Raw genomic sequence first — 70,663 nt, 5'->3', positions numbered from 1 at the left:
GGAGGTGGGTACCCAGCCTTCTCTAAGGACCTCCTACCTCCATGTTTCTACGCTCACAGACAGAATGACACAGTATCTTTGAGACGCTTTTCTCTGGCATTCTTAACTCTCCCTGTGCCTCAGTTTCTGCATCTGTAAAATGGGGATAAAAAAATAATACACATCTCCTAAGGTTATTGTGAAGACTCACAAGGTAATACATGTAAAGCATTTAGTACAGTGCCGGGCACACAGAAAGCTCTTAATCAATGTCACTTATCATTGTCATGATCAGGAATTAGGAGGGTCTGTAGTCAGTTTCATTTTGGATGAACGAGCTGGGACAAGAGCCTCCAGGGGGCATTTTAAGGTTCTAGGGAGGCACACATCCTCTGCCAGGTGTCACCCACATCCAGGCCTGGGTTTCAGCCTGGGGGCCCAGAGGGAGAATCAGCAATGCCCCTCCCCCGAGCCGGAGGCACCCAGCCATGAGGGTGGCTGGAGATACGGGAACAGCGAGAGGCATCCTGTGGAGGGCTTTCAAGAGGCCGCCCTGCTCAGAGTCAATAATTGTTCGGCTCTTGGGCTGGCTCTGTCCATCACTGCCTCTGGCCCCTCACATTCCGGCCATTGCACCGCTATCTCAGGAACGCGCTTCCATTGACTTGGGGGCCACGCCCGCCATCCGCAGTGGTTTGCCCCGGTCTGCGGCCACTGCCCACCACTCTGTCCAGGCCCAGGAGGGAAGAGACGCCTGCCAAGTGCAGGCCAGGTGAGGGCACTTGGTCCTGCTCCACCTGCTTCCCCGTGATGAAGCCCCCTCCCTGGCAGCTGCAGTCATCGAGGGAGGGGGCAAGACCCCACCAGGTCATCATCAAATAGGTTTTGTTCAGTCACAAATGGTGTCTAGGATCTCGTTTCGAGGGGAAAAGATCCTCGGGGACCCCCAGTATTAAATATAATCAGGTTTGTCTAGATACATGTAGACATACAACTAGGTATGAAACGCCTCTTGTTTTCAGCGTATACACAACACCAACATCAATTTGCAGCTGAAATACAAAGAAAACAGTTCAAGCAATCCATTTCAAATAGAGGGCATACGCTTTAGGGCGACGGCTCCTGCTGAAACCAAATCATCACCTGCAATATGAACGGTGCAGGGACCACCAGAATACAGGGTTGTTATTTTTTACAATAACAAATCACCGAAGGAGATTTTTTCCATTGATTTTTCAAATGGTGGAAGGGAGGGAGGAGGGGGTGAAGAGAGAGAGAGGGAGAGAGAGAGAGAGAGCACATGACTTGAGAGATACACAAGTCCCAGCGTGGGGATTGAACCCGAAACCGAGGTACATGCCCTTGACTGGGAATCAAACCTGCGACCCTTTGGTCAGCAGGCCGATGCCCTAACCACTCAGTCTTAGAATGTAATTGTCCAGGGCCAGAATACAGGGTTTTGTTCCTACGAAGGGAGACTGGGCGTGGTTGGCTCTTACCCGGACCAATGCCTCTACTTCCTCCTCCTTGGCCCAGAGTGACCCTCACCAGGTCAGGGGCAATGGGGTCCCACTCTTTTCCTGAGGTTGTGGGAGAGTGGAAGGAATGGAGGGATTTAACTTGTACGAGCAATGGCCCTGGGGCGTGAGAGTGGTGACTTGGGACAGGATTAATGACAGCCATGCCTTCTCCTGGTCTGGGACTGTCCGGAGCTCTTGACTTTCACCTGTTACCTCATTTGCTCCTCATTTCATCTTGAGCTTTTCCAACAATGCTGCGGTGAGTAATCTCACACAGGCATGTTCTAGGTATATCTGTAGCATCATTCCAAGACCTGGAATTGTTGGCCACAGGGTATATGCATATGTAACCTTGATACATATTGTCGAATTGTTCACTGCCGATGGTAACAATTAACTTTCCACCCCCAAAGGATGAGTGTGACTATTTCCCCACAGCCTGGCCGATAAAGTGTGCTATCAATTTATTATTATAACTTTTTGGATGTTTGCCAATCTGATAGGTGAAAAATGTTATCTTACTGTAGTCCTAATTTGGACATGCTTTTATTTACAAGCTGGGTTGCAACAGATGCAGTGTTCTGCTGTGAAGGATTTTCCAGGGCCAAGCTGTTGGGGCAGGGCCCAGGCTCCTGTCTTACTTGCTTTAACCTGTGGACAGCTGGTTCCGTGCTGAGAGACTCTAACTGTAGCCGGACCCACCCAAGTCATCTCCAAATCTGATGGTGCCTGGGAAGGCCGCATGGGCTATCCTTGCCTCTAGCTGAGTGTAGAGCCTTGGGTGTCCGAGTGTAGAGTGCTCTCCCGGGACATGGCCAGGTCAGTGGGGGATGTTTCCTGAGGTTTAATGACCTTCACCCAAGTCCATGCCTTTCTTCCGGGCTGGTCCTCTGTGGATGGAAGAATCACACGATCGGGGCGAAGCCCCTTTTCTCTCACTGGAATCACAGTACCCGTGTCCCCGAGGACCAGAGACCCTGTAGAACAGTGGTTCTCAACCTTCTGGCCCTTTAAATACAGTTCCTCATGTTGTGACCCAACCATAAAATTATTTTCGTTGCTACTTCATAAGTGTCATGTTGCTACTGTTATGAATCGTAATGTAAATATCTGATCTGCAGGATGGTCTTAGGCGACCCCTGTGAAAGGGTCGTTCGACCGCCAAAGGGGTCGCGACCCACAGGTTGAGAACCGCTGCTGTCGAAGGAGAAAACAAGGTTAACTTCACGATTTGTTCCATGCGAATCCTTTCTTGCTCCAGGTGATCACTCTTTCCTGAGACTCATTCCTCAAGCAGAGGCCAGAGGCAACCTGGCCCTGAACATGTGGGCCTGGCCTTGCTGAGGCCTGGGAAGCTGAGAGAGGGGCCAGGGTAGGCTCCTCCCCTCCATGGAAGCTGCCTGAGTGTTCAAACGCCCGGCTCCTTCCTTCCTTCGGAATTGTCAGTCTTTACCACAGCATCCGGACCCTCGCTGGGACCCCCGGGCAGCCTAGTTTGAGATTTGTGGCTGAGCACCCCAGAATCTCTAGGCTGGAGAATCTCAGGCAGAAAGCAGCTCAGACTTAGAATATAAAACACCAGAGCTGAAGGGACAGTAGTCAGTTCCTTCATTGCACAGCTGGGGAAACTGAGTCACAGGCAGGGTAGGGACTCACCCAAGGTCCCCCAACTAGCAGGTGGCAGAGCCAGGCTGGGCACGAGGCATCTGGACTCCTAGGCCAGCCCTCTCTGGGCTCAGTCCTCAGGGTACGGGCTTAGCTTGCTGCCTCAGAACAAACCCACATGCCCCTTCTGGCTGAGTGTGGGTGCCCAGGATGGATGTCGCTGCCGCCGCTGCCGCCGCTGCCACCAGCTGGAGGCTGCCAGCCCAAGCAGGACCCGGAGGCCAGGGTGGATGAGAGGACTTGCAGGGCCCACTCCGCATGCCCAGATGTGCTTCCTGCCTGCTTTTAATGGCGCCTGATGATCAGCAGAGGGACTGAGAATCCCTGGCTCCCCCCTGCCTCCCTCCCTCTCCAGACAGGGGGAGAGGGGGCAGGTGGAGGCACCGGCCTTCCCAGAAGTCAGCCCAATCCCTTTGCCTGTCTTGGGAAAGCTCTTAATGAGGATCGCTCTAAGGCAGCGGTTCTCAACCTGTGGGTCGCAACCCCTTTGGGGGTCGAACGACCCTTTCACAGGGGTCGCCTAAGACCATCGGAAAACACATATATAATTACATACTGTTTTTGTGATTAATCACTATGCCTTAATTATGTTTAATTTGTAACAATGAAAATACATCCTGCATATCAGATATTTACATTACGATTCATAACAGCAGCAAAATTACAGTTATGAAGTAGCAACGAAAATAATTTTATGGTTGGGGGTCACCACTACATGAGGAACTGTATTAAAGAGTCATGGCATTAGGAAGGTTGAGAACCACTGCTCTAAGGGATGGTGACAGGGGGCGGGCTTCTCTGCCAGTGCGAGGACTTCCAGAGAAGTCCCGCCCCCAAGATGCCAAGCCCCAGGTCCAGCTGCCAAGGCTCTGGGCTCCGGGAAAGAGGAACCCGGGAACCAGTCCTGGAAAGGGAAAGCCCCTGGGAGAGGGAACAGATGTGTCACTCAGCGCTTCCTCATTGCCCTCCAGATAGGCCGCCACCTCTCCAGCCTCCCCACCTTTGTTCCCGTCCTTCCTCCTCCTGGGAATGATCTCCACTGCTGTCCGCCTGTCAATGGCCGGCTCAATGCCCCTCAGAAACCTTCAGCTTCTGCTCCAGCCCCTCAGAAACCTTCAGCTTCTGCTTCTTTGAACCCTCCATGGCCGGGACATAGAAGTTGCTCAATAGACCTTTACTCATTCGAATTTGTCAGGCACCTAGTAGGTGTCACTGTCTTTGACTGGTTCCCCCTTCACGCAAGGATTTTAGCACTAGCAGCAGATCTGGGAAGCGATCCCATGAAGCACTGGGCAGGGAGGGGGAGTTGAGGCAGGGAAAGGAAGGAAGCTCATAAAATGTGTGTGATATCCAGCAGGTGACTGCCGTGGGCCCCTGGGGCTGGGTCATGCTGGGAGACTCCGTAGACCACTCGCCCAAGTTACCACCCACAGGGCAAGGGTGCTGGGGCATTACGCCCCTCGCCCAGTAGTCACTGGCTGAGGGGTCCTGGGGAAGGGGTGGGGTGGTGCCAACTCCCCAGCACTCCTGCCCTGCCTTGCACTCAGAGGCCTCACAATGTCCAAATGGAGGTGCTGAGAGGATATGGGTGAGTATGTGGGTGTCTGCGTATGCTGGTATCTGGGGATACAAGAGGAGTAGTGACCCTCTGCCCCGGGGCACTCTCGAGGGAGCAAGGGCGAAACACATCATTTCAGTGCAATGAGGGAAATGCCAGGATGGAGGCATCTCTACGGGGTGGTGGGAGCTTAGCGGTGGGACGCTGGGCCAGCCTGAGATTCAGGAATGCGTTCCTGGAGAAGAGCAGAGATCCTGGAAGGATGAGTGGGTGTCAGGGCGGAGAAAAAAAGGCAGGGCATTGCACGTAGAGGGGAGAACATGGGCAAAGTCATGACGTGTGGTAGTGGGTGGGGGAGCCTCCGAGCCTGTGTCAGCTGACAGGGCCGGCTCTGCCACCATCTCTACCTCAGCAGAAGGGTCAGCTCAAGTTCAAACTAATTTTGAGATAGCAACTAATCTTAACATTAACCTGGGAGGACTGGCTGGTGTTGAATTTGCAAACACAAGAAGATTTGCTCATTGAATGAGCTTAGTTGGAAACGTGTCACCCACAGTCTTTAAGTGGTCTCCAAAAGGGGGTGGGCAAGACTGTCCACCAATACTTGGGAAGGCATTGAGACCTTATTTGTATTTATTTCCCCCCCATCTTATTAAAATGTCTATTTTTGTGTATATTTTAAAATAATGGACATACTTTATTAGTATGGCAGTACATATAAATTATAAATAAATACATATACATACGTTGGGCATACATCTTAGACTTTTTATTAATAGAGGTGTGTGATCAAAAGAATCTGGAGCCTACTGAAGTGCATGATGGCTGGGGCCTGCTTGGGATGTGTCTCGGGAAAATGGCTCAGAAAACCTACTCCTCCCACCAGCCTTTCCACCCAAGAGCAAGACATTCAGTTCGGGCTCTCTGATGGCATCACCGGTCCCTTGTCAATATCACTGTGACCATGAACCCTTTTGAGGGCTGAACTTGGGAAGGGGAGAGGTTGTCATCTGTGGCTACAGAATAGGCACTTCCCCTCTAGGGCCCCCTCACTCACCCAGGGCTTGTGCCCTCTTTGGTGGAAGGCCCCTTGGTTTGGAGCTGTCTCCATGGTAACAAGGTCCAGGCCCTCACTTGCTGTCTCTGTTCCTGGGCCCCCTCCCCTTGGGCCAGAGGTTTCCAGGCCGGGCCCAGGCCCCATGGGCTCCGGCTTTCTGGTTGACTTACAGCCTCTCCAGTCACACTCCAGCCCCTGCCACCCTGTGTCCCCGCTACATTCAGTCACTAATTACCTTAGTCATCTTTCCATCCATGCTCGTTGAGCTAATGGGGAAGGCAAACAGAAATCTCAGCAAATGTGGAAATTTCCTGCTGGCGAGGCTGCAGACCATGCCTAGGGTTGGGGGGCTTAGAACTTCCCCGTGAGGCTGCAGGGATGGACCCCAATGCTGAACAGTTTCCGTTGTTTAATCAGGAGGTGGTGGGCGGCTTTCCTGGTCGGCCCCCTGTCCCCACACTGGAGGTTCATCTTATCAAACGTGAACCAAGGCTTGGCTCTGAGTGGGGGGATGAGACGGGGGCATTCCTCAGGCCTGGGCTGTCTCCTGGTGGGACTCCCAGCTCTGGGCCCTGAGGATGCCCAGCTGGCCCAGAGGCTGAAGGGGAGGATGAGGCCTGCGTTGCACGCTCTCTCATACCTGTTAATAATTACCCCTGGGGAGGGCCAGGCCCCAGAAGACATTACTAATGAGCCTGCTAAATCGCAGCTGGACCCTTTCTTCCTCACCTGCTGGGAAAACAAGATCTGCCCAAGGAATTATTTAACCCTCTTTGGGCTGGGAGCTCCTTGAAGACTGTGTCTCCCTGAGCCCTTGGAGCCATCTCCATTGTCATCTCCACTAGACTTCCGTACCTGTGGTCGAATTCGGAGTTTCTGCCTTGAATGGGTCCATCCTCACCCTGGAAGCCTGCTCTGCCTAGTACCAGCTACGCAGAGCTGTCCAATAGAATAGATGCTGGAAATGGCTAGACCTGCACTGCTGAAGACAGTAGCCACTAGCCACAGGTGGCTAACGAGCACTCAAACTGGGCATCTGAGTTACTGTATCCGTCAACCCTAATTTAAACTTAATTTAAAATTAAATAGCCACACGTGGCTCGTGGCTACCAGACTCCTCAGCGCAGGTCTGTGAAGTTTCACGAGGGGCAACAGGAATGGGTGGCAAGCACATTGATGCCAAACAACCCTCGGAAGTGTCGTGTCCTTGGCCAGAGTCCGTGTCCTCACTCTGAAGGGGCCTGAGCTCACTCTCCTTGGAGATGGCTCCGGGGAGGCTGGGTGGGTTTTCTCCCCCATTCCCCAACCCCCCAGGCGGCCAAGGGGCCCGGAGGGCCGGGAACCAGCCAGAAAACACCTGTTCTTAATGAGAGTCTCCAGGAGCCGGGCAGCCCTCCCTCCACTGGGCACGGGGGCTGTCTCGGCCTGAATGAGGGAGATTTATGGAAAATCCCCTCACACAACAGGCGGATTTTCCAAGCCTCATTGGCTGCTCCGGTTTGAGCCTTCATTAAAGGGGCAGGGGGGACGCAATGGAGGAGGTGGGGGCAAGGCTGTGGCTGCATCAGCACCAGGAACTCCATCAACGCCTGGTCCCCACCCCTTCCCGGAAAGAGGTTCCACTCTCTCTCCTTTTAACAAGGAAAGCGCCCTAACATCCAGCAAAGTCTGACTCAGCCTTGGAGGAGCATCTTGCTTGCATTTTGAAGTTTCCCCAGAAACGACCTTCTGTGGTTTTGCTTTCGCTCCCCGAGCCTTGTCACGCACAGGCTGAAGGTTTCCCTTGCGGATGACGGGCTTTCATCCTCTTCAGCCCGACACCGTAGGATTTCTCTCCCCTTTACAGCTATGATGACATTTCAAAGTGGCAAGGTCAGGTGCGTGATTTCCCAATAGAAAACCTTGAGGAAAGGGAGAAATCAGTGCGCTGGAGGTGAGAGACCCTAGGAATTCTCAGGCCCGTCCGCCTCACCGTGCATTCAGAGAGGCCGTGACCTTTCCCCTCATGTCCCCTGCCCCCCCGCCCCCCAAGTGGGTAGTGACAGTTTGAGCTGGCGTGCATACTCCGGCCCAGTGCCTGTCTGTGTACCCACTGCATCTGATGGGCACATACACCCACAGAAATACCCAGGGGCCCTTCCTGAGGGGAGAGCGATGCTTATGCCAAAGCAATGGGTTTCTAGTGCAGGGGAGGGCGCTCGAACCACCTGAGCCGCACCAGCCAGGGCAGGAAGGGGTCTCTAATAGTGAAATATGACATCTTATTTCACACACGCTTTTTTTTTTTTTTTTTTGTCCCGAAGCCCCTTCAGGAGAGTTCTCACTCCGTGTGACAGAGAACAGGGGAAGTCTTACGTCATGTGCCTTTCAGGGAGGAGAGAGACGTGAGGCACCCCAGGCATGAACAGCTGGGCAAAGGCCCCGGAAGCCACAAGCAGGCCCCTGGAGGGGCCTTCCCTGTGTGGGGACAGGAGCTGTCCGTCCTTCACGAGTAAAGGAGCTGAGCACAGCCAGTCCCCCAGGATGGTGACTGGCCTGGCGGGGGAACTGGCTGGAGCAGGAGGTGTTTATGGATTCCCCTCTCCCGGGGGCAGCCAGCGCAGCCAAGTTGACGGTTGCTCGGAACTCTATAAACACACTCGGCCAATGTGTGCGTATCTGCTTGTGTGGGTCGGCGAGCGTCCCTGCCAGCTGACCTTCACCCCCCGGATGTGCTGGCCCCGACCTCCCTCACCTGGGGAGGATCTTCAGCTGGTGGCTGTGGGCTCTCTTTGGGGACCTGGTGACACTTCCTGGAGGGGACAGCAAGCCTGGGCAACATGGGACCCCGTGGGCCCTTTAGACTTTCCGGGGAGGCAGGGCCTCAGGGAGATCCCGGAGAAGGGATGTGGGGAGGGGGAAGGCATCCCAACCCGGACAGCAGGGAGGAGGTGTGTGTGTGACCGTGTGTTTGATCGGACCCGGGGAAGGGTGAGCCTTGGTCGGAGAGGAGAGAAGGCGGAAGCTGGAGGATCGGCTGGAGGTTTCTAGCCCTGGGGCAGCTTGACACCTCGCCTGCCAGCTAACAGAGGAGCAGTGAAAACCTTCTGGAACACACAGAAATTTTTACTGGTGTTGTGACTGGGTTGCCGGAGGTCTCCACATGAGGACTAGCACCAAACACGCCAAACACGTGTGGGAGAGTAGCCAGTGTTAGGGACAGTCTGTGGTCTCATTTAGGGGTCAGTGGTGGTCAGGGTTAGAGGTCAAGCTGTGGGCAGGGTGGAACGAGCTTATGGTCGAAATAAAGGTCAGTCCTGGTTATGACTGGCTGTGGGTCAGTGGCCAGGGCGAGGGGTCAGATCCTGACTGGGGACTGTTTTCTTTGGGTTAAGCTAACAGCTCTGGAAGATGCTGACCTTCTCTCAGAGGCCAGAGCATGTGTTTGAGAATGCCAGAGACTTGGGTTTTGGTCCTGGTTCTGCCAACGGAGGAGCCTGGTGACTGGGCAAGCTGCCTCACTTCTCTGAGCTTCAGTCTTGCCTCTGTAGGAAAGCACAGGCACCTCTTTGATTGCGCTTTGCTTTATGGTGCTTCACAGATACTGTATTTTGTACAAATTGAATGCAAGACTCAACCACCAGCAAAGATTATGAATTGCTTTATTGCGTGACTTGATTTATTGTGGTGGTCTGGAACCAAACCTGCAATATCTCTGAGGTATGCCTGTAACAATACAAGCCTGCTTAGCGTTAGAGCTCTTTGTTACTGCATATCCTATTATGAAATACTAGAAGCCCCGTGCACAGATCCGTGCACTGGTGGGGTCCTTTGGCCTGGCCTGTGCCCTCTGGCAATCTGGGACTCCTCGGGGGATGTCAGACTGCCGGTTTCGACCCAATCCCCGCAGAACAGGCTGAGGGACCCCACCGGTGCACAAATCTGCCCTTCGCTCTGAGATTCATCAGTCTGTTCCATGTTTCCATGCCTGTGCATTGAGCATATGCCCCCCTGGTGGTCAGTGCATGTCATAGCTACCGGTTGAATGGTCAAATGGTCGTTTGGTCACTTAGGCTTTTATATATATACTAGAGGCCCGGTGCACAAAAATTTGTGCACTTGGGGGTCTCCCAGCCCGGCCTGTGCCCTCTCGCAGTCTGGGACCCCTCAGGAGATAACGACCTGCTGGATTAAGCCTGCTCCCGGGGGGCAGAGGGCAGGCCCAATCCCTAAGTGCAGCCCCTGGTCAGGCTCAGAGCAGGGCCAATTGGGGAGTTGGGGCGCCGCCCCGTCATGCACAGAGCAGGGCGGATAGGGAGGTTGTGATGCCACCCTCAGTCACGCTCAGGGTAGGGCTGATTGGGGGGTTGGGGCACCGCCCCCTGTCACACTCAAGGCAGGGTCGATGGGGAGGTTGCGGCGCCACTCCCTGTCACTCACAGAGCAGGGCTGATCAGGGGGTTGGGGCGCTGCCCCCTGTCACTAACAGAGCAGGGTCCATCAGGGGGGTTGGGGCGATGCCCCCTGTCACTCACAGAGCAGGGCCGATCAGGGGGTTGGGGCGCTGCCCCCTGTCACTAACAGAGCAGGGTCCATCAGGGGGGTTGGGGCGATGCCCCCTGTCACTCACAGAGCAGGGCCCATCAGGGGGTTGAGGAGCTCCCCCCTGTCACTCACAGAGTAGGGCCGATAGGGGAGTTGGGGCACCACCATCTGTCACACACAGAGCAGGGCCGATCAGGGGGTTGGGGCGCCACCACTGTCACACTCGGGGCAGGGCCGATGGAGAGGTTATGGCTCTACCCTGTCACACACAGAGCAGGGCCCGTGGGGGGGGGGGGGGTGGGGAGTTGGGACGCTACACCTTGTCAAACACAGAGCAGGGCCGATCAGGGGGTTGGTGCGCTGCACCCTGTCAAACACAGAGCCGCCAGGCAATCAGGGGATTGGGGAGCTCCCCCCTATCAGGCACAGAGCAGGGCTGATCAGGGGGTTGGGGCGCCTTCCCCTGTCATGAACAGAGCAGGGTGGATCGGGAGGTTGTGGCCCCGCCCCCTGTCACACACAGAGCCACAGGGCTATCAGGGGGTTTGGGCGCTGCCCCCTGTCACGCTGATCCCGGTGCCGGGAGCCTCGCTGCTCCGCTGATCCCGGTGCTGGGAGGCATATTACCCTTTTACTATACAGGATAGAGGCCTGGTGCACGGGTGGGGGCCGGCTGGTTTGCCCTGAAGGGTGTCCTGGATCAGGGTGGGGGTCCCCACTGGGTGCCTGGCCATTCTGGGTGAGGGGCTGAGGGCTGTTTTCCCGAAGCGAGTGACTGAAGCTTCCAACTGCTCCTTGTTTTCTTTTTTTTTTTTTTATTCTGGGCCAGCTTTAGCTCTGAGGCCTGGCTGCTGAAAACATCGATACAATGTTGCTAAAGCCTGGCTGAATGAAAGCCAGTTTCTGGTGTTTTGTTTATCTTCTTATTTGCAACATAGTATATAGTTTCTTAGAGTTGTAGCTCAGAGGCCGGCTAGTGAGGCGGGGAACGTTGGAGTCTGCAGCAAGCAAGCCTCATGTTCGCTTCCAGCTGCCTGGCTGCCGGCCGCCATCTTGGCTGACAGTTAATTTGCATATACTCACTGATTAGCCAATGAAAAGGGTAGCGGTCGTACGCCAATTACCATGTTTCTCTTTTATTAGTGTAGATATATATATATATATATATATATATATATATATACACATACACACACTACGGGCCCAGTGCATGAAAATTCATGCACTGCAGGGGGGGTCCCTCAGCCTGGCCTGCCCCCTCTCACAGTCTGGGAGCCCTCAGGGGCAGGAGGCAACCTGGCGATCAGCGGAAGGCGACGCCCCTATCACACCCCTGCTGCTGCCACTGCCGGCAGAGCAAGCCTCGGCCGGCCCTGGTTACCTGAGCCTTGGGTGGCCCTGGGTGGCTGGGAGGCTGAGGGGACTGGGGGACTCCAGAGGCAGGCGCGCAGCAAGGCTAAGGGGACTGGGTGCTGCCATCTTGTGGCTGTGGGTGCCGCCATCTTTGTGATGCCGTGAGGGTCAATTAGCATATTCCCTCTTTATTAGATAGGACTAGTAGATGAGCTAAATAATCATTCACAGCACCACGGCCTATACTCCTTGGCCCGACAGACCTGTAGGAAACTCCTCAGTGGTCAGGGAGTTGGCTGGGCAGAGTGGTTAAAGCAGCGATCCCCAAATGTAGCTGCTGGTTGGAACCATTTGGACACAGAAGCCTAGCTCTCCCTCCAGCCCCTCCCCCACATTCTGAATTAATTGGTATGCAGATGGCCTGGGTACCAGGAGTTTTAAAAGCTCCTCAGGTGATTCTGACGTGCAACCACGTTTAGAAACGTCTGCCAAAAAACCTGTACTAATTACGAACTATAGAGCATGAGTCTTTATGCAGCCAGCTGAGCTGTGGCTAAAACCGCCAAGCTCCATCTCCAAGCAAGCTCCATCTCTGTGTGGTCTAAGGGAGACGAGGTGAGAGCAGCAAGAGACTCAGGAAGAACCTTCTTACTTAACTTCTCCACACCTCTGTTTCTTCATCTGTAAAATGGGGTTAAAATCAGACTTACCTCATGAGGTTGTTGTGGGATTCAAGCAGAATAAAACACATTGGGAGTCATAGTAATTGGCACCAGCCAACCAAGAGAGGTTGACTCAATGTTGGGGATGTGGGTGGAAAAAAGCAGAGTCCCTGGGATCGCGCCTCAGATCTGTCTTCACCAGAAATTCCTGATGACAGTGTGAAGCCAGGGGGACGGGCAGCATGGCCCCTGGTGCACCCGGAATCTCTTGGCCCTGAGTAGGGCCTTTGGGGTATTGTCCCTTGTTTTAAGTATTGTCCCCCTAAATACACCCACATTAGTTTGACCATGTGTTTCACTTGGGGTTTCAGAAAATACCATCCCCATTATAACCTGTAGGGTGGGTGGGGGATGGGGAAGGTGGGGCTTCTGCTCCTTCTCGCTCTTTGCAAGGTGGGGTGTTATGGACGTTCTGGAAACTTCAGCTCAGGCTTGGAAGCCACTCCTGGCCAGGCTTCCCGTGTCTTGGCCTCAAGGGAAAGTGGAGTTTCTCCGGTGGCCTGTGTGTCTTTAAGACTTGGAGAAGGAATAGTTGGGGGTGGGGGACCTGCAGGGAAAATTCCAACTAGTAGGTTCCTTTGAAATGGAAGTGACATCTAGTGGTTTGAAAATGAACTGCCAAGCCGGCCCCCCAGGCCCAGGCTATCCCTTGGGGTCCCTTCACTAGCCCTCAGGCCCACCTCCTCCAGGGCCACACCCCAGCTAGAGGGGCCTACAGCCCCAACAATAGGCTCTCGGTGGGTAAGGTGGCTTTCCTGGTCCCAAACCAGGTGGGAATCCCTACCCAGGCCTGGGCCCGGGCCCCTACCCCGTGCTCGGAGAGGCCAGGCCTGGGCAGGCAGGAGAGGCCCAGAAGTGTGTCCCTTTCCTGGCCTGTCAGGGCCATGGTGTGGGGTCCCCAGGTGAGCTGGGCTCCTTGACCTCCTGTCCCTTGATTCTGAGGAACACTGTCCTGGTTCCAGCCCCAGAGAAGTCCTGTGCAGGCCACAGTGCTGAATCATCAAAAACCTGCAGCCGCCGCTGTTATGCAATGGCCCGCCGGCTGCCTGGTGTCAGCTACAGGCCTCAGCCTTGGGGAGCATGGCACCCAGACTTGGGGTGTGTGAAATGGGGGCCTGCAGAGAGCCTTGGCTGTGGAACCAAAAGAGATGGTGGGAGGAGGGAGACAGAAAATCTACTGCTCTTCAAGGTCCTGGACTTGAGGATCCCAAATCTGAGGGAGACACAGCTTTGTCCTCACAAAGATCCCAGGTGCAGTTGTGGGCAGGAAAGACTGATGTCCACATGAAACAGACCGATGACCCTTTCAAGCACTAGAAAAATCAGGGCAGGTTGCATAGGACAGCAGAGCCTCAGGGCTTGGGCTGGGAAGGGACAAGTGATAGACTGAGATTAAGTAACAAGTGCTCAGGGGAGGCAATGCCCTTAAGGTGGCAGGGCACCCGTCCCCGCCCTCTCTGTGAGTTACCCACCCCATCCTTCCCTCCTCCCCGCCCCCCCCCCCCCCCGCCCCCGTCTCTGGCTCACGGGGGTAAGGGACCTCAGTCCACCTCAGGTACCGAGACCAGTGGCACCAGGGCCTGAGCGGGTCATACAAGGGACTCGGAAGGACTGGGAGGGCTTGCTGCCGTTGCCTGGACCCCTGGCACACCTCCGTTTCATCCTCATCCTGTGGAGAAGACCTTCTGGGAGGCTCAGCCCTGTGGCCTGTGTTAACCCTGCCCCTGTCCTGCCCCATCCCCTGAGTGAGACTCGGCTGCTCTGGCCTTAGATCTATGGTTCTGGAAGCGTCTCTCCCAGGGGATGAGCGTTCAAGATCGGCTTCCTGGGAAAGCCGTGCAGTCGACTCCCTCCTGAGAGATCCGGACACCTAGCACCGTATGCTCTCCGAGCACTAGGAAATACTTGTCTAACTTAGCCTTGCTGCTTTTCATTTCAGCGAGGTACCATACGGCCATGGTGGAAAACGTTTCAGGCACAGGAACAATGAGTGAATCTGGGTAAGGGGTGTAGGCACTTCGATCTTATTCTCGCAACTTTTCTGTAAGTTTAAAATTACTTCAAAGCAACATAAAGATTTAAAAACAAATTCCAGCAGAAATGTCTCACTTTTTCCTCCAGCGACTTCTTAGTTCCCTTTCTTGGCGGCTCCCGAGCTACCGGCTCCCCTGTGCATCCTTCCAAAGACGGCCTGAAGCATGTACAGCACACAGCTCCGCACGGCACCGCTTTCACTCAGTGCATCTGGAAACCATTTGTCCTGGGCACACACAGAGCTGTCCTGCCTTTTTTTTTAGGGCTCCGGAGTCTCCCAGTGAACAGGTGATTCGCATTTTCATTTGGAAGCTAACGTCCATTGGAATGATCAGCAGCAGAGATGTTGCTGGAGCTTCGATCCCTGCTCCACTACAAGCCAGTGGTTTCGTGTGGAGCCAGTCACTTCATCTCTCAGCGACTCAGTCTCCTCGTGTATGGGCCAGGATGAATAGTGGCACCTCCCCCAGAGCGTTCCGGGTGGATTAAATGAGATAATGCTTGTAAAGGGCTTAGGACACTGCCTGGTATGCAGTAAGCACTCAATAAATGTTAGCCACTCCTCCCAAGATAATTTTGCCAGGTCCCCCCCCGCCCCCTTTGAGAGAGTGGGGCAGTTTCCAGGCTTTTATTATTATAAACAATGATGCAAACGAATATCCTTGTCCACGCGTCACTTGGTACTTGGGGGAGTGTATCCGCAGGAAAAATGCCAGGGAGTAGAGTTGCTGGGTCAAAGGCCATGTGCAGTTTTAATTTCGAAAGACACTGCCAGGTTGTCCTCCGTGGAGGTAGGCCCGGTTGTGCCGCCACCAGCTGTGTTTGAGCCTGTTTCTCCACAGCCTTGCCAACACAGTTGTGTTTTCACTTGGACACGGCGTTTCTTAACTGTAGCTGGGCACAGAGCCTGTAGGAGCTTCTAAGGGGATCATTTGGCCTTTAAGCCCCTTCCCACCTCCCTACCTGGGTCTCTCAGGCTATTCGCTGGGAGAAGCCAGCCCACAAAAAAGGCTAAATGGTCTATGGCCAGCAAGAGTCTTCTCAAATTTACTGACAAGGCCCATACATATTTCATTTTACACATTTTTTTTATTAAACATTATGGTGCTCACAAGTTTATACATTGTTCATGGCTGCTTTTTCTGGGTCTGTTTGCACAACAAGGCTGTTGGCTAAATCTGGTAATACTTTAGAACAGGGGTGGGGAATGTCCGGCCTGAGGGCCGTATAAGGCCCTTGAAATCACTTGGTCTGGCCCGGCCAAGGCAACCACAGGCAGGACTCGAAATTCAATAAATCTAGGAGGAGCTTTTTGCATAGCAACATAAATGTATATTAAGTGAATTATAGTAAAGCGAATGATGTTATAAATATCCAAATGGCCCTTGGCAGAAACAAGTTTCCCCACCCCTGCTTTAGAATGTGCTTATTGTCACCATTTCATCCGAGCCAGGATCCTCCCTTTTTTCAGTCCTTACCCAAGGAGGATATTTTTTCCATTGACTTTTAGAGAGAGTGGAAGGGAGGGGAGAGGGGGAGAGAGCGGAGAGAGAGAAACATCAATGTGAGAGAAACACATCGATTGCTTGCCTCTGGCACATGCCCCGACTGGGGCCGGGGATCGAACCTGCAACCGAGGTATGTGCCTTTGACCAGGAATCGAACCCCTGACTCTCCAGTGGGCAGGATGACGCTCTAACTATTGGGCAACACCAGCCAGGGCTCAGATCCCATTTTGAACATTTATCACACATATGAAGGCACACAGGCAATGCCAGCACACAGTTAGCTTTGAGAATGGGGAAGCCTGGCTGGGGTACTTAGAATCAGACCTCTGGTTATGGATAATGTGATCAGCCAACCCCTCTCCCTTCTCTTCATGGGAAATTGGAGCTGATTATAAAGAAAAAGAAAGACGGGCCCTGCATTCAGAGACCTGTCACCTGAACACCGAACCCTCACCAACACAAGCTACAGCTCAAGCACGAGTGTCCCTCTGCAAAAGGAGTTCCTGCTGAGTTGATGTCAGTAGATTTTTACTAAAGCCCTTTAGACAGTTACTGGAGGCACAGGCTCCTTTGAAGGTGGCGGCTCGGGCAGGCGGGCAGGCCTGGGAGGTCTTGCAGATTCTTCTTGTTCCCCCACAGCTGCACGTACCTTGAGCTCACACAGGCGCAGGCTGGAACGCTCCCTCATGATTCACTCCGATGTAGGGTGGCATGCCAGACTTTCTAGGACTTTCGTGGGCTCTCTGGCTTAGCCTGGCATCAAAGCCTCTGACGCCTCTTTCTCTCCAATGACCTTGCCAATCTGACAAATGCCAAGGACCTTGCCTGTGCTCGAACTGGTGTGGAGACCATCCCAGGCTGCTCAGAGAGGGGGAAGCACTCTGCCTTCGTCTCCAGGGGCCCCTCAGGGGTCAGGTTTAAGGTGAGGGCGTCCTTGAGTGAAGGTCAAATAGTTTTCTTTCATTTCCGATTGTTTAATAAACTTTATTTTATCTAATCTAAACACACATGCAGAAACATGCACAAATCACAAGTATATCGCTTGATAATGTTTTACATGAGATTTATGAGTTTTACATGAACTAATCATCCAGATAAAGAAATAGAGCGTGCCCGCTTCCCACCACCCCCTGCTCCATTCCGCCCCCCCGCCCTGTTGCCACCGTTAGGAAAGGCATGTACTCCTCTGTCTTCTAGTCTTGACAGTTAGTATTGCCTGACTTTGGGACATCCTATGAGTGGAATCACATCACGTGAACTCCACTGTGTCTGATTTCTTTTGCTCAACACTGTGAGATTCACATGCTGTGAATTCACCATGTGGTGTGAGCGGTTCATTCATTCTCATTGCTGTGTAATTCATTCCACTGACAATCATTCGGCTATTTCCAGGTGAGGGCTCTGGTGAATAATGCTGCTGTAAATATTGCTATCGGTGCCTGTGGTATAACATTTCTGTAGATACCTGGCAGAGGAATGTGTCGCGGGTAGACACTGGCAAATTTCCGAAGGGGCTGTATCAATTTCTGCTCCCAGCAGCAATACAGGACAGTTTTAGTTTCTCCACATCCTCAGCTACACCACGGCCAGTGGTTGTGATTTTACCATTCCGGTGGTCAAAATGACCTTTCTAAACTATATATCCTTTGATCACTTTCTTACTTGCAGATTAAAAAAATTCCCCCAACATTCTATTGGGAAAACTTTCAAACATACAGAAAAGCTGAAAATATTATACAGGGAGCACCCATATGTGACACAATCACATGATCTAATCATGCAATCAACATTTTATCATTTTTTTCACATGTCTAATCATTCGTCCATCCATCCATCCATCAACTATCTTTTCTTAATGTTCATGCTTCTGTATGAAGGTAAAATCTACATACCATCACATGCACCCATTTCAATTAGACATTTAATGAGTTAAGTAAATGTAGAGAGTGGTGCAACCATCATCGGCACAATCCAGTTGGGTACACTTCTGTCACTGACAAAGTTCCCCTGTGTCATTTGGAGCTGGTCCCTACTCTGGCTCCCAATCTCAAGCAATTGCTGATCTATTTGCTTTCTCTCTATGTAGGCTTACCTTTTCCAGAAATTTCATATAGATGGAATCATATAGTGTGTAGTGTTTGCTGTCTGTCTCCTCTCATTGAGCTTAATGCTCTTGAGATTCATCCATGTTATAGCATGTATTAGTCCTTTGTTTTGCTGAGTAGTATTCCAATGTGTGGATATACCACAATTTGTTTATCCATTCTGTTCATTGACCCAATCAGTTTTTTTTTTCAGGTATATACTAGTATATTTTTATTGATTTCAGAGAGGAAGGGAGGGAGGGAGAGAGAGAGAGAGAGAGAAACATTAATGATGAGCCCTAACCGGTTTGGCTCAGTGGCTAAGGCATCAGCCCGGGGACTGAAGGGTCTCAGGTTTGATTCCGGTCAAGAGCACATGCCTGGGTTGCAGGCTCAATCCCCAGTAAGGGGTGTGCAGGAGGCAGCTGATCAAATATTCTCTCTCATCATTGATGTTTCTATCTCTCTCTCCCTCTCCCTTCTTCTCTGAAATCAATAAAAATAAATATTAAAAAAACAAAACACATCAATGATGAGAGAGAATCGTTGATCGGCTGCCTCCTACATGCCCCACACTGGAGATTGAGCCCGCAACCTGGGCACGTGCCCTGTCGGGGAATTGAACCATAACCTCCTGGTTCATAGGTTGATGCTCAACCACTGAGCCACGCCGGCTGGGCCCAATCAGGTTTTAATGACAGGATCAGCCTGTCATATGATCTTACTCATTTATAGAGTGGCCTATTGATGGGAAGAAGAGAAGATAGAGCGGTAGAGACAGAGACAAAGAGAGTTAGAGACAGAGAAGATAATATTCTTGGGCCTCCTCTCCTTTGGGAGACTTCAGGCTCCCTGTTGTCAGCCATCTCCCTCTCTGAACTCTGCATACCTGGCCATCCTCCCTCGCCTGGTGCTCACAGCTCCCTGTCCTGGCTTGGTGTCTGTTTCACGGGTGACCGTCTCCTTAAGTCCTATAATGTTCACAGAGAGCTCAGTACAATGTGGGACATGGTTTAGGAGTTGGGCAAGAGTGGCTTTTGTTATTCATTTCCCCTACAGCTTGATGAGAATCATGGCTTTTGTGTCCCGTCACTGTCACTCCAAGGCCTGGTACAGCCCCGGGCATACAGGAAGGGAGGAGGAAGGATGGTGGCAGGGCAGTGGGTTGGGGGCTTTAGGCAGTCGAGGTCTGAGCACCCCCATTTCAGCTCTCTGGTGAGGTCCCTATTAGAGCAAGGGCCCCGGGCTAGCTCTAGGAAGTCGCTGGACCTTGGTGCCAAACCACAGCGGGGAATGCCAGCAGCACTAACGAGTTCAGTGTGAGCCCGGGGAATGAGAAGCCTCCTGCCACAGAGGCCTAGGCAACTGCGGGAGGCTGCTGAGACCCCAGCCAGCGAGAAGCCTGAACCGCTGCCAGACACGCTGCTCCCTCCCCACCTTCCTCTCAGCCCGCAATTCCCAGTATTCCTGCTGTCCTTCCAGGCCATCCTTCCCACAGGCTTCCAGGAGTGCTGAGGGTGTGGGCTTCCCACACTGAAGTGATGTCCTGGAGCCTGGATGTGCCTTAGCGGCTCCCCTGTCCATGCGTGCTGTACTTGAGGGTTTCTGCTCTCCAATGCAGTGGTTCTCAAACTCGAGTGATGCGCACTCAAGTGCAGAAATCAGAATGACTGACTCCGCACCCCTGGGCTGGGGCCCGGGCATTTTGCATGGCTGACCAGTTCCCAGGTGGTCCTCACGCTGCTGGGCCGTGGACCACTCTTTGAGAACCACTGCTCTAAAGCTGTGGTCTGTCCTCCGAGGGCTCAGCTGGCCCCTCCTGTGTGGTGGGAGGGGCGGGGGAGGCAGGGAGAGGCATCTGCACACGTCTGTTCGTGGAAACATTGGGACCTTAATGACCATGACAGTGACAGTAGGAAGTTCACACTCCAGTTGCCTCTGGCCAAAGGGCTCGACAAGTCTCACAGTCATACAACGTCTTGTCTCCAACTTACCATAAAAATAAAAAGAGATCAAAGCTGGAGAGTGTCTGAGCATAAAAATAAGTGGTTTCATAAAAGAATCATCAGAACCTATTATTCTGCTTTAACGGCAGTGTCAGTAATAAACTTAATTTTGATTTTGGAAGTGACCCATGTAAAAAGAACTCTTAAAATTACACGGGTCAGACAAGATAGCGAGGGCAGGTTTTTTTTTTTCCTTTTCCTTCTGGCATTGTTCTAGAATGATTACTCAGATCCAGCTCCATCTTATGGTCAAGCTAGGCCTGAAAAAGGTCCTTAACTGTTATGAACACATTCAACCCTCCAACCAAACCTATGAGGCAGATAGTCTCATTCCCATTTTACATATGAGGAAACTGAGGCACGGCCGTTAAATGGCAGATTCAGAATCCCAGCACAAGTCCTTTTTGTATTCCAACTCGGACTTCGGGCCCCAAAGTGAGATTTTTGTTTCGTTTTCACCCCATCACAGCTGAATATTAATTCAATATCCCCCGGATAATTTCTAGCCAAACTGCACACACATTGGGCTGGATGAAGGCTAAGGTGAGCTCTTCTGTTCCCTGGGGTGGGAACTGCACCCACCCCAGCTGGCTCTGCCAGGAGAAATGAAAGAAAAACCGATTCCTCTCCCGGCTTATCTGAGCTTAAGACAGGTGAGATTGATCAGGGCGGCTGATCCACTGTCATCACAGTTAATTGGTCCTCAGCACCTGGGATGTGTGTTTACACAAGCCAGGCACGTTGCTTGGTGCCAGCTCAGAGGGATGGGAGAGGGCACTGTGTCCAGCTGGGCCGCCTCGGCCCACCCGGGGGCAGGTGGTTACTAAGTAAGGGAAGTGTCCACCCTCCGGGTGTTTGCAGAAGCCATGTGAGTGGGCCCCGTTGGAAGGGACGCTAATTAAGGAGCAGACAGCATGCTGTTGCCTCCTGGGCCTGTTGGTGGGTCCCGGATTTGTGGTGTGGATATGATTCCAGCCAAAATCAATCGCTCGCAAATAATTTAGACGGGGTTGGGGATGGTGGTGGGGTGGTGGTGTTTAGATAGGGAGTGAGCTCGATTGTGGATTAGATTGAGACCTTTCAGCTTCAGGTGGGGAGTGCTGCTGGGGGAGGCTGGGGAGGAAGAGGGAGGAGGACGGTGGGGGATGATGGGTTGTGATGGTTGGAGATGACAGACAGGGATGGTGAGGGTGGTGGTGGGGGATGGCGGTGCGGGAGACGGGATGTGAGAGGAAGGGTGGGTATTAGGAGGAAGGGCTGAGTAGCTCTGGAAGGTCCCGGCCGGGGATGGAAAGTTTGTCATGGTTTGGGGTGCTGGAGAGGGGGGCGTGTGGCCCGGGGGAAGCATCGCCTTGGATCACGTCGTCCTGTTTCCACAGGCGCCTACCCGGGTGTTTACCAAACCCGCTCCAGCAGCCCTGCTGGGAGGTCCTGCCTGGCTGGGCTTCAGCAAACCTGTTTCCCTAGGAGGCCTCCCTCCGCACCGCAGCAGCTGGGTGCTGATGTCAGCAGCGGGCGAAGCTGTAAGTCAGCACGAGCGCAGGTTGTGCTCGGCGCCAACACAGGAGAGGGCCCTGCCTGGCATGGCCTCCTCTGACCCCACCCCAATGGGGAGGCCAGGCAAGAGGTCGTCGGGGAGCCCTGGCCAGGTTCATGGAGCAGCTGTGCAACCTGGGGTGGCCCGAGGCTCCAGCTCGGTGTTGGAGGAGCCTGGACGTGGAAATCGGGAGGGCCCTTTAAGGACCATCTGGTGAGATCCCACGGAGAGAAAAGAGAGGTGTTATGATCCCCATTTCCCAGAAAAGGACACTGAGGCCTCGGGAGGGGAAGAGTTATGCCCAGGACCCCCTGAAGGCAGCGGCGGCACTAGGCTCAGAGGCTCAGCACCCCCGTCCCTGGACTTCTGACTGAACCCCATCTGCAGCAGCGCCTCCAGCTGTGCACACAGGTCAAGGTATGGGGCAGTGGGCTCAAGGGCCCGTGTCACAGAGCCAGGCTGCCTCCTGGGTCTGCCATTCACTTGGGGGTGGGAGTGACTCTGCACATAGGACTCTGGGTGGGGGAGGGTGAAATGAGATGGGCACAGGGAAAGGTCCCTATATGAGCGTTCGTCTTCTTCTCCCCAAATCCGTAGTCCCAGGTGGGAGGTTTGCATGTGCTTCAGTGTGTGTTTGTGCGTGCCACTGAGTGTGTGAGAGCGAGCACAGGAGAGAGAGAGAGAAAGAGAGAGAGAGATTCAGAAATCCTGGCCAGGCAGCCGCAGTGCGGAGAAGCCACAGTGTTTACTGATCTTGGGAAGCATTAGAGATTGAAGCCTCTAGGATTGGCCTGGCATGGGGGTGGGTGCCTGGCATGGGAGGTGCTCTGAGACCCACCAGGCTGCTGCCCTCGGAGCTGGCAAGGCAGGCCAGGGCTGGTGTCAGGATTGGGCAGCATCTCTTAGGGGCTTAGGCGTGAGGTTGTCCCCCAAGCCCAGGGGGGTAGGTATGTCCCACTCTCAGGAGTCGGTCCTGAGGAAGGCCGTGGGCATTTGTAGGGCAGTCCGGCCAGGGGTGTCTGACTAGAGGCTGGATATGATTCCAGCCAAAGTCCATCGCTCATACATAATTTAGACCGGGGGGGGGGGGGTAATTTAGACAGGGAATGAGATCGATTATGGATTAGATTGAGACCTTTTGGCTTCAGGTGGGGAGTGCTGCTGGGGAGGGTGGGGATGAAGATGGAGGAGGAAGCAGGGGATGATGGGGTTTTGATGGTTGGAGATGACAGATACTGGGTGGAAGTTTGGAAGCAGTCTGAAGGCAGCTGGGAAGGAGTCTGAGGGACCCTTCTCTACCCCAGCAATTGCCCAGGCTCCAGAGTATCTGTTGATGTCTCAATATCTGCCCATTGCAGGGGGTTAGAGAATGGGCTGGAGGGTACCAGGTGGTGGGGGGTGGGGAGAGGAGAGGAGGCAGCACTGGCCTCCAGGCCTCCAGAGAATTCTGCCCTCCCATAGCCCAGGGTGACCCTGCCCCCTCCCCTTGCTCTAGGAAGAAGTCTGAATACAATCTACTTATTTGTGCTAATTAACATTTGCATGACATGTCATCCCAGGAGCTTAGGGACCAAGAATGCAAATCCACGCTGCAGTGGATTTGGTGACATCAGCAGCTCCACTGGAGCCTGGGGAATTGCTGGAGCAGAGAAGGGCCCTTCAGGCTGTGTCCCAGCTGCCTGTAATTCCCCCCCCCCCCCATTACATCCACAGCGGTATTTTGTGCTGAGTCCTGGAAGGTCAAAGCGGAGGTCAGACCTCGATGTTGGCCTTCTGGTTCAACCATTTCACTTCACAGGTCAGGGAACTGAGGTCCAGAGATGAGGTGAGACTTGCTCAAGATTCCAGTTAGTGACAGTGTAGGGTCAGAACCTCACCTTGGACTTAATGTGCACGAAAGCTCCCTTTTGATGACCATCTTTCACACACACCCACCTGTCCTCCCGCAGCACCTCCATCTTTATTTTGTTCCACGGCAGTACCTGACATTCTGTGTTTATGCTGTGTATCTTCTGTCCCCTCCCCCCACTAGAATGAAGCTCCCTGGGGACAAGAATCACCCCGCCCCATTGCATTCACTGCCATACTGTCAGCATCTAGAATACATAGTTGCTCAGGAAGGCGTTGTGAGATTCATTCATGCATGTGTTTGTTCATTCATTCGTTGGCCAGCTCTCTTCTTCATTCCGGACTCTGAAAACACAGAGATGTGTCGGACCTGGCCCCTGTCCCACGGAGTGGGTGGCAAGCATGCAAATCCACTCTTCGATGTGCAGATTTTGTGACATCAACAGAATCACTGGAGGCTGAGAAATTGCTGGGGCAGACCAGGGTCTCATTAGACTTCAGGCCCTTTCTTCCAGGCCCCAGCTGCCTGAAGGAGGGAGGGATGGCCTTACCAGGACCAGGACTCTGGAAGGCCCCTTGGGGAACAAGGAGTTGGGGCTTGGGGGGTAAGAGTTCTCTCAGAGGCCCAGGTCACATTCTGGAGCAGAGGCAGTGGAGCCTCAAAGACACGGAGGAGGCCAGAGATGTGGAGAGGTAGCTTGTGAGCAAAGGAAGGGGCAAAGGAATGGGGGTGGGAGCATGGAGTGGGATCCTGGGAGGAGAGGGCAGATGGGGTGCTGTGGGGGGGTCTGAGCACTGAGTGTCTAGTGCTGGGTTCGGGGGCGGGGGAGGTAGAGGAAGGACACTGACATCTATTGCTCTTTGGGAGGGCTGGAGAGTGGGGGCAGCGGCTGAGACAGAAGACCAGGCTCCAGCCCTGCAAGGCATATGGTCAGATAGGGAGGCATTCCACAAACCGAAGGGAGAGCTTTGATTGGAGGCTCAGCTTTCTTATCTGAAAAATGGGAGTGATGACGTGACCCTGGGGTGGAGGGGAAGTGAGCCTTGTGTGAGAGGATCTGTCTGAATGCCCCCAGCCCACTGCTGGACCCCCCCCACCCCCCCCCCCCACCCCCCACACGCTGGCCTGGCCTCCTAACCGCTTCTCTTTTCCCTGGGCAGCCTCTCTGGGGAGTGGGGCTCTGGGGCTCTGCCCGGAGGAGGGGCCAGTCCCCACCCTCTGTGCTCCCCCAGGAGGCTGGTGCCCAAAAGGTCACCCGGTTTCCTGCGTCCCAGTGGCCAGAACCCTCTGGGCTCTGTGGGTGCTGCGGGTTTCCTGGCCGGGACCCAGGTCTCTGCCATTGGGAACTGCAAGCAAGAGAGCCTGCAATGGTTTCTGGCCAGGCCGAGGCAGGCAGGAAGGGAGCAATGGCCCCCAGGAATGCGGGTGGAATGCCTGGGTGGCGTGCTCCAGTCCCCCACCGCTCAGCTCCCGGGGGAGTGAGCAGGGCCCTGAGCATGTCTGGGGCTGGTGCTCTCCGTGAGGGCTCGTGAGTGGGTGTGTATGTGAGGGGTGGCCAGTCCTTCTCCACAGGGACCGTCTCCAAGGAGGCTGCTTGGACAGACCTCTGTCCCACCCGCTCCCTTCAGTCTGCCCTCTGACGGGGCAGTAGTTGCGGACACCTGTCTTCACTCCTGGGGGCGAAGGGCGTTGGTTTTTACTGGAGCTGGGCCTCTGTGTTGTCCTTCAAGCTGGAGCTCCCGGAGGTCAGGGTTTATGTTTCCCCTTCACATGGGCAATTCCTAAAGGACTGAGGCTGTCACACCAACTCACCCAAACGCTTCCTGGGCCGAGGTGGGTTGGCAGCGGGAAGAGGAACTGCAGACGGTCCCCGCCCCCATTCCTTTAGACCCAGGACCTACCCGCCACCTAACCTGCCTGCAAAGGGGGAACCAGCAGGGGCCAGGTGATTCTCGTGGACCACACACCAGCCCACTCACATCCTTTGCTCCCAACCCTGTACATGGGCAGCTGAGGCCTCAACATATGTTAGGGAGGGAGAGGCCAGGCCCTGGTCACCCACCGGGACAGTCCTTGGCCCTGCGAGGACCATACTTGGGGTTTGTCCAAACTCTGCTTGTAGCCTGGGGTCCACGGGGAAGGGCTGAGAGTGAGCAGGCCATAGCACGCCAGGCCTCTGTCCACTAATGGTACCTGCACATTCCTGGGTCCTGTATCAGGCCTTTCATCTTCCCTTTAATCTTTGGCTTTGTCCCCATGAGCCAGGGCATGGGGTGGAGGCTGGACAGGCACCCAGGGGCAGCCAGGCAGGAGCAGGGGGAGGTGGAGTGCTGGCAGCTGGCCAAGGTCAGAAGTTTCCAGTGCCCTCAGTTTCCATCAATGCCCTCGGGCTCTGATAGGGAAGACACATGTTGTCAAAGCTCTGGCTGGTCAGACTCCATCTCTCTGTTGTAGACATGGCTCGCTGGCTCCCATTGGCAGGACATCCCTTTCCAAGTCGTCCACACACTTCTAGACCAGCCCTGGAGGGTCAGTCTGTGGTTGGAGTTTTGGATAATAGGTACAGGACTGGGCCCCTCTGTGGCTAGGATTGGGGGACTGAGATGAGAGTTTAGGATCAAATTCTGACCAGGGTTATGAGTGAGCCTGCTTTCCGAGTTAGGGGGATGAGACCTTGGCTAGGTAGGATTAAGGGTCAGGCTGTACCCAGGATTAGGGACCAGTTTATACCTACAATTAAGAGTCAATCTAGCCCGGCCTGCATGATTGACCGTCAACCTATGAACCAGGAGGTCACGGGTTGGATTCCCCGTTGGGGCAGATGCCTGGGTTGCGGGCTCAGTCCCCAGTGTGGGGTGTGCAGGAGGCAGCTGATCAATGACTCTCTCATCATTGATGTTTCTACCTCTCTCCTCCTCTCCCTTCCTCTCTGAAATCAATAAAAAAATATATTTTTAAAAATGAGTCAATCTAAACCCAGGACTAGGGGTAAGTATACACCCAGAAGTAGGGAGCCAGTCTATATTCAAGATTAGAAATTAGTCTGCACCCAGGACCAGGACTCAGGCTACACCCAGAATTAGGGATTAGTCTATATTAAGGATTAGGAGTCAGTCTGTACATGGATCAAGGAGGAGGCTGTATCCAGGGGGAACAGAGTAGTCTATACTCAGGGGTGAATGGGCACCAAGGGGTAAGTGTGTATTTTTCATTGGAGCTAAATCTATGACTCGGCCACAGGAGGTGACCCCAACCTGCCCGGCCACAGAAAGCAAAGACTACAGTTTGCAATTTGGACGGGAGAGAGTTTGCTGTTCCCCTCCCTGACTGCCCACTCTGGGCACCACCTGCAGGAGCGACCAGGGAAGGGCGGGGAGACTCATCACTCACAGAGAAAGCTCAGCTTGAGAAGTCACCAGGAACACCACCGGGACAGAGCATGCTGCCCAGGCGAGGTCCAGTGAGTGGCTCGAAGACAACATTGCCCAGCGCCACGGCCAGGAAGAACGCTGGGCAGCTCCACAGATGGCACTGTTGTTGACACTGCGCCTCTTGAAACTCATTCCGGGAGAGCTCATTCTGCAAACATTTCCTGAATGCCTCCCATGCCTCAGGCCAGAGGTTCTCAACTTGAGTGCACGGGAGACTCAACCAAGAAACTTGTGAAAAGGCTGATTCCTGGGCCCCACCCCAGGGACTCTGGAGCAGAAAGGGGGCTGCGCAGGCACCTGTACTTTCAGTAAAGTCCCGGGGGGTTCTGCTGCCGTGGCATTAAGATCATACTCTTGGGGACCTGCCCTCAGAATCTTATCGTGTTGGCGAAGGATCACGGAAAACACTCCGAACGCCGCCTGGTGCGTTCAGCGAGCAGGGTGGGCGCAAGGATCTCGTTTCAGAGAAGAGCCGAGAAGGCCGGTGAAGAGGCAGCAGTGGGGTTCGCTCTTACTTCTGACCAGCAGAAAGCTAGAATTGCACTTGATGCAAGCACCGTGTCAAACGTAGCTGCTCAACCATCCTAGAGCATTTTCATGTGCTTGGCAAGGTAGGGGAATTCAGGCAAACACACAAAAGATTAACTTGGAGTAGAGAAATATAAAACAAGGCATAATTAATGCATTAAATGAGGCAAAGTAAAAGAATGCCTGTAAAAATGCTGTGTTGGTACATTGCTAAGGAAGGGAAGAATGCATAAGTCATTATTATTAGATAATTAGTAACTTACCAATCGTCTATCAATCATCTAGAACAGGGGTCCTCAAACTACGGCCCGCGGGCCACATGCAAATACAAATATTGTATTTGTTCCCATTTTGTTTTTTTACTTCAAAATAAGATATGTGCAGTGTGCATAGGAATTTGTTCATAGTTTTTTTTAAACTATAGTCAGGCCCTCCAACGGTCTGAGGGACAGTGAACTGGCCCCCTGTTTAAAAAGTTTGAGGACCCCTGGTCTAGAAGGACAGTACTCAAATGATGCTGATCGACTTTGTCTACACTGTGGGCTTCTCTCTCCTCTGCACAGCGGCCCAGCCGAGCGCTGGTCTGCAGTTGGTATACAGAAACACCTGCACAGGGTGTGTCTATTCATTTTACACACATGAAGTTACAATATGGACTATGTGTTTGCAGACATTTCTCTCTCCCCCACCTTGGTCAAGGACCCTGCTGCCATTTGCAACAACGAGATGGATGGATTTGAGAGTTTCATGATAACTGAAGCGAGTCAGACAGAAAAGGACCAGAACTGTGTGATTTCACTCCCGTGTGGGCTATAACACAAGAAGCGACACAAGAACAAACTCACAGATACAGAGAACAGAATGGTGGTTACCAGAGGGAAAGAGGGGTGGGGAGAGGGTGAGGAGGGTAAAGGGGTCAGGAGACTAGACGCCGCTGGTGGTGAGCACACAATAGGCTACACCGATGTTGCATTGTAAGGCGATACACCTGAAAGTTATATGATGTTATTAACCAGTGTGACCCCCACACATTTATTTAAAAAATCCTGATGCTGAAGTGCTCAGTCATCTTGAGGACCTTGTTGAAGGCAGACAGGCTGGACCGGATGACTGTCCCTCGGTGGCTCGCTGCCATGCGGTGTGCTTCTGGAAGGTTACATAAATTTTCCCTGGTTATGTTTCCATGTTTCCCTCTGAGGATGAGTGGCCTTCCGGGCCTGCCTGCGGGTCCAGAGCTTGAGGTATCGTGCTGCTCGGACGGGGGGAGCGAGGGCTGGATGGCGTCCCAGGAGCTCCTGGGGGCCACACCCTCCGTGGCCGGTTCCTGACCCTCCGTGGCCGGTTCCTTTCCATTCCCCGGGGCTGGGCTGCAGGCCACCTGGTCACAGCCTTCTGAGATACTGCCAGCGACATTTTTTTTCATTTATCGCAGTTAAATTTCACCTTGTTGGTTTCAGGCCAGTGTTTCCAGAGAGGTGGGGGATTCCCCTAGCTCCTTCAGCTGCCCAGGGACTTCCCCAGCCCCCTGGACACTCCCTGCCTTCCAAGGCTCACATCCCTAGGCCATTGCTCCATGTCACTCATTCACTCAACAAACATCCATGGAACGCCCACTGGGCACTGGGACCCAGAGGGAGAGGCACGGGTCCCAATGCAGACGGCTGGACAGGCACAGAGCAGATCCTCTCTCTCCAGCCTGGTATACGTATGCCAAGGGGTTAGGGGGGCACAGGAGGAGCACCTGATTTGGACACGGGGAGCACATGGGAGGCAAGGAAGTTTTCATGAGGGAAGTAACACTTTGTGTCTCAAATTGTGAGAAGGGAGGAGTGGGCTGGGGTGTGCAGGCAGAGAAAAACAGCCTGAGCTGAAGTCTGGAGGCTTGGAGCAGCATGGCCAGGGTTGGTTATAGGTCGCCTTCTTGGGGCTAGATCATGATGTGCGAAGCAGGGGGAGTATGGGGCTGAGGCTGGAGAGGCTTGCAGGGAGATCACAGGGGAGTGCGGGGAGCTAGGCCCTTATCCCGTGGGTGAGGAGGAGCCATGGGAGGTGTCACCTAGACGAGAATGATCTGGTCAGCTCTGCCAACTGGACACCACTGTCCACTAGCATCAGCACCCGATATATCTTTTTTTGTGGGTCCCGGGCACCTTTCTAAAGAGAGAGCTCTGGGGAGGCAGGCTGGCATAGGAACTGGACAGCATCCTGAGTCACTCAACTGCAGATTTCGGAGGGAGGGTGAAGACTTCCACGCCAGAAAGATTTGGATGCCTCACTGTTGGAGTTCTGGCCAGTAGAATGGGAGTGACTGGCGATCTAACGCTGATGGCTGAGTGGTGGCCAGAGAGTGAGAGAGCCTCCATTGGAAACAGGCAGGCAGTGCAGCCTGGGGAGGGGGTGGCTGGAGCTCATTCCAAGATAGCACTGGGCGGGCCTGGGGCCCTGGCCACCATCCCCACTGCTGCCTGATCAGCTGTCTGAAGTCCCTCTTTGCGTGAGGTCTGATAACAGAGCCTGGGGAGCTATCCCCACCATAAACAGTCAGGTTCCTTCCACTGATCTGGTGCCTGGGCTCCGTGTGCCCCGTGGCCTGCCAGCCCTCTGGCCCCAGAGCAATGGTGGAGAAGAGGGTCTGCCCAGCTTCCTGCAGGCCTCACAGTTGTGCAAGGCTGCCTGATTCCAAACAAACCGTAAACCTACTATCTCCCTGGCAATTCCAAGCATTCTGGCCAGCAGGTGGCCAGGCCGGCACTGCTAGGGACAGCCAGGGCCCAGGTCACAGGCCAGGCCTGCCTGACTAGGGGTGAACCGAGCTCACAGGGTCTGGGCTTGGAATTGCTGGGTCCCTGGAGGGATGGGAAGAGCTCTGGGCATCCCAGGTCCTAGTCCTAATTCTCCCACCAACTCGCTGTGTGACCTAGGGCAAGTTCCTTCCCCTCTCTGGGCCTTAGTCACCTTGGCTGAGCCTGAGGAGTTTGGTAATGACGAACCAGGGTGCCTTCTCTCCTGGCATTCTGGAAGTCTGAGTTGTGACCTAGAGGCCCAGGAGGGATTGTGCAGCCTCGCCCCAGACTCTGGACAAGAGGCACACCCACCCCTATTCATTCATTCATTCATTCATTCATTCATTCATTCATTATCAACTCCAACTCCAAAGAGCAAACCACAGGCTAGAGAAGAAGTCTGGTTAAACACAGCGTGTCAGCCTATGTAAGAGTAGGGAAGAACTTCTCGGATCTGACTTGAAAGCTTCCAGGTGGTGCTTCATTTATTATTCAATACATTCATTCATTCTTCATTCATTTGCTTAATAAATATTAGGAGGCACCTACTATATGCCAGGCACTGTGTTAGGACCTGCAACTTACTGGTAACCAGATGGGCAGGATCCCATCTGGTTACCACTAACTGGAACCCATGGGCTGGCCTGGCCCACTTATCTCCCCGAGAAGCTGGAATGCAGCAGGAATCTGGAGAGTAAGCCCCAGGAGCCCTGGGACCCACTGGGGCCCCGTCCACCCTGACTGTCCTAACCACTGATGGCGGAGTGGAGGAGGGAGCAAACAGTCCCAGCTCCAGGAAGCCCCTCTGCTGTGTGGACACTCTGCCCATATCTCTGGAGCCAGTGGGGAAGCCACCCAACCCCTCAGGGACCTCCGGAAACCTGGGGTCAGCAGGTGCAAAGGCAGGAGGGTTCTGGGTGAGGCCTGCAGCGCCCAAGGAGCAGGGACTGTTTCCTCCTGGGCCCCTTCCCATGCAATATGGGCTAATGCGGTGTCAGCGAGAAGGGGTCAGCGAGTGGAGGCTGGCTGGGGCCTCGTACCGCTCTGGGTCTGGAGAAACTGTCCGTGGACATGGTCCTACCCTGGGAAGGACTCCGGGTCCTTCAGAACCTGGGAAGGTGGAGAGGGGCTGCCCTGGCTGGTGCTGCATGAGTGGTGGCCCCTTGATGCTCCCACAAGCATGATGAGCCTGTCCTCCCGCCTAGCGATGGTGAGGATGGTGTTAGAGCACTGGCCCTCTCCGAGGGGGTTCCAGCTACAGAGGAGTGCCTTTAACAGGGGAAATGGGCCTGGACCATGCCTGTCCTGCCTCTAGGCCCATGGCCAACTCAAGCGTCCCTTCTCCCTGCATGGCCTTCCGGGCTTCCCGGGAAGGGACGCAGAGGCTAGGGCAGGCACTCTACTCTGCTTCCCCCTGGCTCCCTGCACCAGGCTCTGGACAGCGGCCAAGTGGGCAAATGCAGAGGGACCCTCTTCTCCTTTCTGTCCCCACCTTTCGATGATTTCCATTAGATTTAGGCCCCTGTTGAGCATGGTTTTTTGGTAGTTCTTTTAAAAATATATATATTTTATTAATTTTTTACAGAGAGGAAGGGAGAGGGATAGAGAGTTAGAAACATCGATCAGCTGCCTCCTGCACACCTCCCACTGGGGATGTGCCCGCAACCAAGGTACATGCCCTTGACCGGAATCAAACCTGGGACCCTTGAGTCCGCAGGCCGACGCTCTATCCACTGAGCCAAACCGGTTAGGGCTTTGGTAGTTCTTGACAGTATTTTAATAATTGAACTAGTTAAGCTAGTTTAGTATTCTAAGTCAGCGTTGGTTGAACTGATTTTCTCTTAGGGAAACTGAGTTCCAGAGGGAGGACAGGGATTTACCCAAGTTCACACATCCGGCCGGGGCTGAGCTGGGACCAGAACCCAGGTTTCCTCAGTTGCAGGTTGGCTGCCTTCCAGGCTAGCTCAAAAATTCTACCAGCTGCGTCATTCGTGGGGTCCATAGCAAAATGGAAATATTGCCCTACTTGTTCAAAAATTATTAAGAATTTCAATATGGTGACAGACAGCAGATGTGGCCCTTCTAAACATGGGCTCTTGTGCAAGTGCACAGCTCACATGGCCACGGCGCCGCTTGTACCGTAGGAGTGGGAGAAGGGAAAGGGAGACCCCAGCCAGCTGCCTCTGAGAGTCAGGGGACGCGTGCGCCTCAGCAGGATGGGTCTCTGGCAGCTGGGGCCTTGCTATTCTAGTGATGAGTGAGCACCACAGTTTGGGGATCTCCCCTGCACAGAGGGTCCGTAGGATGCAATGCCGGGCCTCCCAAAGGTGGGAGGAGACAGATGCAGAGATGTGTCTTTATTTGCAGCTGTCTGCCTTAAACAGCCCCCACAGGAAAGTTCTTGGGGACCCCAGGAGAGACGGGAGGTGCAGCCATCACCACCAGCAGAGGCTCCGGGCTGAGTGACCAGGGAGCTGTGAGGGGGAGGTGGCAGCGCAGTTCCTACCACCTTATGCAAGAGGGAGAACAAAGGGGCCTTGCTGGGAGGTATTATAAGATTAAGTGGCTGGGTCCAATTCAAGCCCCTTGGGACCTGAATTAGCAACAGCAACTCAAAGCGGGGAATGAAAGCTCCTGGCCTCTCCCAGAGGCCCCACCCCCGTCCCTGCCTGGGCCTCCTCACAGAGCTAATCTGCTGAGTTCCTGCCTGGGGCCTGTGTGAGGGGCTGGTCCCCACCACTTAGAGGGGACCGGAGCCTTCCTGGGGAAGGAGCTGTCTGACCCCTGACCCCTGACCTCCGGGGCACAGTCTCTTTGCAGGCTGGGTGGCCCAATTTGGGCTGAACTTAGACACTTGGCTGAGCTCTGGGTTTGCGGGGAAATCACTGCTCCTCTCTGGGCCTCTCCTTCCTGCTGATAAAGGGGGAATTTGGGGCCGTGGACCCAGTGGCCATCCCTGGGGTCCTTGAGCTGGTTCCAACAGACATCAGCCACATGTTGCCTCACGGGTAGGAGTGTCCCCAACAAAAATAGGACTTGGGAGTCTCAGACTGATAAGTGTCTGATGGATTAAAGGAAAAAAAAAAAAAAAAGACAAGCTGTTTGAAGTTCCATGACCTGGTCCCCACTGGCGTTCCCAGTTTCACTTCTTAGTACTTCCCATGTTATACTTTATGTTATAGCAGCAGCAAGCTACCCACCCTTGCTCTTTGCTCTGGCTGTGCCCACTCTCTGGAACCCCCTGGCCCGGCTTACTCTTCCTTTCTTCTGGCCCAGCTCTGCCAGCACCTGAAGGGCCCTCTCGCCCTCCTCCCATCCCTCAGTGCACCTGCTCAAAGCCTTCTCTGGTCTGTGTCTCTCCCAGGAGACTGCTGGCTTCTTGAGAGCTGGGCCCAGCCCTGCCCAGGCCTCACCAGGTCTGGGCCACCTGAGTGCAGCACCTGGATGCATGGCGACCAGGACACCTGGTGAGCTCACAGCACTCCGGGGAGGCAAGGAAGACACAGCAGCATGATTACTGAGTTTCCTGTATGTTGAGGGCAGTGGGGGGAATGACAGGGAGGCCGGAAAGCATGAAACTGGGGGGATTTGTAAGTAGAGGCTTCCAGAGGCGAGGCCTGAATGGGTAGGAGAAGCTGGGGAAGGACGTGGAGAAGAGCATTCCAGGCAGAGGGAACCGCAGGTGTGGGCCCTCGGAGGGCAGGGGCTGGGCAGTGGGAGAGAGGGCCCAGGCCAGGCCGCAGAGGCTGTGGAGGGCATTGGAGACCTTACCTAGAGAGCAATGCAAAGCTATTAAGGGGTTTTAAGCTGGTGGAGTTGAGGAGGTGATGAGATTTGCATTTCTAAAAGATCACTTTCCCTGCTGTGTGGAGAGTGGATTAGGAGCCACAAGAGGCTATTGCTGTCCTGAGAGGGGACAGAGAGGGGAGTGGGCAAATGAGAGACTGGGGGTGGGGGCGGACAGAACTTTGAGAGAGAGAGAGGGAAGAGGGGCTCCAGGTTGCCAGCTCAGCCCTCAGCATCTGCATATTAGTAGCCATGTTCACCGTGGCACGGGCTGTGGATGCTGCAGCCAAGCCCAGCCCCTCAGAGCAGCCCCGTGGAAGGGGAGGATGGGGCCAGGTTGCAGCTGCCCAGCTGATCTCCACAAAGAGTGTGCCAGGAAACCCATACATGTGGACAGGAGGACATAGACACACGGACGCGAACATTGCATGTATGTACACAGATAGAGTCACAATGCCTGCTTGGGTATAGACATTCACACACCTGAGTCCCAGATTTACATACCTGTGCCCCCCCCCCACAGGTCTACACGTGTAAATCTATTAATGGTAAAAATAACCAACATTAATTGGGTGCTTGATACATCCCAGGCGTTATTTTTGGCACTATATATCCCATAGAGATGCACACATATTGACACAGCACACTCACAGTATGTGTATGTGTGTATCACACATGAACTCACATGTGTGTATGGCATGTGTATGTGGAGGCACCTACATATGATGCGGTGCATACTTTGGTATAAATGTACACACACACGTATTACAAAGGTGCAAATCGCTGCAGAGGTATATTTGAGTGCACACATCTGCCCTCACATATATATGCAGGATACACATTCCGTTTATGCACATACACTTTCTGTTTTGAACAATACAGACATATGCATGTGCAGCACACCAGTGTCACACACTTGTGTACACATGCACACACATGCACTGCACAAACACGAACTCTCTCACCCTTTCTCACACAGGGCAATTTATGACCGTCCCAGCTCATGTCCGGACTTCCATTAACATTAATGAGGTGATGTCGCCTGGGTGTTCGGAAACCCATGTCCTGAGGGGCAGGGGTGAGGGGCGGTGGCAAGGGGGAGAGGACAGGGGGCCATGGTCACAGAGGAGCAGCTAATTATCCGGCTGACCGAGGTTTGATTGTTTTTCCCACGCTCCCTGCACTGTCCCCAATGCAAGGCCAGGTTCTGGCTGCACCAGAGCGGGGCAGGGGGGCAGGGAGCAGAAGTAGGAAAGGGGAGGGGAAGTAAGGAGCAGAAAGAAATGGTGGGGGTGGGGCAGAAACCAACCCCAATTTCAGTGCTGGCCCTCTTTGCCTAGAGCTATCTGAGTCGCTCCCTGCAATAGCTCAAAATTCCTAAAGGTTCCCGTGTCTGTGGTCCTTTCCTCCCCACAGTGAACCTTGTATCAGAGACAAATTCAACATCTTTTCAGGAGCTCTTAGTTGCTGACCCCGGGGACATAAAAGGAGTCCCTCCCATATGTTACCACCTTGATATTTAGCACAGACACAGTCAAACCCATGCATGGTTGTCATTGCTTCCACCGTTCATTCTCTGGACCAGCATTTATCTATTTATTTTTTTATTTTTTAAATATATTTTATTAATTTTTTACAGAGAGGAAGGGAGAGGGATAGAGAGTTAGAAACATCGATCAGCTGCCTCCTGCACACCCCCCTACTGGGGATGTGCTTGCAACCAAGGTACATGCCCTTGACCGGAATCGAACCTGGGACCCTTCAGTCCGCAGGCCAATGCTCTATCCACTGAGCCAAGCCGGTTAGGGCAAGGGCCAGCATTTATTGACCGTGAGACACTGTTTTAAGCAGCTCAGCTTCCTCCGGTCCCCTCAATACTAGTAGAAAAAAACCTTTCCAAGCAGCCGTGAGTGTGGGCTTCCCATGAGCTCTGCAGCCTTTTGGGCATTACAATACTAATGGGAAACACAATAATTTAGATGCAATAAATGCAAATCACCTTGACACACCTCTTTCCTGCTTGCAAAGGTGTCTTTTTTATCGCTGATTCATCTGAAGAACAACAGTTCTCCGAGGCTGGCAGGACAAGTACAGTTATCCCCATATCACTGATGGGGAAACTGAGGCCGAGGGAGGAGAGGCTTGCCCGTGGTCATGTGACTGAAGAGGGGCGGGGCTGAGACTTGAATCTGGCGTGCTCCTTCTCTGGCAGTCCCTGCATGTTCTCTTCCATTGATTTGTGGGGCTTCCTCCCAAAGCACAACATGAATTCGACTTCATATGCTTCCCGGGAATTTTGTTAAAATAAACCTCCTAGACGCCTGGAGCCTTCCTGGGCCATGGCTCCTGGCCACAGAGTAGAGTCGCACCCCGGCACTGGAGGAAGGTAAGTGGTCATCCCGTCTCCCCGCGTCATTTCATAGATGGGGACAGGGAGGCCTTCTTGAGCCCCGATGGCACCAGGATGACTGTCCGGAAGGCCCAGGTCAGAGCGGAGGCCGGGAAGGGGCTCCAAAGGCCTTGGTCTGAACACCACTTATGGGCACGTCCACCTCAGGCATTATTAGCTCATGTTTACGAACAAAGCGGAGCCCTGACAAGTCACTCACCAGCCAGAAAACAGCCCTCAGCCCCTCAGCCAGCCTGGCCAGGCACCCCAGTGGGGAACCCCACCCTGATCCAGGACACCCTTCAGGGCAAACCAGCCGGTCCCCACCCATGCACCAGGCCTCTATTCTATATAGTAAAAGGGTAATATGCCTCCCGGCACCGGGATCAGCGTGACAGGGAGCAGCACCCAAACCCCCTGATCGCCCTGCGGCTCTGTGTGTGACAGGGGGCGGGGCCACAACCTCCCTATCCGCCCTGCTCTGTTCGTGACAGGAGAAGGCGCCCCAACCCCCTGATCAGCCCTGCTCTGTGCCTGATAGGGGGGAGCTCCCCAATCCCCTGATCGCCCTGCAGCTCTGTGTGTGACAAGGGGTGGGGCCACAACCTCCCTATCCTCCCTGCTCTGTTCCTGACAGGGGAAGGCGCCCCAATCCCCTGATTGCCCTGCGGCTCTGTGTTTGACAGGGTGCAGCGCACCAACCCCCTGATCGGCCCTGCTCTGTGTGTGACAGGGTAGAGCCATAACCTCTCCATCGGCCCTGCCCTGAGTGTGACAGGGGGCAGTGCCCCAACTCCCCTATCGGCCCTACTCTGTGAGTGACAGGGGGGAGCTCCTCAACCCCCTGATCGGCCCTGCTCTGTGCGTGACAGGGGGTGGCGCCACAACCTCCCCATCGACCCTGCCTTGAGTGTGACAGGGGGCGGTGCCCCAACCCCCCAATCGGCCCTACCCTGAGCGTGACTGAGGGTGGCATCGCAACCTCCCGATCCGCCCTGCTCTGTGCATGATGGGGCAGCGCCCCAACTCCCCAATTGGCCCTGCTCTGAGCCTGACCAGGGGCTGCACTTAGGGATTGGGCCTGCCCTCTGCCACCTGGGAGCAGGCCTAAGCCAGCAGGTCATTATCTCCCGAGGGGTCCCAGACTGTGAGAGGGCACAGGCCGGGCTGGGGGACCGCCCCGCCACCCCCCCCCAGTGCACAAATTTTTGTGCACCGGGCCTCTAGTCTATATATATAAAAGCCTAATATGCAAAGTGTCCCCTCTGGAGTTCGACCAACTGGGGGTTTGATCACCTGCTATGATGTGCGCTGACCACCAGGGGGGCGGCACGGAACGAAAGGAGGCGCTGGCCAGCAGCTGCTAGGGACCCTACCCATGCACAAATTTTGTGCACTGGGCCTCTAGTTAAGAGATATTATCCTGTACTCTATTGAGGAATTATTGTAATTCCCACAGTGAACCTGTGCTAAATCAATTGCTGGTCAATCTCTGAGCATAACTTTTGCTACTTCCCTAAAACTAAACAGAACACCCATCTAGGATGTCCTATGAGGGGACGTTTGCTCCCCCTCAACTCTCCAGCGCGCCCTGTCAAGTGAGGATAGGGTTGAGCAGCGGTGACAGGAATCTCTAGCTGAACAGAAAGCGGCCCCTGAGAAGGTGGAGGGTGGGGTTCAAGGTTGGTCTGTTAGAGCTCTGCAGAACCTGGTGGCCTCCCCCTCTCTGTCCAGCCTGGATGAGGGTGAGCACCCCAGACGGGGGTAAGGACTTCTGGGTACTGGCCCCTGCTGTGCCACTGGCTCCAGCCTTGGACTCCAACCTTGGCCTGCTCTCTGGGCTTCAGTCTTCATTTTCTGTAAAATGGGTGGAAAGCCCTCCCCCCTCCACCAAGCCTACCCAAACTGGTATGTTATGGGCCTCTGCAAGACCATGAATGACCCACACTTTTAAGTGCTTGCAGTGCCATTCAGATGGAACTGGGTCCCTCGTTGGGACTTGGACAGGGCTGAGGGCTTCAGGCTAGACCACAGCACGTTCTCAGTGGGCAGAAGGGCTGCCAATGCCAAGGCGCCATGCTTCAGTGGCCCTGCCTCTCCTCCAGCAAAACAGACCCAAAGATGCCTCCATTTTTGTGGGGGGGCGGGGGGCGGGAGTGGGGGGGGGGGGAGGCAGTGAGAGTCAGCCAGTCCTGCCAACACCAACACAGAGAGCCTGTCGGCTACCTGGGCACCCTGGTCAAGCCCCCGGGCTCAGCAGACTCCTGCAGCCTGTTCCTTTGGGGAGGTGGCCTGGCAGGAATCTCCTGGTGTTGCAGGCTCAGAGCCTGACTTGTCCAGGGGTGCCTGGTGGCTGGGGGCGGGGGGGGGGGGGGGGGGGGGCGGGGTGGTGAGTAGGGGGTGCCTGGAGACAGGGTTGGGAGGGAACTGGCCAGGAATGTGAGCACAGAGGGCAGAGTGGGAGAGCAAACAGTGGAAGGAGCAGCGGGTGGGCCAGGGGAGCAGCGGGAATGTGGATGGGGATGTGGGGGTGGAGTGGGCGCATTGGCGGGGAGTGACTGGAGGTGAGGGCAGGAGCTGAGTGATGGATTCCGGGCTAGAATTTCACACCGGGCTGTGAACCTGTGCCCCAGGACTCAAGCTGTGATTCAGCAGCAGTTCACCAGCCTACGAGTGGAGTGGAGTGGAGTGGAGTGGGATTGGGAGGGGGTACTGGGGTTCCTGCGCCCCACCCCCGGGCCAGGCCTCAGTGCTTTCTCAAGAGTCTCGCCTGAATAGCCGGTGATCTTACAGGGAGAGCTGGGCTCCGTGCCCTTCCTGCCCAGGCCGAGGAGCGCTTCCCAGAAGAGGGTCTAGAGTGCTTACTTGTGCTTGTAAAACCAGGGGCGCGGGGTCACCAGGTTAAGAAGTCTGTCGATTCCGTTTCTGCCTCCTGGCAGTACATCTGGGGGCAAACCGCCTCTCTGCTCGGAGACCTCAGGCTTCTCCCTGTAACTGGGGGTAAAAGAATGCCTGCCACTGCAGGGGGTGTGGGACCAGAGGGACTGGCCTGGGCTCCGGGAGAAGCTGATAAAGCCCCAGAGGTGGTCTTTGTGGGTGAGGGAGGGGCACTTCGGTGGGACCTGGGGAGGAGGGGAGGGACGTGGAGCTCGTGAGCACCTCCGCAGCCCGGCACACTTAACAAAAAGCACATGATTTAATGTGGCCAGTAAATCCCTTTCCGCCCGGGCTTTTCAACTACTGGACGACAGGCTCGTAATTCAGTTTTAAACGGATCTAGGATTAGGGCTGCAGCTGAGAGGTGCTGCGGGTGCCTGGGTGTGTGTGGGGCTGCGTCTGGCCTGGTGGGGCCGGCCACACTGCCTCCCAGGCCGGGGATGGGGGCGGGCGGCGGGGAGGGGGGGATTAAATCCTAGTCTGTAGGACTAGGAAAGAAGAAGGGCTAGAACCATCTCAAGGGGAGACCTTGTGGCCTTGGGGAGGTTATAGGGACTCCCCAGAACCCCAGAATCTCAGGGTCGGGAGGGGCCCCGGGCCCCACCATGCCACCAGCCCTTGGGCTGCAACGAGCAACTTTGGAAGGAGGAGAAGATGGGAAGTCGGCATCAGTCATCATTGGTTTCAGTTTCACATATTGAATTTATTTGAAGCAGAGCCTGCTTCTAAATTCCCATGAGGGTTTGCTTATGTTTCAGTTTTTCAGAACCCGAGGATTGGGAAACAGGATTGGAGGGGGACCCTGAAACCCCAGCTCAGAGATGAGGATGAGAAGTGGGAGCTGTGAGAACAGACTTCAAACCCAGGAGAGGCAGTCCTGTGGAGCATGGAGTGGTTTCTGCGGGGGCCACCCCTACTGGCAAGATTATACGAATGGGGGAGAGCAAGGGAGGCAAGGCTACTCAGAGCCCCAGTCGTCGCAGCGCTAGGAGCTGCCCTGGGGAGGAAGTGAGCGCCGATATGGAAGGAGAGCGGTAAGATGTGCATGACCACAAGGCTACTGGCTGGAGACACGACTCCGCATCACCGAGTAGGCAGCATGGTCAGCCTTGAAGAGCCAGCAGAGCTAAGCAGCCAGTCTGCCCAGGTTGGAACCCTGCCCTAACCAGTTACCAGCTACGTGGCCAAGTTACTACCTGAGGTAGTGTATACGAGAGTTACATAAGATAATAATTCAAGACGTGTTTGTCCTCTTTCCCCAAAGGGACTCAGAGACTCCGTTGTGCAGAACCCCACGGGGCTATTCTGCTCCAAAGGGCCCTGGACGTGGTGGGATGCCCGCCCCAGGCAGCAGGCGGCATTTGCCCAGGGCAGGGTGGAATGCCCTGCAGAGCGGGCCGGCTCTTTCTACACTAGCTGATGTCCTTCCCTCTGCCCCCAGGACTCCCTTGCCTTTTGGTTTCTATGACCTTTCCCTCTGCCTATGGTCGCCAGGAGCTCCTGCCACCACCTTGGCCTCAAGCACATCCCGCAGCTCCTGTCTCCAGCCCTCCCCTCTCTCTCCCAGACCCTCCCCCCTTGATTGTCCTCCTCTCTGCTGCAGACCTGCTCCTCCTCTGACTTCCCTGATCCCCCAAGATGTCAGCCAAGTCACGACTCTACTCAGTTCCCTTCTTACCACAGCCATCATCTAGGTCCTGTCAGTCTGCCTTCCAAAGTCCCGAGTCCTCCAAGCTCCCGCCTCCCCCTGCACGGCTGCTTCCTCCAGCAGGCCCCTCGCAGGTTCTCTGGCTTCTCATCCAGTCCCCCACCCAATCCACCCCCAACAGGCCAGCAGGGAGTTGCGTAAACTTGACTTGTGTCATGCCTTAAAATGTCTGGCTTCCCGACCAGCTATGGGATCAAGAGCGAACTTCTGAGCACAGTGAGGCCCTTCCCCCCTGTCTGCCCCTCTCCCTACTCCTTGGGCCTTTTCACGTTTAGCTCCCAGGGCCTGCCCTCCTCACATTCCTACCTCTGTGCAGCCGAGGGAGCTTTTGCTCCTCCGCAATGCTTTCCTCCTCCTCTCCAGCCCACAAGTGCAGCCTGGGAGCCTCCATCCTAACGCTCCTTCTCCGTCTAACACCCTCTGGTATTCCTCCAAGGCCTCCGATGTCAAGTCCTGATGGGTCAGGGACCCCAACAGCCTCTGAAGCTCTCTTAATGGGGTAACGAGAGCTGGATGCAGGGCTCTCTGCAGGGGTGTGAGCAGAGCTGAGGGAACCCATGTGGGACAGAGCAGCCCAGGGAAGAGCTGGGGCAGGGGCAGGGCTGCTCGGCCTGAAGGAGCCAGGGAGGCAGCTGTTGCTGCAGGAGAGGGGTCACCTGCCTGGATCTGTGGCTGTGGATAGAGGGTCACACTATGGCCCAGCGAGGCTGCAGGGCCTCTCCCTCCTCCTGAGATTATCAGAGATGCCTCTCAGGTAGTCTGCCATGTGTCTTCCTGTTGGCTCCATTGCATCAGAAGCCAGCAGGCAGGAGAGCGAGGTAGCCATGGGAGTCAGTCTCCCAGAGCAGAGAGGGCAGAGAATGGCCTGCGGAGAACAGCTGTCATGGACCCAGCTCCAGGCGTGGTTGTCTTGGCGCTCGGCTCCAGCCCATCTGCCCAGCAACACGGCTCTCACACCCTCCATGGCTCCAGCTAAACAGAACCCCAACCCCGAAGTGCCCAACTTGTTAAGTCTGTACTTTGAGATGCTGTCCCCTGGGCCTGGAAAGCCCTTCCCCACTTTCTGTCCTCGCCGAGGCCTGCTCAGCCTCGGCCCTGCCGCTCCCAGGCCCCTGGCACTGAGCTCTCCTCATTGTCCTGGTCTCTTCGTTTGCCCTGAGGGTCAGGACTATGTTTCAAAAGTGCACGCTCCTGCCCATCTCTGGTAGGTGTTCATTTGGAGGCGTGTTAAACGGAATTCCAGCAGAAGGGCTGTTTGCTTATGTTGCAATCTGCCCACGACCACTATCTCCTATGAGCGCAGGAACCGAGTCTAATTGCTCAGTGCCCCCCACACCTGATACAGGGGCTGCTTAAACATGTTTGTTGATTGAATTAATGAATATGTCCGAGGCAAAGCAGAAAAAATGGGGTATGTAAACCACGTGCTCTGAGAGTTCAGAGGGACCCTGTTTCTAGCTGGGGGAGCCAGGGGAGACTGCAGAGGGGCAACTTGGGAGCTGGCATTAAAGGATGGCGTCTTGAGAGGGGTTGGAAAGGGCACTTCTGGTGGGGAACGGCTTGAGCAAAGGGCCTGAGGCAGGAGAACCCTGGGCCTCTTTGGGAAGCTTACTGGGAATGGGAGGGTCAGGAGATGAGCCGGAGAGGGTGGGAGTATGCTTGCTGTCCTTGGCAGAGTCTTCCCCTCTCTCTTCCCCCAGGCTCTCTCCCCACTCCTGCTTCCCCTCCTCCAGGGGCCTGCAGATGGACCTGCCCCTCTGGTAGTCCCGGTATTCCTGGTCTCTCTGGCTCAGCAGCACCAAGTCTAGTACCCTCCCCACTTGCCCTACGTGTGGACCTCACCCGGGAGGCCTGCTCAGGCTCCAGAGGCCTCTCTTCTCTCCCCACCCCTCTGCCTAGGGCCCTGCCTCGGAGCCTCTGGGAACTCCAGCTGCGAGTTCGAGTTTGGGCAGGCGCCTACTCATCCACCCCCCCAAGTGACATGCTGGGGCCGTCTGGGCCACAGGGAGCCAGACGTGAAAACCACCGGTCAGCAGAGCTGGGTGGCCCGCCACAGTGCGCCAGCCTGGGTGCTGGACCCACCCCCCCTCCCCCCCTTCCCTGAGGGATGTCTCCAGTGGACTGGCCAGTGGCCGTGGCTCTGAGGGGAACATGCTTTCTGTAGGCTGTGGCTGGAGAAGGCCGGACCGGCTGCCCTGCCAGCTCTGTGTGGGGAAGAGGGAGGTGCCCCTGCCAGCCGGCACCCCACAGGACGCCAGCCGCAGGCAGAGTGACCAAGACTCTGGCCACTGCCCCTTACCCCGCTGGCCATTTTCCCTTTGGGGCCCTTGATGGGGAAGCCAGCGCTTCCAGTCCTGGGGGCAGTGACCCCAGGAGGGTGTTTATGGACTTGGGCTCGGGGCCCTGGAAAAGTCCACACTGACGAGGGCCACTGAGTGCTGAAGAGCAGAGCAGCTGCAGACTAGGGGGCGGAGAGGGAGCGCCTCCGGGGCCTGGCGCTTGGGGCCTCTCAGGGCCCATTGGGGCTGAAAGCTAGGCTGGGCTCCCTGCCATTACGACTAAGCACCTACTGTGTGCCAGGCCCCCACTGGCCCTCAGCGGGCAGAAAGGCCCCACTCAGCCCTCCTTCCCAGACCGGAGGGCAGGCACCGAGGAAGAGGGCACTCGGCCTCTCCAGTGGTGCGGAGAGGCCTCCTCTAGAGCGGCCAGGTGTGGAGGAGTGGGCCCCGGGTGCGGCTTGACCAGGGAGGAGGAGCATGAAGGGCTCGCTCGCCCGCCAGGGGGGAAAGGCCAAGGAAAACAGCTCGCTCTTACCCTCCACCACAGCCCCCTGCAACCAGGGCTCTGCTCCCCCTGCTGCTGCTTTTCTCCCAGAGCAATAAAGAGAAGCAAGACAGGGATCCTGTGCCTTCAGACTCTGATTCCACCCATCCCTTCTGCACTGTTTGCCTTGTTTGTTTGTTCCTTAGTCCATTCGTTCGTTCATTCATTCATTCACTCATTCACTCACTCACTCAATAAATGCATCTGAGTAGCTGACAAGTATCTGGCCTTTTGCCGGGCTCTGGACGTCTAAAGAAGTGGGAAGTGAGTTCTTAACCTTTTGGGGAGCAAATCTTCTTGATGAGTGATGAACAGTAGACACCTCTCTTCCCAGAACACTGCCTCTGTCACCACTCTGGGTGAAAGATTCCTGAATGCTACCAGCTTTGCGAGGGAGGCAGACCTGTAACCAAGAACGAAAGCCATTGTGATCCATGCTAAGTGGGTTTGATTTCTGGCTCACTCAGACACTTGCCTCTTTAAAAAAGGGGGAATGATCTCTCAGTGTCACTGCGGAGAATAAATGAGATAAACTCTAGACACGGCCTAGCAGAGCCTGGTGTTTGTTAGGTGCCCAGTGACATGAATTCTCTTCCCCTTCCCTACTTTGCATACTTGAGGGATACAAATTCCTATGACAGCCCTAAGCAGGAAGAACAAACACTCTAGTTTGGAAGAGGGGTCATGTTTGAATGGGTTCTGAAGAATGAGTAGGAATTTGCAATAATGTCTCTCTCTCTCTCTTTTAAAGATATTTGTATTGATTTCAGTGAGGGAGATAGAGAGCTAGAAGCACCAATGACGAGAATCATTGATTGGTGCCTTCTGCATGCCCCACACTGGGGATCGAGCCCGAAATCCAGGCATGTGTCCTGACTGGGAATCGAACCGTGATCTCCTGGTTCATAGGTCGATGCTCAACCACTGAGCCACACTGGCCGGGCAATAATGTATCTTTTTTTTTTTTTAAATATATTTTATTGATTTTTTACAGAGAGGAAGGGAGAGAGATAGAGAGTTAGAAACATCGATGAGAGAGAAACATCGACCAGCTGCCTCCTGCACATCTCCCACTGGGGATGTGCCCGCAACCCAGGTACATGCCCTTGACCAGAATCGAACCCGGGACCCTTGAGTCCGCAGGCAGACGCTCTATCCACTGAGCCAAACCGGTCTTGGCACTTTTTTTTTTTTTAACAAACAAACACACCAGGCTTTTATTGTTCTCGTGTCAAAGGGAGGGTCTTTGCAGGACGGGGGAGTGAGTTTTGACAGCAGGGAGCAAGCCTCTACTTGCCAGCGATGAGTGGGTTCCGCAGGACCACAATGACCGAGTCCCCGTGCAGGAACATCCTGGAGATGTAGCAGTCCTTGTTGACTGGCTTGGACTTCTTCTTGCCCTTGCCACTCTTGGGGACCTCGGTCCACATCTCCTTCACATTCTCCAGCACCATGTTGCAGTGCCTGTCAAAAGCCTTCACCCGGCCCAGGAGCTTCTTGTTGTTGCGACAGTTGATGAGCACCTGGGTGTTGTTCTTGACAGACTGCGTGAGCACGGAGCGTGGGCCCGTGTTCAACTCTTCCTCCTCCCACTTCTGCAGCTCCTCCGGGGTCATCTCACTCTTGGGCTTGTTGAGAAGGCTCATGGTGGCGGTGGTTGGCTCTCAGAAGGCTCCTGTCCTCCGCATTGCCTAGGCCTCTGAAGAGAAAGCTCGAGAAAGGCGGGACTTCCACTTCCGGCAGCTCCTGTATCTTTTTTTTAATGTAAAAGCTCTGAGTCCATTCACCAAAGGTCAGACATGCTGCTGAAAATCCTACTTACCCTAATGTTAATGCTGTCTGGTACTCTCTATGCCCTGCACTGTTGAGGGGTTGTGCAGGACATAGACTAACTAACTCAAGGTTTCTCTCATAACCCTAGGACAGTGGTCGGCAAACTGCGGCTCGAGAGCCACACGCGGCTCTTTGGCCCCTTGAGTGTGGCTCTTCCACAAAATACCACGTGCGGGCGCGCATGTGGTATAATACTCCCGTACAGCGCTCTCCCCACAGCCCCATAACCCACAGCTGCAAACTTCCTGGAAGTGACAAGCTTATGAGACGACAAGCCAGAAGCTCAGCACAGAAACCCGAGAAAATTTTGGACTCACCTCCCTGCCCCCATCCCTGTTCTCACCAGAACTGATCCAATCTCCCTGCGGGGGGTAGGGGGGACCTTTAGAAAACCATATTCACATTCCCCACAATGACCTTAACAGGTTGGCAGGACAACCCATTCCCATTTAGAAGATGGTAAACTGGTCCACACAGCATGCCAGAGGCACCCCTTCCTGCTGCCCAGGCCCCTTAGCCCAGCCAACCTGGAGGGGCGGCCCCTCTTCTTCCAGCTCCTGCAGCCCTGAGCCGGGCGCAGCCCCTGTCCTCTCCCAGGCAAGGAGGCAGGCACAGACTCACTGAGGAGGAGTGCCCAGGCGCAGAAGTTGGTATTTTGTGGAAGAGCCACACTCAAGGGGCCAAAGAGCCGCATGTGGCTCGCGAGCCGCAGTTTGCCGACCACTGCCCTAGGAGATGGGTGCTGTTATCACTCCATTTTACAGAAGAGAAAACTGAGGCACGGGAAGGTAAAGCAATGTCACAAGATGACAGGCAGCAAAGCTGGGATCCACGTGGCCGGCCCCAGCATCCTTGTGCTAAGCCATTACCCTGTGTGGCTTTCCCAGAGTGAATCTGTTTTCTCACTGCGGTCTGAATTTCGAACTCCCACTCACCTTGACGATCGCTTCTGCTGAAACAAAGGATCCAGGAGAGAAAATGGGAGATTGAGAGAAAATCTGCTTCTCCTAAAAATTCAAGTCCAAGTCTGAGTGTAAAAGCAATGAAGAGAGGTGTCCCCAGAGGACAGACCAACTTTAAGGAGCGAGTGATGGGCACGCCAGCCTGGAGGCGGGAGGGCTAGGTTTGGGTTCTGGTTCTGCCACCTGTCAACCGGCCTCTCCAGGCCTCCATTTCCTCACCTGTAAGACAGGCCTGGCGGTTCCAGTGCCATAGCCTTGGAGCGAGGCCTGTAAAGCTAGCCCCTCCCTGTGTGCCTCCCAGGGCCTTACCAAGTGCCAGCCCTGTACTAGGCTCGTACTTGCTTCTTCCACAGACCGTGAGCTCCCCCAGGACTTGCTCTGCGTACTTCTACCAGCTCTTGGTACATACGAGGCCCTATAAATGCTTAATAGATGAAGAACCAAGTGGCGCCTCGCACATGGCAGGCCTTAACTCACACCAAGAGACCTCCCGTTCTTTCCCCAGTCCAGAGGCCTCATGCTCCCTGTCCAGGGAATGCCAGGAGGGCAACCAGGGTTACCGGGTGCACACCTTTGCCAGGGTCCAGCAGAAGCTCCCCCTAAGCCACCCCTGCGTCGGCCTAGCACCGACTACCCTGGCCCTCAGAATGCCTGCAATGCCCAGAGCATGCTGAACCCAGACTGAGCCCCACAGCCCTCAGGGCACAGACAGGTGGCCTGAGAGGGACCAGGCCACCTCAACTTTGCTTAAAGAACCCGTCAAATTTCTATTAATACACTGGCCTCCTCCCCGGTCTCCCAGAGACCTCCCTGGGACAGCGGGTACCAGTGTGGCCAGTACCTCGTCGGGGAGCTAGCCCCATATCAGAATTATTTTGTAAATTGCATCCTATATTCTAAGCTGTGAGGTCACTGGCTATTTAAAGAGCTCCGTGGTGAATCACTCTGTAAAGTGGAGAGTACCCTGAAGGAACCAAACAAATCTAGGTTTGCTTAGAGGTTCGCCCTGGCTCCCTGTTTACAGACCAGGAAACCAAGGCGGGGCCCGGGCTGCAACTGGCTGAGGTAGAATGTCGGTTGCCCAGGGAGGACTCCATGCCGCCGCCGTGGCAGGCAAGAGCAGGGAATGAATGGCAGAAGGGCCTTTGCTGCCGTGGGGGGTGCCGGCTGGGTGAACCAGGGCAGCCCACCCCAGCCGAGGGTCAGCCAGGAACCTGGTTATCCAACACAGTTTGGGTGAGTGGACCTTCATTCATGTGGATAAGGCTGCACACGTTTGTTGAGCCTCCATTGTGTACCAGGGTCTGAGCCAGTGCCCAAAGCAGTGCCTGACAGTGGGGCCCAAGCAGCTGGCAGGAGCTTAGGTAGGGAAGTTGAGCATGATTCCACAGGCTTCTATGCTGCCAGGGAAGGGGAGCTGGGTGTGGGTGGGGGAGGAGGTCAACCCTCAGCCAGAGGGGCCCCTTCTCTGCACCCACAAGGAGAATTGGACAGAGAGCCCGGAGGCAGGAACAGCAGAGCACATAAGAACTCCAGCTCAAGAATCACTTATTCTTTAATTTATTTTTTCCAACAACTATTTATTAAGCATCTACTATGTGCCAGGCACCATTCTAGGCTCTGGGGATATAGCAATGAACAAAACAGATAAAAACCCTTGTTGCCCTGGCTAATGTGGCTCAGTGGATTGGGTATCATCCCGTGTACCGAAGGGTTACTGGTTTGATTCCTGGTCAGGGCACATGCCCAGGTTGTAGGCTCAGTCCCTGGGGGGTGGGGGTGGGGTGGAGAAGGGAGGACATGCAGGAATCAGCCAATCAGTCTCACATCAATGTTTCTCTCCCTCTTTGTTCCTCTCTCTCTAAAAATCAATATTAAAACAAAAATACAAAAACAAAAACAAAAAACACACCACAAAAAGCCAAAACCCCTTGCCTTCATGGAGCTCATATTCTGGTAGGTAGAGATAGTAAAAAACTAGATCAGCATGCACATACTCATGTCAGTAGCCATAATTGCTCTGAAGAAACATAAACCAGGGCAAAGATGGTGGAGAGGAGGTAGGAGAGAGTAGGCTGTTTTATGTAGGGTAGGTAAGGTTTCTCTGAGAAGGTGACATTTGAGCAGAGACCTGAAGGAGTAAGTCACATGGATACGAGTATATGGAGAAGAGCATTTTAGGCAACAGGCGCAGTAAGTGCAAAGGCCCTGGGGCAGGTGTATGCTTGTTGTGGGGCAATGCCAGAGGCCAGTGTGGCTGGAGTAGAGTGAGGGGGCATAGCAGAGGAGCCGATCATGTGGGGCCTCATCAGTCACAGTACAGCCGTGAATGCGGTGAGCAGAGCAAGGAAGTGATCTCACTTACACTCCCACAGGCTTACTCTGGCTGATGCGTAGAGAATTCACTACATGGGACAAGGGGAGAGTGGGAACAGGGACCAGCGGGAGGCCCTGCAGCCGTCCAGGTAAGAGAGCATGGTGGCTTGGATAAGGTATAGAAGTGGCCGTGTGAGGAGTGGACAGAAAGAAGGCGGTCAGATCCCAGCTCTGCCACTCTCTAGCTGTGTGCCTTTCTGAGCCTCTATTTTTCCATCTGGAAAACAAGGTTGATGATAATACTCCCGTACTTACCTGGTGGGGTTTCTGTGGTGCCTGCCTGAGACATAAGCACAGTGCCGGCACACCTTCGGTGCTCATTCAGGGACAACTCTTAGTCATTATGAGCCTTCAGGAACCGGGTGTACTCAAAGCACAGTGAACTGAGCCCAGAAAAGCCGAGATCTGAGGAGTCAGCTGGCTCAGGGGGAGAGAGGTTTATACACAGTTAAATGCCCAGTATCTTCGGGCTCAGAGGGGCTCCGTCCCCTTGGGCCTGCCTGTTGCCCTCACTCCTGGGCACCTTTGCCCAGGACTCCTGTTTATTTGTTTACCTTTTACCTGCGTTGAAGTTTCAGCTGAGAAACTGGCCCTGCTAGTCCAGCTGCTGGGTCCAGCACTGCTCCTCCCCCTAGCCCCACTCGGGCTTCCAGCTGCTCCTGCAAAATCAACAGTGCCCAGGATAACCGGAGCCTGACAGCCCGCTGCGCTCCCTGGGAGGCATGTGGCCCTCGGGTTGACTGCTGGAGGTAATGATGGGGAACCGACCCAGGGCGGGCGCTGGTGGCTGCGGGGCCTGCGGAACTGGCTCTCCCAGCTGTGGACAGGCCATGGCTATGCTAGACAAGGGATGGCTCTGGGGGCAGCTGGGGACATTTGCCTTCCTGGGGGCCACTGGCCTAGAAGCCTGACCTGACAGGCCCAGAAGGGATTGGTCCAGCCAGCCCCGTGGCCCCCTCACGCTGACTTCCATTTATTTATTCAAAACACCGAAGCAGTTGTGTGTCAGTGGCTGTGCTTAAAAACGTCCCTCCTACGAGGAGCAGTTCTTAACAAAGGCGAGGGCCAGAGAGTGGAAGTGGTTCTCCTAAGGTCACACCGTGAGTTGCTACAAAGCCCGCCCAGGACTCTTGACTCGCTGTCCGGTGCTCTGACCGGCAAGTGCCGCTACTCTGGCTATGTCTTGGGTGGCAGAGGCCAGGCTGTGCCAGGCCCCAAACACCCCTCCTTAGTGAGTCTGTGCCTGCCTCCTTGCCTGGGAGAGGACAGAGGCTGCGCCCGGCTCAGGGCTGCAGGAGCTGGAAGAAGAGGGGCCGCCCCTCCAGGTTGGCTGGGCTAAGGGGCCTGGGCAGCAGGAAGGGGTGCCCCTGGCATGCTGTGTGGACCAGTTTACCATCTTCTAAATGGGAATGGGTTGTCCTGCCAACCTGTTAAGGTCATTGTGGGGAATGTGCATGTGGTTTTGTACCCCCCGCAGGGAGATTGGATCAGTTCTGGTGAGAACAGGGATGGGGGCAGGCAGGTGAGTCCAAAATTTTCTCGGGTTTCTGTGCTGAGCTTCTGGCTTGTCGTCTCATAAGCTTGTCACTTCCAGGAAGTTTGCAGCTGTGAGTTATGGGGCTGTGGGGAGACCCACCTCTGCCTATGGGGAGTCCCCAGTTATACACTTAAGGGCCCAAATTACAAAGAGCTCATCCAGTGCCCCCCCGCCCCCCCGCCCCACTGGCCCCACTGACCCCATGGCGCTCAGGGAGCTGGTGTGTGCGCTGGGCCCGGCCCTGATCCCCAGGGAGGGAAGAAGAGGCCTGTCTCCTGGCGTGGAGGCCGGCCCTCGGGGGTCTCCCAGCCCCTCCCTCTGGCCAGCTGCCTGCCCTGGAGCCTCCCACAGCATCAGCCCCTGCTGTCTCCTCACTCGGTTCCTCCAGGTCCTGGTCCTTCAGGGCAGACTCTGTACTCAGGGTGGTGGCTGTGATGGGAACCAGCGGTGACTTCCACTCGCCATTGTCCGGGAGTGCACCCTAGGCAGTGTGTGCATGGCCACTGCGCATGCCCCCACACACTCACACACACACACACACACACACACACGCACACACACACACACACTCACACACACACACACTCACACACACACACACACTCACACACACACACACACGCGCACGCACGCATGCACACACACACTCACACACACACACGCACGCATGCACACACACACACACGCATGCACACACACTCACATACTCACACACGCACGCATGCATGCCCCCACACTCACACACACACACACACACACGCACGCACACACTCACACACACGCACACACACACACACATGCGCACACACTCACACACACACTCACGCACGCATGCACACACACACACCCCAGGGCTCTCTCATGTCCCCAAGGTGCTGCCACACTGGGTTAAGTCTCAGCCTCATAAAGCCGTGGGCTGATGATGCCTCCTGAATGGGCCAGTTGTCCAGTCTGGGAGGCCTGACCCTTCCTCATCTAAGCCTCAGCTTCGGGCCTCAGGTCTTTCTCCAGAAGGTCTTTTCCCTGCCCTGGGTGCTGGCACTGCTAACCCAGCCCAGAGATATGCCCAGCGCCTGCTTCCTCTCCAGCCCAGCTCCCACCTCTGGGGAGGGTGGTGGGAACAATGCTGAAAGTCAGGGCTGGGGCCAGCAGGGCCTGGGAAACAGCCAAGTCCACGGTGGGTCAGGAGGGCCCATCTTCTGTTTGTAGACCCTGAGCTGTGGACATAGGAGAAAGCATGACATCCCTGCCCGTGTCTCCTCCCTGGTTGAGTTCTGACCTCCTTCTCCCTGGTCCTCTGTGGGCACCGACCCTGCCCCCACCCAACTACCCAGGGCTTCTCGGCTTCTCGGCTTCTTGGCCACCCCGCTTCAGTCCCGCTCCGAGGGGGGCTCACATGTAAAAATATCCCCAGCTTTTTTTGAGCTTGTTATCTACTATTTTTATCAGATGGTCCAAGCAAAGCATGGCCGAAAAAAGGGAAAATCATACAGCTCTGTTTGCCAAGCTCAATAGAAATAGCCGTGGGGTGGGCTATTTTTAACAAGATGAGTACCCCCGTCCTCTGAGGTCTCCCCTGGCCCCACACCAGCCTCCTTTGTCTCTCTGCCTGGACAGCAGATTTTAAAATACACCCACGGTTGCCAAACCACTAAATGCACCCAAGACAGTGACTGGGCGCTTGGAGCCAAGGAGTTCGGGGGGGGGGGGGGGGGGGGTACTTTAGTCCTTCCCCTCCCTCCCTGCAGGAAATCACACTCTTTTGTTTGAAAAGCCTCCCAGGTTGGTTTTCTGAGGCCTTTTCCTGGTTGTCCCACTCCCACGGGAACAGCGGAGGTTACTCTGAAACATGCGGTGGTTTGGGCAGAATGACCCCAGAGGCCTGGCATGGCCCGCGGTGGCTCCTGTGCCAGGCTGTGGCCGGGCAGGAACGCAGAATGGACTCGCAGCAGCCAGGACCCAGGGGGCGGGAGTGGGAGGAGAGCTGGGGGCGGGGTCCGCGGGGTGGGAGGCACCCAGGGGTCTTCGCTCAGCCGACATCCAGGGCGCAGGCTCTCTGCTCGGCCGCAGCAAAGCCACCGTCTGCTGAGGGGTCAGTGTCTTCTGAGCGGAGTCTTCGCAGGAGACAGTCACGCACACCCCTGCCACCATGGGAGAGAACACCGTCCACTGTGGAGCAGCCAGGAGTCAGGAGACAGGCGGGGAGCAAGGCCTGGTCTCCCTCCAGGCCTCCGTGTCCCTCTTGTACCACGAGAGGTCTGGACTAGCCTGGGCTCTCTGGGGTGTGTGGTTGGGGAGGAAAAAAAAAATAGAAACAAAAGGTAACATTAATTGAGCGCCAAGGGAGGCATTGAGTCAATCACTTTACATTGTGTGTATTATGATCCCGATTTCCACCGAAACCCTGTCACTGCCCGTCACTGGGCGACGGAGCAGCTCTCTGGCCCTGGCCACGTGCTCATCCTGGGACCACTCGTTCTGGCCAAGGGGATGGGATTCTGGGATTGGCCATCTCTGATCCCAGGCCTTCCCGGTGGCCAGGTACCTGGGACAGCGGGTGGCAGTTCTGCCAGACTGCAAGTAGCGGGGGACTGGGCTGCTCCCACCGGTGCTGATGGAGACAGGGTGGGAGGCTGGCAGACAGACGGGCAGTGCCCCTACAGGTGGTGGAGCCAGGCGCTGACTCCAGACACCTCCAACCCAGGCCCTTAGAGCATCAGGGCAAAGGGAGGGAGGGACAGGTCCTGGGCAGGATGAGGCGAAGAAGACCCGTTGTAACTCCGCTCCAGCTCCCCGGGTCCCTGAGCCCCTCCACACCGCCTTTGCAGGTGCTGTTCTTTCGAGAAGCAACACTCTCCGCCCCCTCCCCTTTTCCACTTCATAAACCCGCACACATTTGTCAAGACTCATCTCAACAGCCCCTGCTCTGGGAAGCCTTCCTCCTTTCGCAGGCTGGTCAGGGACTCTGAGCCCCTGGCACACGCCTCTACCTGGCACTTAACTTCAGCATATGGTGACGACCGACCGGCCACTCATTTGCCTGGGGACAGGGAGAAGGGGGAAGAGACAGAGGAATGGAGAAAGAGAAAGAAAAATGAGGAGGAGAGAATGGAGGGGGCGGGGGAGGGGGAGAAAGGGAGGGCAGTCACAGGTCAGGGCCCGTGGGGGAGAGGTGGCTCAGCAGGGGCATGCAGGAGTGGGAGGGAGGGCAGCTACAGCGGGGCCAGGAGCATGGGGCTCTCCAGTCCCGGAGCCTCTGGCCCCAGTCACTCTCCTGGGGTGTGTGTGGGGGGCGGGGGGGGGGGGGGGCTGGGGGAGGTGTCTGAAGTGGATGGAGGCCGCCTGACGGTTAATGGGTAGCATCTGCATCGCCCATCGTGTGCCTGGCACTGTGCAGGGCACAGGGCCCTCATCTCTGGTCTGAGAAGGGAGCAGAGGGCTGGGGAGCGGAGCCCTTGCTGGCGTCTGCAGCCCTGAGGAGAGGACTCCGCCCGCCTGCCTCCTGGCCTCTCTGCCTGGGGCCTCGGAGGCACACTTCTCAGAGGACATTGCAGGCAGGAACTCCCCCCACTCCTCCCCACCCCCCAGCCATGAGGCCCCGTCAGGCTGGACCTGCTTGAGTCTCATGCCAGAAGAAGCTCTGAGAGGAGAAGTGGGGGCTCCCAGAGGCTGGCTGCCCCTTCCCTCCTCCCCCAAAGAAGGACAGGACAGGGAGAAGGAGTCCGCAGGGCTGCTGCCCGCCTGGTAATGAATCGTCCCAACATTTGCCGCCCTGTCTGAATGGCTTTTTCTCCTAAAGGGGCTTGTGACAAAGGGTACATTGATGTCCTCCACCTGACAAGGAGGGCCTGCCTCTCCCCACGCACAGGGGAAGCCCCGTGGGGGCGGCAGGAGGGACTCAGGCAGGGATCAGCATTCTCTCACTGAACCCTCCTGGCAGGCGTGGCTGGGCTCTCCTTCTTTCTGACTCTGACCTGAAAGGGCTTGGGCCTGGGGTGGACGAGCTGAGAGAGGATCTGCTGGGTGTGTCTGGGCCCCAGTGACCAGCTGAGCCAGGGCGGGCGCCTGGGGCAGGGTGGAGCAGAGCTGGCTCACAGGGCACGCGTGCGCTCGCTTGGCTGTTTAGGCAAGAATGTAAGTGTGGTGGCTCTTTGCCGGGCACTCCCTTCTCCTGGGACTCGGATGTGATGCTCCCCAGCCCTCCCCGCCCCCCCCAAGACCCCGGCCCAGGTAGACTGTGCGTTTCTAGACCCAGGGTCTCCGTCCTGCGTGTCGGGGACCCCGGGGCTCCTGGCAAAGTGGGTGGCCTGGGGTGGGGGCCCTGATGCCTCAGTTCTGGATCTGATTATGATTCTGTTTGTTCAGAAGTTACCATATTTTTTGTTGATTCAATTGCATGTGCCTGTGTATGTGGGTATTTGGTTTTCACCACCAAAACTCTGGTTCTGTGGAGCCTGATTAGTTTCTGGCCCCACCTTTAGGCCCGAAGTAATTTGGGTATTTATTCAGCAGACTTTTATGAGGATGGCATTTGCATCTGGAGCCCCAAGGCCTGTGCCCAGTCCCCTTGGATGTGAGGGAGGGGCCGGACAAGAACTTGCCCCAGGGTTGCCCGTGATGAACCCATAAGGACAAACAGATCGTGGCTCGGTGGGGTGGCCTGGCCTGGTCTGCAGCCACGCCATGCCATGGACAGTCTCCAAATGCCTGCCCAGGGCCAGGCACAGTGTGTGCTGCGGCTTGGCCCACGAGCCCTCAACATGTGAGCACGTGAGTGCATGTTTATCCTGTGTCTGTGGGTATGTGTGTGCACTCCCCCCTTATCACAAGGGCCAGCAAGTACGACTCCTGTCTGGGCCCCTTAACTGTGTGAAGCTAACAACAGCATCCCCACGGCAATGGACAGACCTCCCTGCACCTTGGTTTCCTCGTCTGTGGAATGGGGGTCCTGGGAGTACCCACCTCACTGGTTGCTGTGAGGCCGATGCTATAAAACACGTAAGACGATAATTTGTATGTAGTAAGCACGCAGTGAATGTTAGCTATTGTGACTCCTAGTGCTGTTATCACCTGGGAGGGTCTGAGGGGGAGTTCCGCAGAAGCAGAGCCTGAGATGGGGATTCCGGGCGGAGTCCCTGAGGGAGTGCCTCCCCGCTCCCCCGGGAGGCGGACAGGAGAGGGACTGGGGGAAGCAGGACAGGAGAGGAAGAGGCAACGCAGGGCAGAGGATGCCTGTCCCCCAGGGGACTCTGGAGTGTAAGTTACACCTCAGGGTCGTCCTCATCAGAGGTAAGGGAGCTGGGACCTCACTCGCCTGTACCCCAGGCATTGGCTAAGGGCCTCTTTGGGGGGATAAACTTCCAGATACTTCCAGCTCTGCAGGCAAAGCAGCTCCTATAGCCTGGGGCAGTCACCCAAGGGAGAGTGAACAGAAAGGAAGGCCACAGCAGGCGGGGGAGGGCCCGCTAAAGAGATCTGGGGAGTCTGGGGGATCTGAGAGGGAGCACCAACGCTCTCCTCCAGAGAGAGGAGCGGATGAGCAGGGCCTGTGCATGGCAGGTGCTTGGTCAATGGCCGTCCCCTCTGTCTGCCTCACCAGCCACAGGCTGCTTCTGGTTCAAAGCCAGGGTTACTCTGGGATCTCAGAGGTCCCGGCCAAGCCCTGAGCCTCATATTTATGGAGGACGGTGACTCCGTTCATGACCAGGGACCCAGTGAGAAGAGCCTGCCCGCCTTGGCTGCCCGAGCACGTGGTAGACGGGCAGCACTCCAGCCAGCAGGGGTACTCTGGATCTGTCCCCGACGATGGCGTCAGGAAGGAGGGAGAAGCTGTGACAATGGGCCGCCATGTGCACCCCCGGATCTCCCCTAGACACCCTGCACCTGCCCCCTCTTCCCTGCCCCCTGCCTGGCTCTGCTGTCCATCCCACTCGCATGGGCAGCTGCCCTAGTCATGGCCTTGCAGTGTTTCCGAGGGAGACACCTGCCTGGGCATCGGAGCGAATATTGGAGAACATTTCGGGCCGGGCCCAGCTGGCTTCGTGAAAACCTCAGTTCCTCCTGGGAAGTTACCCCGGCTGAGGGGATAGAAGCAGAGGCAGGAGGGCCACCTTTTGGGTGGTTCTATAGGGGATCCCGCGCTGAGGGGAACAAGAACAACCTGTTATCACCTGCCGCGTGCTGAGTCAGCCTATGTTTCAGGCAGATCCCGTTGTAGGAACTGTTTTATTTAAAACTCACCACAACTCTGTGAGGTCACTGCTCCCGGGTCCTCTTTTTACAGAGAAGATGAAAGCCCAGAGAGGTGAAGTTTCAGGCTGGTGGACGCTGTCGGCCCATGGCTGTCCCCCCTCCTGGCCCTGCAATGACTCGCGCTCACTCAGGGTAAAAGCTCGAGGCCTCACACAGGCCTCCATCCTTTGCCTCGTCTGGCTTCCCAGGGCCCTAACCTTCCGTGGTTCCACCCCAGCGCCCACCTCAGGGCCCCTGCACTCGCCACCCTCCCACTGCCTGGCAGGCTCCTCCCCAGCCACCGCTGGCTTCCTCCTCACTGGCTTAGGGTCTCTGTCCCAGTGTCCCCTCCTGAACACCCCCATGTTCTTCCAGCCTTTACTTTGCTTCCTTATTATTATTCTTTTTAAAAAATATATATATTTCATTGATTTTTTACAGAGAGAAAGGGAGAGGGGTAGAGAGTTAGAAACATCGATGAGAGAGAAACATTGATCAGCTGCCTCCTGCACACTCCCTACTGGGGATGTGCCTACAACATGCTCTTGACTGGAATCGAACCTGGGACCCTTCAGTCCACAGGCTGACACTCTATCCACTGAGCCAAACCGGTTAGGACCTTTATTATTATTCTTTAGTGGCACTTACAGATGGTCTCCTTTCCAGAAACTGTAAGCCACGATAGCAGCGATTTTGCCTTTTGTTCACGGCTAGCTTGATCAGTGTGACATGCAGGACGGGAGGGATGGTCGAAGGGCGGTGCCAAGACTCGAATTCGAAAGCGGAACCACCAGGCGTCCTGGGGTTTGCGGAGGGTGAGTGCCAGGGTCCCGCGGAGCCCTGGAGCCGGAGGGGACAGAGGACCGTGGTCCTGAGAGTTTGGCCCCAGGCACCCCGTCTCCCCGTCTCTTGTACTCCGTTCAGTTCAGTTCAGCTCAGTGCGGCCGGGAGCAGCCTGCCTGGCTCTGCTCAGCCTCCCTCTCTGGGTGACGCTGACCTTGGCTGCCTCTCCCTCACGTTCTTCCTCTTGAGGCCGAGCCTGAGGGAAATGCTGCCCTTTCACTCTCAGCCCTGGACTCTCCTGATGTTCAAGTTCAGAGGCGCTCGGCAGGTTCTGGACTGCAGGTCTAGAATTTCCTCAAAACTCCTCCTGGGTCCTCCGTACGCTTGTTCATGTAAAATAATACCTACCGAGCATCTTCCATGTGCCAGGCACACAGCGAGGGGGGATGGGGACTCAGTTCCCAGCTCTCCGCGCCGCGGCTGGCCCGACCTGGCCCAGGAAGCCATCTGACGGCCGGCGGAGGCACAGCCCGGACCGTCCCTTCCCTCACCCCACTCTGATGCCGAGAATGTGGGAGCAGGAGAGGGAGCCCCAGGAGGCAGCCCCACCCCATTCTAGTTCCTTGGGGGAGAGAGGCAATTTCTTGGGTAGGCAGGTGGAGAGCCAGCCTTTCGAGGAGGGAGAGCTGGCCAGGCATCGGGTTGGAGGGAGGCCTGCCAGTTGTGTCCTCTTCCTCAAGCCGGTTCTGAGAAAGCCTTCCCTCTCCTGCCTCCCCGCCCCCACCCCCAGCTGCTGACCCCCTTCTCCGAAATGCCTAGCGCCTGCCCGGGGCCCCTCCTCTGGAATGCCCAGGAGCCGGGGCAGGGGTCTGGGTCCCCCAGCCCACCGTGTCCCCCAGGGGAGAGGGGGGCAACCTTTATCTTTGCTCTCAGAATCCAGCCACAGGCTGCCACCTGCCCGCGCCCCACGTGCACACAGCTTCCTCATTCCAAGAACTCAGACGCTGGGCTCCCGTCCAGGCTTTTCCACGTCTTCATGGGCTGTTGGCAATGAGTCCCGAAAGGAAAGGAGCAACGATGGCCGTCACCGGGCCAGCAAGGCAGGGTCCTGGGCCGCCTGAGGAGGGACCCTGAGGGAGGGGCAGTGACTGGGGACCAGCACACACACAACTCGAGTCTGGTGAGGTCCTGCGGCAGGAGGTGGTTTCTGAGCCCGATAAAATCTCCAACAGTCACCTGCAGTTGATCATGAACTTTCTCTCTGGCCCCAGATCCTAGAAGAGCCTCCGAGTGGGTGGCAGGAGAATGGGAGTCTCGGGATTTTTCTCATTGGGGTGCCTCGTCCTCCTTTCAGTGGCCTTGGGGGTCCCCTCATCCTTCCTCTACACCCCTGCCTCCCCTGCACGGCCCAGTGGGACCAGGAACAGGGGTCTCCCCTTTGAGGAGAAGCTGGCATCAGCAGGTCAGCCCTGCTGGGGACTCCGCCCCCTGCCCCTCAGGCTCTGCTCTATGGTGCCTGCGTTCAAGTTCCACATGGCGGACTAGCCCCAGACTTGGAGAAGCCCCAGCCTGTGTGGGGGGCCTTCAGTGCGTGCACCTTGAGCAATTATTGTCTTCCCCTTGGATGTTGGGGTCCCCCAGACCAAGATGACCTCCAGGGTAGGACCCAGTGTGACTGGTCTTTGCCCCCAGGCCCAGTAGCAGGAGGCAGCCAGTGGCCTGGGTTCGAGTCTTACCTCCACCACTTTCCAACTGTGTGACTTGCCCCTCTGTGCCTCAGTTTCCTCCTCCGTAAAATGAGCAGGATCATGGCCCTATTTCGTAGGCTTGTGGTGAAGTTACCTGGGATAATCCACTTAGAACAGTGCCAGGCACGTAGTAGGTGCTCAATAAACACCACCTGTTGTATTCCTGTCACCTCCTGGCGTTCCTTCCTGAGCTGTGAAGGATTCTGGGATTGAGGCCAGCGAGGCTTTCTCCCCAAGATGACCTGACCCTTTAGGAGACGCGAGAGGAGAAGGGGGCCCTCACAGCTGCCTCCAGGCCCCTGGGGGTTGTGGCCACTCTGGAAAGCCCCAACTCACCACACTGTTTGGATTGGGTTTCTATTCCCAACACTGGTGAGAGGCCTGCTATTTATGGGCCCCCTATCCCACCCCCCGGACGGCCAGACAGTGCGTGGGCTGGGGACCACATGGCTGGCAGCCTGCTACCCCCACCCCACCCGGCACTGTGACCGGGGCACGTTTCACACGACGGTTACTCTGCCCACTTGGCAGTGGCTTTCCCAGCTGTCTGCCCCCTCCCCCGGGGGGAGAAGCAGAGATGAAGGGGACATGAGGGTCACCTGCCTATTCATCCTGGCCTCTGGCTTCTTGGGAACAATGAGGATGATCCACACGCCCCTTTTCATTTCTACCCGACCCTCGCCTCACTCACATGGTGTCTAGTGTGGTTACAATACGGGCTCTGGAGCTAGACTGCCTTGGTTCAAGTTCCGTTTCAGGCCCTGGTTAGGTGTGACCTTAGGGAGTACCCGAAACCCCTTGGGCCTCAGGTTCCCTCAGCTATAAGGCAGAGCAAGGGCTAGTACCTGTCTACTACGGGTCACTACGAGGGTTAAAGAAACAGATGCAGGCAAAGTGCTCAGCACCGAGTTGTGCACACAGAAAGCACTGGATCAAAGCCGGAGTTCTTAGACCTCCAGGGTCTGGCACAGGGTGACAATCCTGGCCCTGGTCACGTGACTCCTGTCTGACACCAGGCAGGAGGCTGCCCCCTGTGCACGGAGAAGCTGAGCCCTCAGTGGGGGAGTGACCTCTCCAAGCCCACAGCTGGGGACGGCAGAACCCAGGCCTTCTCAGGGCTCTTCCCGCCCACCGGCTGCGTCCTGATCTCTAACCAGTGGGGTCCTCCCCTGCCCCCCACCCTCATCTAATAGATAAGGAGCTCCGCTGGCCATCCCGCAAGAGAAGGCGGGGCCCCTGACAGGTGTGTGTCCAGTGGGAGCCAGGCTGAGCCTATCTCCTGGGCCGGCCTGCCCCGTGGCGGTGGGGGCTATTTTTAGCGTGTGGTGTTTGCCCAGCGACAGGGGATATTTGCGAAGGGTCAGTCCGGTGGTGTCCCTTGGCTTCCAACTGGAAACAGCTCTCGGATGTGCAGCTGGTGGGCTGAGAGCATGAGGCTTTGGCGAGCCTTTTCCCTTCTTTAAAAAATGTGGCCATTTCTCCTTCCCGTCCACCCTTTTGCCAAGCCCACAGCTCCTGTTCCTGGCTCCCCGCCGTTACGATGGTGACAGCCTTCCCAGGTCTGGTGAGATGAGCACGTCAGGCGAAGTGTGGTTTCCTGGCCCTGGCCGGCGTCTGCCCTCCACTAATAAACCTGTGGCTAACCATCCGTGGCCTGTGCTCCGTGGGTTAGAGCTCCACGCCAACGAGGCTGAGGTCAGGCTCTGCCCCAGCCAGGCCAGCATTGCAGCGAGGCGCACTTGGCCCCACAGCCTCAGCCTGCAGCCCTCGGCAGCGCCGCTGGGACTGGAGGTCAGGCCTAGGGAGGTTGTGGGCCGGTGAGAGTGTGGGTGCCTCTGTGCCCCCCGCCCTGAGCTGGTCCACCAACCGCTGCTGGGCAAGGCTAGGCACTTTTAAAAAATATATATTTTATTGATTTTTTTTACAGAGAGGAAGGGAGAGGGACAGAGAGTCAGAAACATCGATCAGCCGCCTCCTGCACACCTCCTACTGGGGATGTGCCCGCAGCCAATGTACATGCCCTTGACCGGAATCGAACCTGGGACCTTTCAGTTAGGGCTAGGCACTTTCTTATGTGAAGGGTGACATGTATGTTGGTGGGGAAACCCTGGAGACCGGGGAAGTGCCAGGCCACTGAGTCTGTCTGGGGAGGCCATTGGAGAGGCAGCGGTGTGGGGATTAAGGGAACAGATTGCTGGGGTTCAAATCCCTGACAGGACACTGAGTAGTGCTGGAGTTATATAACCACTGGGCCTCAGTGTCCTCATCTGTAAAATGGGGATGGTCACAGGCCTCTTGAGAGGGCGAAGTGAGCCAAGGCTTGATAGCAGGTAGAACAGCAGCTGCTCCATAAGTGTTAGCTTTTGTCATCGTTGTAGTCTCTGCACCCCCGGCACCTGTCCCAGGACTCTGTGCCCGTCCTCTCTGGCCCTACACCCCCCCCCCCACCTCCATTTCTCACAGACACCTTCCCTTGGGCCAAGCCAAGCCTTCATGGCCCCACAGCTCTGTGCTGTTGAAGCCCAGGTCACATGACGGCCCCACCTCACCCCCGACCCCTGCCAGGGAGAAGCCCAGTGACCTGGGAGCAGGCTGGCAGCGGGCAGGTGCCCTCTGCTGCTGCGGCTCCTGCCCAGGAGGCGCGGCCCCTGAGCTCAGGTCTATAAATACGGTACCTGGGAGGGGCGGCTTTAATTTGCACTTTACCTATTGGTGTTTACTTTGCTATTTCCAATATGGCAATTTAATTCTGCAGGGCGCCTGGCTGGGGGGGCCTGGGGTGTGCGGTTACCTGACCACACCAGGAGTGACTCCCCTGTCCCTGTCAGCTCTGCACACAGATGCCCCGGGGTCGCCATGGCCTGTGCGGCCCCAGGTGCGGGCACTCGTGGGGGGCTCGGCTGGGCATGGAGAACCTCCCGCACCCAGACCCATGCTCCTCCCCTCTTCATGGGCTCCTTCCCCTGACGGCGGCCAGCATCTCCCTTCTCCACGGCTCCCCTTGCCTGAGCCCCGGGCCTCCATCTCTGCTGGGTGACGCCCTCCTCCAGCCACCTGGGAGCTCCCTACAGGCCTCTCTGAGGGCCATACAGCCTCTGGGCACCCCCACTGGTAGCTTGCTCTCTTCTAAATTTTTGTATTTTGTCTTTTCTATGCAATTATGCACTCCCTGAGGACAGGGCCGTCTCTCCCCTTAGATTGGGGCTCCCTAAGGGCAGGCCCATGTCTCCCCTCAGACTGGGGCTCCCTGAGGATAGGGCTGTGTCCCCCCCAGACTGGGGGTCCCCGAAGACAGGGCCGTGTCCCCCCTCATCCTGAGGCTCCCTGAGGGCAGAGAACGTGCTTTTCCCTCAGATTAGGGTTTTCTGAAGTCTGGGGCTATTCCTAGAAGCAGAATCTCTCCTATGTCTGTCTTCTTCCTTCTCCTTCTCCCCTCCCACCTTCCCCAGGGCCTTCACCCCTAGGAGGCTTTGACCCGACTGGACTTCCTCTGGTCTGGCCTGTCCATTAGGGCCACCCACAGTGTGCTTGTCCCATCCGCACGGCAGCACTGGCCAACGGGGCCGCGCCATGCCTTTGTGGGCCACAGGCACCTCTGCGTTGTGGGCCTCTTCCTCCACAAACAAATGTATTTATCTTTCTTCCAACGCAGTCGTAAGCTGTACAGCTGCATTGGAAGAAAGATAAATATCTTCATATTACATATGAAAATATTTTCTTTGTCTTAAAACATCACTCTTTCCTCTGATTTTGAAATAAATCAGAACGTTTGCATGGGCCCCTGAACGTCTTATGGACCAGCACGGTGCCTGCCACGTACAGGATCCGTTGGGCCTGGGCGGAGGAGCCGCGAGGAGCCTGGCCATCCCACATTAGCACTCCTTTCCTGTCCGTTAGCTCCCATAAGCCTCCCAAAGTCCCTGTGAGCCAGTCAGGGCCCGGATTCCTACCCCACACGATCACCGCCATCACGGCTACTGTTACCGGCCACAGCCACAGCAGGGTCCCCTCGACAGCCGTGCCCGGCTCTGCCCTGAGCACACGGTCACCTTCGTCTTATCTAATCCTCACAGCCATCCTACGAGGCAGGTGCTCGTGATTATTTCCCATTTCACAGATAAGGAAAATGAGGCTCAGAGGGAGGAAGTGACGGGTTCAAGGTCACCCAGCCGGTCAGTGCCGGGGTGGGGGAGGGAGCAGGGGAATGGAGGGACCCAGGGCTCCTGGCATCAGAAAGTCTAGGTCCTTCCATCAATCTCTCCTTCACCTTTTTACCTCTGCCCTGTTCCTTTGCTTTTCCTCATCCTCTTGCTGTCTCTGTCTTTTCTCCTCTGCGCCTCCTCAGCGTGTCTGTGAGGCTTCTGCCCTCCGCTTTCTTCTCTCCTTCTCTTCACCTGCTTCTCCTCCTCCTCTGGTCTCTTGTGCTCTTTCCCCTCCCCTCCTCCCGCCCCCATGCTCTGTCTGTCTGCCATTCCATGTCCCATGTCTCTCTTTGTCTTTCTCCCTTTCCCATTATTCTGAGACACGACAGTGTCTGGCCCAGCAGCGACTGCATATTTCTCAGACAAATTACCCCAAAAGGTGCAGAGAACCCGCTTCCAGGGAACGTTAGGGGCCTGGCCCTGCCACGCGTGCTGTGGCGGGGGAGAGGGAGGCCCAGGCGCTGGTCAGGTGGGCGCCCTGACCCCCAGCTGGCCGGGAGGGGCTCCGTGCTGAGCGGAGGAAGGGAAGCGGGGAAGGGTTGTTGTGCAGACTGGGCTCTGGCTCTGCTTGGCTTTCAGGCAGCATGTCTTTCTTCCAAAGCCAACCCTTTGATCCCCGGAGACATAAAAGGAGCCATCTGCATCTGTGTTTCCTACAGGTAGTAGGGAAGGGAGGGCGGGGAGGGGAGACAAAGGGGGAGGGCAGCAGCGTCTGGGGGTGCTGAGAGGGGCGGCTACACTTGCCCTCTTGAGCCCTGGGTTTGAGCCCCATCTCTGAGCCTTCTTGGCGAGGGGACCCCTCTGTCAATGGGTGTATGGGATAACTGACTAACAAATAAGATGACGTGTGGTAATTAAGAAGCCCAGTAAAGGGGCTCTGAGGGGTTGGGTGGGCCAGGAGCAGAGCCACGCGGTCTCTAAGGAACTCCCAGGGCTTCATTCCCTGAGGTGACTCACTCCTCCAGGAAGCCTTCTAGATCAGCCCCAGTCCCCAGGGTCCCTCTCGGCCCGCGAACCCTTTAATTTTCAGGCACCTTGTTCACGTTGCCTGTCAGAATGGGTGCTCATCATGTCCATCTCCCCAACGCATCAGAGGATGGCTAAGGGCAGGCCAGGCCCAGGTGGGGTGCACTGGACATCCTTGGTCATAATAATGGTCAGGAGGAACCTCTATTTTCTTCTTCCTTTCTTTTTAAAAAAACATTTTTTATGGATTTCAGAGAGGAAGGGAGAGAGAGAGAAACATCAATGATGAGAATCACAGATCAGCTGCCTCCTGCACACCCCCTACTGGGGATCAAGCCCACCGCCCGGGCATGTACCCTTGATCAGAATCAACCCCGGGACCCTTCAGTCCGCAGGTTGACGCTCTATCCACCGAGCCAAACCAGCTAGGGCCAATTTTCTTTTTTTAAATTCTCACCTGAGGACATGCTTAGAGAGAGGAAGGGAGAGGGGGAAAGAGAAAGAGAGAGAGAAACATTGATGTGAGAGAGAAACATCGATCAGTTGCCTTCTGTAAGTGCCCCAACTGGGGATCAATCCTGCAACCCAGGTATGTACCCCGACCGGGAATCGAACCAGCAACCTTTTGGTGCCCAGGATGATGTTCAACCAACTGAGCCACTCCGGCTGGGCAAGGAACCTCTGATTTTCAAAGCACTTCGGCAAATGCTCTAGCACTTGATCCTCGCCCAGCCCATTGGTGAAGGCAGGGCAGGGATTAGCATCCCCATTTTACAGGCAGAGAAACTGAGGTTCAAAGAGGTCAAGTAATTGGTAAAAAACCCAGAGCCTGTCTGCCAGTCACATTGTATGATAGGGACACCGAAGCCGAGGACAATGGAGACAGAGCTTAACAGAAACCCGGTCCAGGTTAAAACCTGAGCTTCTAGGTGTTTTCTTCCAAACCTCAGTGACTGGACCATGCTCCTGACCTCCCCACTGGAAACATATTCAGGGGACACTGGGCTTTCAGAACGAGCTCAGAAGCCCCAGGGCGATCCCGGGGGGCCTGCCAGTAACTTGCTGGGTTGGAGCTCCATGCTTTGGCGTCCCAGATGTGCCGAGTGACCCTGTCTGGAGGAAATGCCGCTGGTCTTGTCATAGGTGACATGAGGCAGAGAGATGGGCTGGATGGAACCCCTCGTCCACGTCTCTCCTCCCTCGTTGCCGTGCCGAGCGTATGGCTATGCCTTTGGCTGTCAGGATCAGGGAACAGCAAGGGACAAGGACAGTGGGCTGGTCCCATCCCACAGCGACCCCCCCGCCCAGAGACGCCTGACTCCACCCTCCTTCCAGACAACAAGGAGGTCTCACGTGTGGTCTGAGGACTCACCCCAGTGTGAAGACCTCTTCCCAGCCACTTCCGCTCTCAAGACCTCTGAGCTCTGACTCAGAAGCCTCGAGAGCCCTTGGTCTGGGACTCCTACCCCCTGAACCCCAGGACCGTGGGCTTAGGTCCCCGCCTGGGTGCTATGTTTTGTCTACCACGGACGCCGAGTTATTATGCACTGATCCGTCTCCCCATTTTACTAATGAAGGAGGCCTGTTCCCGAGATCACCAGGATGTCCAGTGCTTCTGTACTGACAGAGTGCCAGCAAAGGGCAGGGATCTGACATCTGAGTCAGAGGCTGCAACTGAAAGAGGGAGCTGGTAGGATTTGCAGGACGACGTTTGAAATAATGGAAAGAGTTCGGGGGCTGTCCTGTCATCACAGAGTCCTGAGGGTTTGGGCTCCCAAGCTGGGGACACTTAGAATAGTCCTGGGACTCTTCTGTGGCACACACAGGCCACACACACACACACACAGGCCACACACGCACAGGCACACACGCACAGGCACACACACGTACACACACGTACACACACGCACAGGCACACTGGCAGGCTTGTGCCCGAACACACCCAGAAGAACCAGTCCGGGGCCTGGGTGGTGTGAATTGCTTCCTAATCCAGTCCCTTTAGGCCCAGTTGATCTCCTGACTCCAGGCAGCTTGGTTTCTCCCTGGGGGTTGTTCCCTGGGAGCCCTTCCCACATGGGCTGTAAACTGGGTGATATGCAGGGACTTACAGTCTAGTCTGGAGATGAGGCCTGTGGACTGAAATCACAGGTCAAGCAGTGCCGGGCATGCGCTGTGGGCAGGGGCGAGGCCCAGAGCAGAACCAGGGACGCGGGGGAAGGCACGCCATCCTGGGACAATCTCCGGGTAGAGGGTTTCTGCGGGCACTTCCTTGCTAGGATAACTTCTTCTTCTCTGTAGGAGCGGCAAGGGCTACCAGGCTGCTAGCAGCTGACTGTCTTCAAGTCTCATGTATTTTGCTTTAAACTTCACGTTTGGGTCTATTTTTTACTGGCAGATTTATCTCTGTAATTAGACTTGGCTTCCGCTGGTGTTACAATTAGTATGCATTCCTTAAGAAGGTACCCCAACAGATGGAGGGGCTCCAGTGTGTGCCCGGAGCTGGGGGAAGCTTGCCTGGGAGGCAGGGACAGCCACCGAGGGCCCTTGAGGTGTGCCCGTCCACCTGGGTAACTGAGAATCACAGCATCTGGCAGGTCCTAGGAAGATGGCGAATAGAAGTGAAACCTCCTGGCCTGTCTGGCCTCCAGCCTGGAATGGAGGATACAGCTCATGGATTCAAACGCCATTGGCTCTGGTCTTATCCAGTACCTTCATGTGCTATTGGACAGGAAAGGAGGGCTGTGGGTGACGAGGGGACTGCTTTGGCCAACTACTTCCTGGCATCTCCCTTCTCCTCTCTGGGCCTCAGTCTCCTTATCCATAAAATGGAACACGTGGCCTCCATGAGCTCCAAGGCTCCAAGATGTACCAGACCAGAACATTCCTCCCTGGCCGCTGAGGCCTCCGGAGATGGGATGGAGCCAGAGAGAAGAGGAGAAGCCGTGGCTCCAAGACCAGGAGGCGCCTGGTCCAGGGGAGGAGGGGGGGCAGAAAGCAGCGAAGTTAGTGCTGTGCCCTCCACCCCAGCTATTTTTACCCTAGAACACTGGACTGCAAGAGCCCTGGCTAAAAATATCAGCAGCCCAAGCCCTGAGCATCCTCTCCCCAGAGAGGCAGGGTGGGGGCTGGCCAGGAGGGGGGTGTGCGGACTGGGAGTTTGAAGGGCATTCATGCTCTCTTTCCAGCGACTGGGGTGCCTCGAGAGTGACTGGGAAGGAGACCCCTCCTTTCAGAGAGCCCCTGCCTCTAGAGAGCCCAAGAATAAGCTCATTTTTGTCATTTTTGGTAATCGCAGCCAGCCCTGTCCACATGAGGACACGCTTTCCCCCAATGTAATCAGAAACTGCTACCATTACTTTGTGACCTTTCCCCCTTATTCTTTCATAAACTTTAGGTTGGTTGCTATGTGGTCTTCATATTTGTCATTCTTAATGGCTGCATACTATTCCATCCAAGGGACTTTTTTTAATTCCCTGGTGGTTGGGCGTTTGATGGCGTCCAGTTTTCCATTATTGTAAGTAAAGCTGCCGTGGACATCTTTATGCATGTGGCTTTTTCCTTCTCATTAATTATTTCTGTGAGATAAGTGCCCAGGTCCGCAGGCAAGGCTGTTTCTGCACGCCGTTTGATGTGGCTTGCCAAACCGCCTCCCAAAGAAAATGAAGGAGGCTTAATGTAAGGATCCCTCCCACACTGAAGCCACGTGCAGGCAGGCTTCGGGGAAACCAGAGCTGGGAGCCAACAGGAGTTCCGACAGCTGCCTCCTGCTCCCAGGGGCCGCCTCGTTCCGGCTTCTCTGCTTTCCCAGCTCCATCTCTCTTTCGCTAGCCTTCTTCTTCTTCTCCTTCTCCTTCTCCTCCTCCTCCTCCTCCTCCTCCTCCTCCTCCTCCTCCTTCTCCTTCTCCTTCTCCTTCTCCTTCTCCTTCTCCTTCTCCTTCTCCTTCTCCTTCTCCTTCTCCTTCTCCTTCTTCTTCTTCTTCTTCTTCTTCTTCTTCTTCTTCTTCTTCTTCTTTTTTTTTTGACCTAGCAGAGCTATCAGGTCGGAGCATGTACCAGTTTATTGATGATCTTCACACCACCCTACGGGGTAGAGATTCTAGCTATGCCCAGTGTGCGACGGAGGGACTGAGGCATGGGAAGACTGAGTAACTTGTTCAAAGATGCAGTCAGTAACTTGTGGTACCAGGCCCCACCTCACTGACTTACTTCACTTCACACAGGTACTCAGGACCGAGTCTCCCTGGAAGCACAGGCCCCAGGCCACCATCAACAGCCTATCATCTCTGTGTCTCTGAGTGAAAAATGTTTAGGTCTGTAATTACATACAGTAAAATGCACAAGTTGAAGTGTGGCATTGTATGCCTTTGACAACCATACATGCCTATGTTATATACACTTATGTAATTCATACTCAAATTAAGAAACACCAGTAGGACATGTATACCACCCACCGCAGAAAGTACCTTGTGCCCCTTTGCAGCCATCAGCAAGCATTAGCTTTGCCTGTTGTATGTGAATTTATATTCAGAAGAGGGAGAATCTGATTGGCTCAGGCTAGCCTATGGATTAGAACCCTGCACGTCAAGGTCCAATCACCTGTGATGGGGGCGGGATCAGACAGGAGGCGGCTGGGCCATGAGGGCAGGTGGACAGACCATCCCCAAGTCCCAGAATTGAGCTGTGCTAAAAAACTATCAAAGAGGAGTATAAGCCCTAACCAGTTTGGCTCAGTGGATAGAGCATCAGCCTGCGGACTCAAGGGTCCCAGGTTTGATTCTGGTCAAGGGCATGTACCTTGGTTGCGGGCACATCCCCAGTAGGAGGTGTGCAGGAGGCAGCTGATCGATGTTTCTTTCTCATCGATGTTTCTAACTCTCTATCCCTCTCCCTTCCTCTCTGTAAAAAATCAATAAAATATAATTTAAAAAAAGAGCAGTGTAGTTGGTGTGAATGCTAACTTGTTTCTTTGATTATTTGTAAGGCGGGACATGTTTCCGCACGTTCCTTTCTTTTCGTGTGTGCTGTCGCATCTGCCCATCTGAGTCATGCTTTAGAGCAGCGGCTCTCAACCTGTGGGTCACGACCACTTTGGCGGTCGAACGACCCTTTCACAGGGGTCGCCTAAGACCATCCTGCATATCAGATATTTACATGACGATTCATAACAGTAGCAACATGACAGTTATGAAGTAGCAACGAAAATAATTTTATGGTTGGGTCACAACAAGAGGAACTGTATTTAAAGGGCCAGAAGGTTGAGAACCGCGGCTTTAGGGGATGACGGCCACACAGAGCAGCCATTGCTGCAGGGGCTGCAGTGGAGCGAGGATGGTTTCTCACTAACTGACTTCCCCTTCGTCCTGAGGGCTTCCACTTGCTTCCTGGTCAGTGTTTCTGAGAAACCACCCTCTCCCTCCCAACCCGCCTGTTTCTTGGTCGAGGCCGTCTTTCCCAGGGGCCTCTCCAGCCAGGGGGATCTCTGCATTTGCAGGGGGAGGGTCTCTCCCTCTCCTCTCAGTCTCTCCTTCCGAACACCTGATCCCCTAGGAGTTCTCAGGGCCCGATTCGCTGCTCACCCTGCGGGACGCATCCTTGAGCTGCATCCCACATCTGCTCTTTGCTGTCTGAGACTTTCCTTTCTTTCACCGATTCTGCGCTGCCTATGGACACATGTTTGCTTCTGAGTCCCCAGGGAGAGAGTTTCGGTATCTGCACCTCTCTCCTTGGAAATGTTCTTACAAGAAGCCAGCGTCCTCTCCTACCCAGACCTTGTGGGTGACAAAGGGCCCACCTCTATAGCTCTGAGGCCGGAGCCTTCCGTCGGGGTTACGGCCTGGGGGATGGCCTGCTACAAAGCAAACCATGCAGCTGCCACAGACAGGAGGGCTCCAGGCCTGGCCAGAGACACGTGTTGAGGACACTAGAGGTGTTGAGGCAGGAGAAGGCACCGTGGCCAGCCTTTAATGAGCGGTCAGGTTTGGTGCACCGAACTGCCTGCTCTCACCAGCTGTTCCCAGCTATAGAATAGCTTGGTGTGTGTGTGTGTGTATGTGTGTGTGTGTGTGTGTGTGTGGTGGGGGAGTAGGTGGCTCAGGGTCCTTTGTACTATCTAGCTCTCTAAAGCCAGAAATTCAGGTTCACCCGTGGAATCCCACCCGTGACCCTGGCTCTGCAGTCAGCACTCCATCCCAACCTCTGTGCCCAGCACATGCCCAGGGCTCTGGGCTGCAGTGGATGGTCTGTG

General features: G+C 55.5%; 1 pseudogene; it reads right to left on the bottom strand.

The window, feature by feature from the left end:
• Positions 1–45,045: 45,045 nt before the first annotated feature.
• Positions 45,046–45,434, bottom strand: LOC139013207 (small nuclear ribonucleoprotein Sm D2 pseudogene; annotated as a pseudogene).
• Between the last annotated feature and the right edge of the window lie 25,229 nt (positions 45,435–70,663).

The sequence above is a fragment of the Myotis yumanensis genome, unplaced genomic scaffold, assembly GCF_028538775.1.
Source record: "Myotis yumanensis isolate MYYU_CA2020_CCGP unplaced genomic scaffold, mMyoYum1.0.hap1 SCAF_6, whole genome shotgun sequence".
NCBI lineage: Eukaryota > Metazoa > Chordata > Mammalia > Chiroptera > Vespertilionidae > Myotis > Myotis yumanensis.
Note: the sequence above shows the minus strand (reverse complement) of the source record. Positions and strands in the feature narration are given on the sequence as shown.